The sequence below is a fragment of the Zingiber officinale genome, chromosome 3A, assembly GCF_018446385.1.
Source record: "Zingiber officinale cultivar Zhangliang chromosome 3A, Zo_v1.1, whole genome shotgun sequence".
NCBI lineage: Eukaryota > Viridiplantae > Streptophyta > Magnoliopsida > Zingiberales > Zingiberaceae > Zingiber > Zingiber officinale.
In genome coordinates, this window is record NC_055990.1 from 157,399,529 (window position 1) to 157,460,476 (window position 60,948).

At 37.0% G+C, this 60,948-nt stretch overlaps 4 protein-coding genes across 6 annotated transcripts; 2 read left to right on the forward strand and 2 right to left on the reverse strand.

The window, feature by feature from the left end:
• The first annotated feature begins 2,392 nt into the window (after positions 1-2,392).
• Positions 2,393-4,920, forward strand: LOC122052994 (F-box/kelch-repeat protein SKIP11-like). 2 transcript variants are annotated; one of them, XM_042614792.1, is made up of 2 exons: positions 2,393-2,734; positions 3,337-4,920. In XM_042614792.1, exon 2 carries the CDS (start codon positions 3,410-3,412, stop codon positions 4,715-4,717), a length of 1,308 nt encoding a protein of 435 aa, XP_042470726.1. In that variant the 5' UTR covers positions 2,393-2,734; positions 3,337-3,409; the 3' UTR covers positions 4,718-4,920. The 2 variants fall into 2 exon arrangements, with proteins under 2 accessions (XP_042470726.1, XP_042470727.1); XM_042614793.1 differs by having other exon boundaries at positions 3,391-4,920.
• Positions 4,921-7,282: 2,362 nt separating this feature from the next.
• Positions 7,283-17,939, reverse strand: LOC122052995 (PH, RCC1 and FYVE domains-containing protein 1-like). 2 transcript variants are annotated; one of them, XM_042614795.1, is made up of 9 exons: positions 17,056-17,939; positions 13,786-13,872; positions 13,499-13,588; positions 12,530-12,610; positions 11,795-11,983; positions 9,654-11,714; positions 9,206-9,352; positions 8,111-8,397; positions 7,283-7,764 (listed from the first exon to the last, which is right to left on the reverse strand). In XM_042614795.1, the coding sequence occupies exons 1-9, from the start codon at positions 17,101-17,103 to the stop codon at positions 7,617-7,619; spliced, it is 3,138 nt and encodes a 1,045-aa protein (XP_042470729.1). In that variant the 5' UTR covers positions 17,104-17,939; the 3' UTR covers positions 7,283-7,616. The 2 variants fall into 2 exon arrangements, with proteins under 2 accessions (XP_042470729.1, XP_042470728.1); XM_042614794.1 differs by having other exon boundaries at positions 13,786-13,881.
• Positions 17,940-20,022: 2,083 nt separating this feature from the next.
• On the reverse strand, positions 20,023-21,513 carry LOC122054179 (transcription factor TCP15-like). Its single transcript, XM_042615992.1, has one exon. The coding sequence runs from the start codon at positions 21,245-21,247 to the stop codon at positions 20,162-20,164; it is 1,086 nt and encodes a 361-aa protein (XP_042471926.1). The 5' UTR covers positions 21,248-21,513; the 3' UTR covers positions 20,023-20,161.
• Positions 21,514-44,893: 23,380 nt separating this feature from the next.
• On the forward strand, positions 44,894-46,194 carry LOC122052996 (myb-related protein 306-like). Its single transcript, XM_042614796.1, has 2 exons — positions 44,894-45,076; positions 45,186-46,194. Exons 1-2 carry the CDS (start codon positions 44,944-44,946, stop codon positions 45,977-45,979), a joined length of 927 nt encoding a protein of 308 aa, XP_042470730.1. The 5' UTR covers positions 44,894-44,943; the 3' UTR covers positions 45,980-46,194.
• The last annotated feature ends 14,754 nt before the right edge of the window (positions 46,195-60,948 follow it).

A 60,948-nucleotide genomic window follows, 5' to 3' on the forward strand; every position in this document is an offset into this window, starting at 1 on the left:
TTTCCAATTTTACCGAATGATGTTTAAAAGTAAGATTAAAGGGGTTTAATTTATGTACAAATAAATAGATAATGGACTTCAATTTCACTCATGGGTCATTAAATAATATTCATGATGGGATGTGTATGAACATAGCTATATAATCTATATTAGTTGATTTTTTTAAAAATCTCTTTCAATCTAGTTAGATCCCTTCCATCTAAGTAGGCATGTCCTTGTGGCTAATTGACTCAGTCCATTAACATATAAGGGAAGTATTTATCTCGATTTTATCGAGATTTGAACTCCAGATCTCATGATGATAATATCTCATGTGTTAGCCACTAGATTGCCCCGAGAAAATCATCTTTTGAGTGATGATGAGATTATCATATATAATCTAAAATTGTCATAATCATGAAGCATTTTTTTGTCTTGTGGGCCGACACCGTTTAGGCCCAAATGTGTTGGAAACAATGAAGCCCATTGTTCCATGCAAATAACACTTGAGCAATTGTTGCAAAAAAATATGATCATATTAAAAGAAAATAAAAATAAAAAAGAACAACTGATTTGAAGGCACAACCTAGCTAATGATTTGAATAGCAGGAAATCCACCCAACTCTAATTATAACTAACCCACAACCTAATCAAACTGGGTGACCCATAATACACTAATTAACCACTAGTTTTAATTTGGTAATTATTTATTAACTATGATATATATATATATATATATGTAAATTGGAAGTGCATCACTGTGTCATCTTCATGTGCTTTTTCAGCAGCAAAAGTAAAGAGCACAAGAAAGGGCTAGCTGGTGGAGAGCTAGACATTTGTAATGAATTTAATCATCTTTTACTATAATATGATATCTAAGAAAAAAAGAAAATTATAAAAAAAAAATTTAAAGAGATCGTGCACATACATACACTTTTAAAGATTAATATATAGATAGGAAATAACTATTGTTCTTGTCAATCAAATCTTTCATTAGCGTACTTAAGATTAATTTCACGTCGAAGTGACCATCGAATTCATGCATTTTGTTTTTCTGATATGGAGAAGCTTCATGTGTTTCACTAGCTTTGAACGTACGAGTCGTCTCTAATAAATGTAGGACAAATTCACTTCACTTCACATTTCACATCATACTTTTTTTTGAAAGGTAACATTTGTGATCATGAGTTTCTCAATCACTCTAATTATTAATGATATAAATTTAATTAATTAGTTATTCTTCTTCTGTTTTTCCTTCCTAAATTAACATCTCTGTTGCCGTTTATAGTGGATGTCATTGTCGAATAATATAATACACCGTTGTTTTTAAATGTTTAATGAATTGGATTTGGAATTTGGTTTATTTATTTATTTATTTATTTTGCCATGTCATTGTCCTGGCCGGTTATTAAAAATATTAAATAAATAAATTAGATTTGGAAAAGTATTAGGAGAGGGAATTGATAATAAAAATAACTAGTAACTTACTATTGACTTTGGGATCGATAATCTCAAAGAAAGTGTTCTATATACGTAAAATTAAAAAAGAAATAAAAAAAAATGAAATAGCTGAATCGAATTATTTCAGACTTTTACAAAATGATATTCTAGTTGACAATTGGAATTCCACAATTAAATAAATAAACAAAATTGCTCTATGATAAATTGAAATAATTAATTTTATAGGAAGGTGATGGCGGTAATTATTAGAAAAATGTGGGACCGTAGATCTCTGGCATATGGTTGGTGGTGGCGGCTGGGGACCACCGCAGCTGGCGCGGGGCCAATTCCAGCCATTGATTAATTTCTAATGATGCGATCGAGACTTGACTCCGATTCAGGGGGGATGGACAACGGAGTTATAAATTTTAAGTGTAATTAATAAAGAAAAAATAAAAACTTCCAAAAAGAGTATAATAATTTTGATTAACCAAACAAATTGCGATAAAAAATAGTTTTGTTATTATTTATTTATTTATTATTATTATTAATATCTTTTAAGATGAAAGTAATGGAATAAAGTCCAAATTATTTATATAAATGTTATCTTTTTTATATATATTTTATTATTATGATTATTTGTAGATGTAAATATGTTGTTGGGCAATATTATAAAGGTTTAAGTGAAAATTCGCTTCTTTTTTTTTTTTACTTTTTGATAAATTGATATTAGAATTTCAATAAATAATCATAAAATTTTATTAATCTTCTCTTATCTTGTTAGGATAGGATTTTGAAAATAATTATTATTATTATAAAACTTTCTTAAATATGTAAATATTGAAACAATTTAAAATAATAAAGCAATTTATTTTTTATTCTAAGAAAACTAAATTTACTTAATAGATTCGCTCTGAAAATAATTAATTAAGTTGGGGGAAAAAAAAAAGAAAGAGAAAAGAGCAGGAGGACGAATGGAAACTGAAAGAAACTGAAAATAAAAATAAAAAGTAAAGAAAAAGGCGAGAGAAAGAAGAATAAAAGGGAGGCGCGAGGCGGCCAAAAAAAGCAAAGAAATCATCTGCTCGCGTAGCTCGAAGTGGATGGATGCGACCGTGATTTGGGCACACTCGCGGACAAGATCGCGGTGACGAATCTAATCGAAGAAGTGGAAGATAACTCACTCTGAGGAGGAGGAGGAAGAAGAGGAATATGAGCTGCGGTGCGAGGGAAAAGTGGAGAGTACTGATCATTCCTAGTTCAAGCGCATATTTTGATGTCCCCTTCCGCTTGATCCTCGATTAATCCTCCTCATGTAAGTTGGAAAAATTTTCTTGGATATTTATTGGTTGTTGCTTTCCGTTGCGGTGGTTGGGGATGATAGGTACCCTAAAAAAGTGTTTTTCAGCTGATGTTTTTTCGAGGATTCCGTTGGATTCGATTTTTTTGCCTCTCTGGGTAGGTGTAAATTGTATAGAAGAGAGCAAGGAGTAGAATTGGAAACTTCTGGTGGGAATTGGGAGATCTATGTCTGTATTTTTTTTAGGGTAGGGTTTTATTGCTTGAAGGTCCTTTTGTTTTGTATTTCGTGATTGGTTTGCTTGCCCTTCCCTGTTGCAACTTTCTCATTCATTGATATTCAAGGGGTTCAATCTTCCTCTATGGAGAGATTGATGATCAAGTATATTGATTATTGTTGGTGTTCCTTGATAACATGGAAAATATTAGTATTTCTTTGAGAATTTTCTTTTTTTTGGGGGGTTAGTTTTTGATTGGTTAATTTAGCTATAGAAATAGCTCTCTGGATGGATATTTTGTTGCCAAAATTTCTTTGTGTTGATGTGTGAAGATGGGTTTTGTTTGTCTTGCTCATGGTTCTAATATTGTTTTTTTTTTTTCCTTTTTCTCTCTGTCTAGCAAATTGTGAATTCCTAAATTTGAGAAGCTCATAGATTGTTGTTCTGCCGGAAGGTCTGAATTTTTCCTAGACATGCTGGAAAGTGAGTCATGTTTGATCTCGAGAGCATTGCCGAGCTCCTGCGAGGAAGAATCAAAATGGGCTTATATGACGTTCAACCTCTTGGAGATTACGACCAACAAACGCCCCCAACTTGTCGAACCATCAGGGCTAAGCCAAGATGCTGCAGTAAAGAAACCTAAATATGAAGATCAATCAGAGCCTTCCTTGCAAGAAGAAACAACATGCTCTTTGGATAAATCTGATTGTTCAAATGATGATGACAACCAACATTGTTATTCTAGCTCTCTTATAAGCCAAATTGGCCACGACACGTCTATAAAATGTCTGCTCCACTGCTCTCGGTCACACTATGGCGTCCTTGCATCCCTCAATCGGGCTTTTAATTCCCTGATTCGCTCGGGTGAACTCTACAAGTTACGACGGAAGGATGGGATTATTGAGCACTGGGTGTATTTCTCTTGTAACGTGCTTGAGTGGGAAGCATTTGATCCTTATTGCAGGCGCTGGATTACCCTTCCAAAAATGCCTCAGAATGATTTCTTTATGCACACTGATAAAGAGTCTTTGGCTGTGGGAACTGAACTTCTTGTTTTTGGAAAATACTTCACCTCTTACATTTCTCATATAGTACTAAGATACAGCCTTTTAACAAACTCTTGGTCCCAAAGTATCGAAATGAATTGCCCGAGGTGCTTGTTTGGATCTGCTAGTTTCGGGGAGAAAGCTATTATAGCTGGTGGCACAGACGCTCAAGGTACCATATTGAGTTCTGCAGAACTTTACAATTCTGAGACTCAATCTTGGGAAACTCTTCCTAGTATGAACAAACCCAGAAAGATGTGTTCAGGTGCCTTCATGGACAATAAGTTCTACGTCATTGGTGGAATGTCTAGCCCTACCGAATTCTTGACGTGCGGTGAAGAATATGATTTGATCAAACATACATGGAGTGTCATCCCAAATATGTCTGCAGGGCTCCATGGGCCGAGTGGTGCACCTCCACTTCTTGCGGTAGTTAATAATGAACTATATGCAGCTGATTATGCAGAAAAGGAGGTCAAGAAATATGATAAGAAGAATAACTCTTGGATCACTTTGGGAAGATTGCCGGAAAGGCCAGATTCAGTGAACGGTTGGGGCATAGCTTTTCGGGCTTGTGGTGATAGAATTATAGTTATTGGTGGACAACGGGTTCTTGGAGGAGGGATGATTGAACTTAATTCATGGACACCGAGTGATGGCCCTCCAAATTGGAACATGATTGGCACCAAGCACTGTGGGAACTTCGTGTATAATTGCACTGTGATGGGCTGCTGAGATTTCTGAAAAAATTGTTCTATGTTTATTCACCAAATTGGCATAAACTGTTGATTCTACCAGCATAAGCATAATCTCTGTTTTTCTTTTAACGTCTACACTCACCATTTGGTAGACTCTTTCTAAGAAACTATTAAAACTTATCTTCATTACTCTCCAATTACAAAATCTTCCAGATCCAATTTAGACCAACTCTTTAATTACCCTTTTTTTACTCGAGAGTATTCTTGGAGATAATGCAGTCAAACCATTCAAAATAATCTAGTGAACCAATCTGTTCTTAGGATTTTTCATATGTTTATTATCTGTTTATTGTGTTGTTTTATCGTTGCATTGTTATTGAGTTACTTTGATGAAATAAAGTTGGTCATTGAATTCTCTTGCAGTGTTTTTGTACTGCTGTTCAGCTTGAGTTGGTTAAAACAGTTTTTTGTCTCCTAATTTTGCTAGTGTTCTGATATGATAATTGGACATCAAAATACTTAATAGTTGATATGTAGCAATATTTGGTATTTTTAACTTTGAAATATTATGCCTTTTATTTTTGATTCATTCCATAATAAGTTCTCAAATGCTTAGACTAACTGAAGCATGATGACACCACTGTATACTGGTTCCACCCACAAAGAAGATTTTTTTTGTTTTATCACCAAAAAAGCATAACCATTCTTGATTCTTGTATTATTTCAGCTAACCTTTTGCTTCTCTGATCACCATCGTCTGTCTTAGATATGCGCATTCTAGTTCCACTATCTGATGAAAAACAAAATTTTCTTCTTCAAAGTTCAATTTAAGTTTCTCCTTGAAACATGATAAACATAGATTTTGCTATATATATATATATATATATATATATATATAAAATCATATGGATATATATAACTTGCTTCAGAACACTGATAAACGTATTGTATTTCGTATGATCATTTTATTTGCTTCCTGTATGAAATTTGTTCCTAATTATAAAGATGTTTCAGAAACTGTTTTTGAAGTGGAAAAGTTATAGCTTTCCAGCGTTGGGCAGACATGGAAAACACTCTTGGTGCAAGATGCTCCATGTGGTCATTAATTTCATGAATTGTGTGGTTGAAAGAAGTCTTGATGGTTTTTCCCTGAAGTGCTTCGTTGTGCAACTGTCCTAAACTAAACTACTATGAAAGAATTCTTGGTTTCAAATTGAGAATTAAGTTTTGCTTTACTCAGTTTTGAAACAAAATTAGAAAAGTATTTCTTGTTTCTCTGTGTAGAAAATCCATAATTTTCTACGTCAATCCAACCTATTGCAAATGATCAAACAATCTTGAGTTCCGATGTCATCAAATTTAGGATTACGGCATCGTTAAATGTAAATCCATCATGAATTTAATTTAAATTAAAAATACAAAAAAATACATAGGAAAATGCTGACTTTCGAGAAAGAGATGTAATAATGGTCTGTAAAATGGCACATGCCATTCTTCTATCGATTTATCCTTTTTTCGTTGGATGCAAATCCGATGGAGACGTTCATAAAGATTATAGGAATTGTATTTATTTCATGCCTCGTATAGACTCAATTGGTTACTTTTATTTGACCTAATCACAAGGGTCCAAGTGTTGGTCATTCTCCATTATAATCTAGGTCCACGACAACATTGACAAGTGGACGACGCACAAACAAACGACGTTAGTCCAAGGCACAAGCTAAGCAATCGCTGCATGTCTCGGAAAAGGATCGACATCGTACAAATTAACCCTTTCCTTTTGTTTTAACATAACTATTAAAGATTCAAGTGGTGGGCATATTTCATTGCAAACTTTGGTCCCCCACTACACAACACGTAAGAATGTCTGTGTAAACTACAAACTAAGTGGTGCGATATAAGGATCATTCTGGTGAAATTTTACACCCCAAGCCAAAATTTACATCAATTCCATCCCTTAATCCTTTCCCTTCACTTGGCAATGCAAATGTGAGCCATAAGTTAAGGACAATCTGTTGAAACTTTACGTCTCCATGTCACCCGTAAAAGGAGAGGATGTCGACCCCAACAACCTACCAACAACTCCACTCCTTGCCTTCTGTGATGGGCATGGTGGTAGTTCAGAACCACTTGTGGCGCCTCGAGACCAATCCCCAGGAAAAAAAAACAACAGGACGATCATCTGATACAACTTCTTTTGATCTAGATCCCAACAATAAATTTAATCTCACGCAATTTGGGATTGTTGCATACTTTTCAAGAAAACTAAATGCTGACAAGAAACGCCAAGACGAGTTGACACGATAGTATAATGAGAATTTGTACGGTATAATGATGTGGTTGAAAATTTCCAACATAAACAGCAATCTGGGGCAAACTTAAAATTGTCCTATCCGACAAAAAGTAACATACAAATTTATCCTATTAGTGAGCATGGAATTTACCATCGAAAGAAATAATTATAGACAAATAGGCAAATAAGTTTCCAGTGTTATGTATGCTGACCACCGGATTAGGCTTTGGACATGCAGCCTCCATAATATTTGACAACGACGAAAAGAACAATATAAATATCATCGGCAAAAATAAGCAAGAAAAAAGATTTTAAAAAATGATGTGGTCTTCAGGTAAATTACGAGTGGATGGAAGATACAAAGCATGTCAGACTGAGACAGGAAAAAGTCAGGATCTTATTGTTAATGGAGTAAACCAAAGAGGAGAGGCAAAATAGACAAACCAACCGCACAAGAATTCTTCAAGGCTGTGGAGACAATTTGCATGTGGCTATTTCCATAATTGTCCTAATTGACTGTCGTATTGGGATGCAACCATCAACTAGTTATGCGCAACACCCACCAGCGGCTGATAGGGATATTTACATTTACCGGGAGGAAAGGGTGAGGTAGAATTCATGGCTATCGGTGGTTCTATGTCAATCAACCTGTTCTTTCTCTAGATGATGCCGAGGCAGAGGCAGAGGCAGATGCAGAATATTCACCACTGAGAATAGTGTATGTCTGCTGAAGCCTAGATCGATTTTCTGCCCACCATTCCCCTGCCTGTTGTTCGCTGAATCTTTTCCGACTGCATATGAAACAGAGATTTTTTTACAATACAAAGGAAGATGTTTCAGAAATGCAATTTGAAGGTACACAAAGGAACACATGCAGCTGAAACCAAGTCAACTTGGAAACCAAACCAGACCAGCCAGCTAAAATTTGTTTGGTTCAACTAATGCAAGTCTGCTTGATCCAAGAGATACAGGTAATGAAATGAAAGTGTTTACCTATGAATATAAAGTGTACGGAGATAGGTAGACGTGCCTTAATAAAATTACAACTCAAAGAAGTATCAGGAAATATGGTATCAGGACATGTATGCATGAGGACCGAAGTCATGAAATGTGACATGGTTGAGATATTTTGCATACCTAAAACGCACACGCTTGAGACATTTATGGCTTCCATTCAAAGAAGATATGGTGAAGTAAACACCTGGTTCAGCCTGTTCAACCCATTCTGCAGCCTCTGACACTTTGTTGTTTCCATTGAACAACACTGGATTACTAGTGCAGCCATTTGACTGGGGCAAATGGGTAGCTAGCAAGTTGGTTGACTTATTGTCACGGAAATAAAGTTTTGATGAATATGTTGGACAGGCATATTCATCACTGGATACCAGGAACCCCTCCGGTACCTTCTCAGCAATGGCTGTCAGCTGCCAAGCATAAAAAAGAAATTATAGTCAAAGGTCCATTGAATAATGCAGCAGGAACAGACCTTTGCTGCAATTAGCAATTATAGTTCAGGACGCAAGGAAGCAAATTAGCATTTGTAAAGAACCTGCAAGCTAGTAGATGAGTTGTATGGCAACTTAAAATGCTCAACTCATTGAAACTAGATAATAATAGTGATTAATGGAGAGGTCGACTGTAAAGATGCTACATCTTAATATATTGCTTCCTATGTATAAAAATTCATCATCAGGGTTCGATACATATATGAGCGGAGCAAATAGAAAACATCCCAGCTAAACACAACTGATCAATCAGCTACTAGTTAATAGAAGCACATGTTTTAAGTTCCACTGATTAATCACCTAGTTAATTTTCTCCCAGTTGCAAGAACCATGTGCCTATAATGAAATCCATCTTTATTACCTAGGTGGATGAATAGGAGAGAAAATGACAAGAGAGTTTTACTGATTTGATATATCATAATGCTAATTCTGCAGGTAGTCATTTCTAAATCTAAGAAAATAGTTTTTTTTGAGAAGTATGAGTGTGTGGTTCATCATTAGTGTTCAGTGAATTAGATGCTTCAATGATTTGTTTTCTTACATAGAAATATGATGGAGACAGTATCCAATATGGATGAGATAACCAAGAAGCCATGAAGCATACCAGGAATTTTAGTCTGAAATTTTGGAGGAAAACTTATTATATTAAGAACACTTAAGGTTGTTCATTCACCATTGTGAACCCTGAGGTTCAAATAAGAAGATTATCATGAAGAGCAAGCTGTACCTGTGAGGTAAGAGACCTGATGACCTCCTTTGCAGCTTTGCACTTTGCAGTTTCTTCACATGCTATTGCCTTTGCATCTATCAACTCTCTTGTTGCTTTCTGCAGTTCTACTTCTAGAATTTGTGACTTAGACATTAGCTCATCTACCTACAGAAGAAAAGTTCCAATTTGTGATACATAACATATCAATGATTCATACAATGCACAATGATGCATATTCCAAATGGAAAAGCTTCATAAACATAGAAATAAGCAAGGGTGTAAAATGTGTGCAGTTGATCCTTGCATATTCAAAAAGAAAAAATGCAAATACTAGGAGAAATCAATAATTGTCCACAAGGCAAGTGACACTGACATTCATATTTCAATGTTTCATAAAATAATGTGCAGGTTCTTTTGGTGATCAAACCTGAAGCATGCATAATGTGAGCTAACAATATGAAAGTACCTGAGCCTGTAACTTGGCTACTTCTTGTTCTAGATCCTCAGTAATTGGCAAACATGTAAGATTAGTTGCAGTCCTTGTAGGTACCAAGTGAGGTGAGCTTAGCTTGCATGATGTAGGAGATGATGAACGAGAAGAAACTCTTGAACCAGGAACAGAAGCAGAAAATATCTTCCTCGAAGATGGTTGAAGAAACTTTGAAGAGGTAGATGGGTATAAATTTCCCAATTGATGCAGGATTGAACGACGACCATTAATTGATTCTTTGGAACCTCTGCTTTCACCTTTAAAAGATTCAAGTGAGGAGAGCCTAGAAAAATTCCCTTGCACTTTAGAACCATATGTTTCTCTGTCAGCCGAGTCACCACTCATCTGGTTTCCAATTTGATATCTTGGTCCTCTTGGTTTCATACCGTCCGCTATCACTTTCTTAAGCTTTGTATGGCATTCATCACATACACGATACGGCTTGTTAAAATTTGGTGCCAAAGAAGCTTTGGCAGATTTTCTACTGCTACATGCTTTGCAAAAAACTAACCCACAGTTATAACAATTATGACGCTTTCTTCTGAAACCAAAAGGGAGATGACAGCCAGCACAAATAGACTGATCTGCACTGCATAACCACTTATGAAGACATATGGCAGCAGTAAAATTTACACCACACACAACACTCTTCACTGGTTTGTCCTTCAAAGCTTCAACAAGAGTTGGCGTGCTGCGATCATCATTGTCTCCATGGCCTAAACGACCATTTGCTCCCTTTCCCCAGGTGTAAACCTCAGTTTTTGAAGTTAATACAGCAACATGATAAGAGCCACATGATATCTCGTCAACGAAACTACTCAAAATTTTACCCCCAACACGGCGAGGAAGTTTACCATCTGATTCTGGATTACCAAGTTGTCCATAGGCATTACTTCCCATCACATAAACATGTCCAGATGTTGTTAAAGAAATAGTTATGTCATGTCCACAAGCCACTTTACAGACACTATCAGAAAGGGAAGTGATGCATGTTGGAATGAATCGAGGTTCTCTATCACCATGTCCAAGTCGACCTTTATCACCATCTCCCCAAGTGAATAATCTCCCTACCGAAGAACAACCTGAATCAGATGCATCCAAACTTTCTACAATGGCAGCAGTGTGCCAAACACCACATGCTGCATGAACAGTTCGCATTCCTTTTAAAGCTTCAACTTCTCTTGGTATATTTGTGCTTCTACAATCTCCATGACCTAGAACACCAAACATTCCATCACCGAATGTAAATAGCTGGCCAGTAGATGTCAAAATAGCTGTATGCCATGGTCCACAGGATACTGATGACACATGCAGATCTTCCAATGGACCACCTACTCTTTTAGGAATCCAGTGACTTGCATCACTCCCATGCCCCAGGAGCCCTGAACTGTGAGTACCATCACCCCATGAATATAAATCCCCAGACAAAGTCACAGCACACGTATGATATTCTCCACATGCTACGAGTTCAACATTCAATCCACCTAAACCATCAATAAGTTTTGGCTGGGAAACATCAGAATGTTTTCCATGCCCAAGCCTTCCTCCAGATTCCTCTCCCCAACTGAAGACTTCTCCTTGTCTGGTTACTAAAACTGCATGGCCCCTACCACAAGCTATATTGTGAACATCAAGAAGTACAGCTGATTCCAAGGCTTTAGGCAACATTGCATCCATATTTGTGGTAGATAAATTTCCAGTCCTTTGCAGACCACCCCCAAGTAACCCATCGCCTATACCTTCACCCCAAATAAAAACATCGCCTAATGCATCAAAGCTGTCGTGACCTGATCCATGGCTTGAAGAGCTAACGGTGCTGGATAAACTCACTCTAACAGTATCAGTCACAGAACCCTGGCCATATGAAACATCTGTAGCTCCTGATGAATATGAATAAGTAGGTTTACAAAGAGAGTGTGAATGAAACGAATCCTTAGTTGGTGCAGTACATAATATCACGTCGGACAACACCTTTCCTAAACCATTGATTGGTTGGCTCACATATGGAATATCAACTTGTTGGTCATCAATGGAATCCTGAAAAAATAACAAGAGATATTCTGTAAGCAACAAAAATATGAAATTTCAAAAGTTTACCATGCATAAACTTGTCAAACCTTATGGAAAATACTGCTGCAGCTGATGGGTGATGTAAATTGAGAAAATTTCTGAAAATAAGCATGAGGACTATCAGACGAACTCCTATCACCTTTTGATTCCAACCTCAATTTTCGGTAATTTCCATTCGAGATCAAAGTCCTCAAGCCAACAAACCAGACTTCTGCTTCATCCTTGTCTTTGCAGATCTGTGAAGGGGAAATAAATGTTGAAGGTTTATTAGGAAACACACTTCGAAAAGTGCATAATCTTAATCGCATGCTGCGCAATATATTGTTAGGGTGTGTTTATTTTGGACAATATTTTTCAATTTTATTTTTCCTTTTCAAAGAAAAGGAAAATATTATTGAAAATACATATAATAGTAGTTTTGCAAGAATAAGTACAACAACAACCAAACTTTATCCCCCACTAGGTGAAGTCGGCTTACAAGAATAAGCAGAACCGAAAAATATAATATGAATAATTTTTATAGATCTTCTGTCAGATAATTAAAAAATACAGTTTTGTTTTAACCATATTTTTAATTGTAAAATTGCTATCAAACATGTGATCAGAAATAATTCCTCTTGTCAACAAAAAGGGAAACGGAAAATTGTGGGGTTTTTTCTTCCAAAACAAACACAGCTTTAAATGGTCACTGCCAGAGGAGAAACTACAGACCATTATAGAAGATATAAGAACAAAATAGTCCAACCAGGAGGTAAAATTGAGAAATAAGAAAGAATACATACCAAATCAAGTGATCTGTCATTGTATATAAGTGAAAATGACTGATATTCTTTATCTGGTCGTGGATACCGCTGAAATATTGCCTGAAAATATTAAAGGGGAGCTCACAATTGTTCTTATGATACCACAGTAATTCAATAACATTGTTATTTAATGAAACACACACACACAAAAACTTATAAAGTCATTCATTACTCAGCAACGTAACAAAATGCCATATGTCCCAACTATTTGGGCACTAAAAGGGATTTTATTGCTGCTATCAGGTTCATACAAGTAATATCCAATTTGTTTGAGTGGCCTATGATAAGTTGCTTTAGTCTATTAATACTTTACTCATACATTTAACTCTAATTATTCAACTTGTCAGAACATATTTATCTATTCTTAACTTATGTTCTGGTATTTTATCATCTATCAAGAGTACAACTAACTCTTCATGAATAACATGCAGACACTATCAACTTTACTATAACTTTTCATGTTGTGCCTTTGTTGCTAAACCCTCACTGATGAATAATGACTGGCAACTGCAATAATAATAAAAAAAAATAGATACTAGCATACTAGAATTTGCCACTAGAAAGTAATGCACAATCAGCAAACTTTCATGTCCATTTGTGTTGTCTGCAATTGGCATGGGAAGAAGAAAAATAATAATGGAGTGGATGTATTATAAAAAGGACAGCCCGGTGCACGAAGCTCCCGCCATGCGAGATCTCGGGGAAGGATCCTACGCAGTCTTACCCTGCTTTTTGTAAGAGGCTGTTTTCAGGATTCAAACCCATGACCTTTTGGTCACATGACAACAACTTTACCGTTGCGCCAAGGCTCCCCTTCGAGTGGATGTATTATCTAACATATAATAAGTAGCAATGACAAAATGTCCAATGCAAGCTCTTGATGTGTGATATAGGAAACAGGTGATAGTCATACAAATTGAATAAACCCATATGAAGATATAGACTTACGGTACGTTGCCCTGGTATGATTTTTGAAACTTGACTAAGTTTAAGTTGCTTCTCGTCTCTTCCAGAATACCAAATAAGTGTAGCTTCATCCTGAAAAATGAACAAGACAAAATAATCATAAAAATCTATTACACCAGAGTATAGACAATCTGATGTATAGACAGAAATAGCTTCATGATTACTCGTTAAAATTGTACAGTAACTGACCACATAAAAGGACCAAGTAGTAAGGAAAATTGAAAGCAAAAAATGATACACCATCCATGAAACATAATGAAACAACTTACATTAGAAAGCTGAAAAGGACAGAATTTTGGCTTCCCTCTTCGACCATACTTCAATAGATATGCTCCTTTCTTCAACGCTGTGATTGCCTGGGCATTCTAAAGATTTAGCATCAATAATATAGTACGGGGACTCTGAAAGGGGTTCTATCAGATGCAACTGTGCTTGTGCCTTGCACATAAAGGAAATGAAAAAATAAAAAAAGAAACAGGGGTTGCGAAAAACATAAGTTGAGCACAAGATCAATGTTTAGAAGTTAGCACCAAGAAATTTAATTTGTGAAAAGATCATATTAATTTGTGCTTTATTATATGATGTCATCAGATGTTTCTGCATGAGTTGCCTAAATTCGTAATTGAACTGACATGTATTTTTGTAAGCTTCAATATTTTCTGCTTAAGGTCCCTAGCTGTAACAATTAGAATTGTATGGTAAAGTACCTACTTGTGATTTTCCATGATTTCATATTGTCACTGTTGTTCATATTTGATATTCCCTATCCTTTGTTTCTCTATTTCTATCCTTACAATTAAAAATAGTATTAAATCACTATAAGATTCAGACAGACATCACCAGGAACAAAATATCCAAATGGTAGAAACGTCTTCAACTAATACTATAGCAAAATAAAATACTCTGAATTTCACTGCTCAATATTACTGAAAGTAATATATTGATGATCTATTTGTTAGTTATTTTTGTTTATCAATAGATCTGTTAGAAGCCTATCCCACCTATTGGGATAAGGTTTGGTTGCTGTTGTAAGAGATCTCTTAGGTGAGGAGCTAAATTTAGGAAATATGCAACTTTTTTAGTATTGATGGTAACTCTATGTGTGTTTAGGTTTTTTCTTTTTGCTCTTTGACCTACCATATACCCAGACATTTAGCTGGTACGTAGTATATCTAGCAAGTCTATGCAAATAGAACATATTCACATGTTTTGATTGTTTAGAAGCTAGGTCACTAGCATAAACCTATTAAAAGTCATGACTATTCAATTAACAAAACATTTTTCTTCAAATATTAGTCAGATACGATATTAGCCAGGGGAGATAAAGCATAATTACGCTATCTACATCCAAGAGAAAAGAAGGAAGGAGAGCATAGAGGTGTAAGAGGAAAGAATACGATGGAACTAGTAACTGATTGTGAATCAACGATTTCAACAAAAGAACCAGTACATACACAGTATTTTTTTAATTACAGATTCACATCAAGTCTCGGAAATAGCCTCTTGCAAAGCAGGGTAACGTTGCGTATAATAGACCCTTCTTCGAGATCCCGCATTGGTGGGAGCTTCTTGCATTGACTGCCTTTTATTACAGATTCACATCATCTTTCTTCTCCTTCCCACCCAGGTCAACAACCTGCAGACTTTTGTTTGCCTCACCCTTCAATGTTTTTCTTCAAACCTTTATTCTTTTGCTTACAGTTCTATCACTTAAAGTCAACTTAGCATGAAAATGCTTATAATAACAGAGAGGTTGCACCAAACAAAATAAGGAAGGAAGACTCACAAATACTAGGAAATATCTTAAACTAGGGTTTTATCAAGGAAATATACTAAACTCACTTCTTCAATATCAACAAAAATTGTAAAAGAAATCCATGTGTTGATAATTCTTTGCTAGTTCTGTTTATTTCTACAGAGATCTGTTAAGAGAGGAGTTAAATTTAGGAAATATGAACTTTCTTAAGACTGGCGGTCTCTCTATATATGTTGTATGTACATATGAATGCATTTACATATGTTGTCATGGAAATCTTTCTTCTCCTTGACATTGAAGGTAAGAAAACTAATATAAATTTTCATTTAATTATTACTTGTGAGTGTGACACAACTAGAACAACAATACTAACTTTGGAGTTACTAATATTGAAGATCCCAGAGAGAACTATCAGATTGATCAATGTCCAAGAGAACCTTTAAACAAAGAAAGATATAGTGTCAGAATGCAATAGCCATCTATACTGGAGATGAAATGGAAATTGTCAGAGTTGTACAAATGCATATACAATTTTCTTCAAATGAAACAGAAGTTCTGTTATATATGCTGACTGAGTGTTATGCTAATTGGTAGGTACAATATTGAGGGTCAATTGGTAGGTGTGTTATTGATAATTTTTTCCCATACAAGGAGAGAAAGTAATGGGAGATTCCGACTAAGACACAATGGTAGAGAAGAAACGATGTGTCACCGAAAATAAGCATTATAAGCATTGTATTAACTACACTAGTAAAATACCCTGCAACTTATACTGGACAAGTCACGAGACCATCAAAAATATTTAAAGAACAACCTTAATGACTAACTAAAAGAGCAACTGAAATATGAAAAGCATATCCTAATGTGACTAAGCAGATCTTGTAAGAAATCCAAAAATCTCCCTTCTGTTGCTTACACAGAAATGGCTTCATGGAGCTTTATCTTGCTTAGTTAGTTAAACTCTTAAGAGGTAAATCCAGTCTGCTAATTAACAAGGCTCGCCAAGATGAGTTTCTCATTGGGTTATTATACAGTTAGCTACTGAAGGACAATGGCTCGCAAATCCATTCAAACCTCAGGAGCTTATACAATCATGATCGATCCTAGGCCTAAAAGATCTCAAGTTCCTAAATCATAAACTAATGCTGAATACATCTCTAAAAGCATCCACATTAGACTCCTTAAACAAAGATTTTACCTTAAATTTTACATTTTACATTTTACATAAAAAAACCTTTACATCAACTACCTACCCATTCCCTAAATTTAGATTTTATAAACAGTACTTCTTTAAATTTGAAGAATGAAATCCATTTCCTAAACATTAAAATATTATCTCCTCTAATTCTCACTTTCCACTTCCACATTTGTCATTTCATAGATAATAATAAACAAATATAGAGGAGAGAGAAAGAAATTTTAAAAAATAAAAAAATGGCAAATTATAGGGAAGCTGATGTATTGTGTAGTGAAAAGTGGTTATCCAAATTTAATAAAGTAGTTCTTCTATCCTAAATTTTAAATTTTGGATAGGAATCTGACATGAATGCTCTTAGGTTCTCAAGGACGACCCACATTATTTAAAACTAACATTATGCAGAAATCAAGAATTGAAAAGACTGCTGGTTTAATTCTCCTCGTTTATATTTACTTCGGGTAATCTGGCACAGTTTGATTGGAATACCTCAGTCTTTTTTTAGAAGCCAATAGGAAAAATAAATAATCACAGTTCAGAGAGAAAGAGAAAGAGAAAAATAAATAAATGAAATTGCTAGAATGTTACCTGCTCAACATCCCTCTCAACCCGACCATTTCTTAGAGGATCTGCCATTCACCTAACGCTACCAGCGTTAAACAGCATATGCACAATGAAGGAGCCTTGGCTGCATAGTGGCAAGAAGATAAATGGCTTCTGCATAGAATCTTCCACAGCCCCATAAACGGAATCACAAGATCGTTCGTTTATGGAGAAAAACTCCACATTATAATTCACTATACCCCGCCGTGAGCTATACACTCCACTTCCGACCAAATCAGTTGCAGGATGAACTATTGTGTAAGCTGCAACTAAGGTCTCCCAATTCCAATGTATCGCAACGCCGGACTCTTCCGCCCCAAAATGCGAAGAAAAACAAAGTGCCGCGCGATCCTGAGAGGAATTTCTAGTTCCCACAACCCGAGCGATGTTAGTGACAGAGACCACAGCGGAAACAACTCAGAGATCTTGACTGAAACCCTAAAAAGCGGGTATTCCCCAAAATGAACTCCAAAACTCCCCGAAACAGAGCGAGATGAACAAGACCTCGATTCCAAGACGATAGGAGGATCATCTGAGTGATGCTCTAATCTACGACGACAGTGCCTGAATCTGGGGCCACCCAGCTGGGACGAACAAGAGCAATTGATAGGCGAAAGATACGGGGGACTTCCGCAGGGTGGAACCGCAAGGTGTTCGAGGATCTACGCCCGCACGAAAGGGAAGCAAGCTGCGACCGAGAGCTCCCCCTGCCGACGGAGAAGAAGGACAAAAAGAGGAAAGAAAGAAGGGAAGCGGAGAGAGAGACGCGACGACGAATTCAAATGCTGGGGCTTCCCCTGCGATTTGCTAACGTGCGCCTCTGCAAATCTCTTCCCCTCCTTCGGTAATTAAGAACACGTCGGCAGCTAAACCCCGTTAAAGCTGAGATCAATGCACATTAAATAAGAGTCGATGTACTCGCACCGACGTCATTTACCCATGTCTGTCTGCTTTCGGAATCGCAATAGGGTCCACCGGAGACGACGTCGTTGTAGTCACTGGGTCGTACGAGGATAAAGGAATGGGGATGCGCCACGGGGCCGTGGAAGATTCTCCTACTAAATTCGTGGCGAGCCACCCCTGCCATTTTATTAATATTATTAATAAGGAATAAAAACACTGCGCCAGTGTCCAAAATAAGACGATTAAATTAAAGAAAGTAAACTAGATATTAATAACAAAATCTTAAAACTTTGTCCCATTTATATGAAATCCATCTTTTAAAATTACATACGACAGAGAATAATTTCTCTACACAGCAATTCTCTTTCAATAGAGTTTGTTTTTGTTAAAAAAAACAGATTTTAATTTTAAATGGCACGAACTATTTCTTAAATTCCATTAAAGTTTTAAATAAAATAAACAAACGGTATACTCTTTTAAAGTTGGAAATACATTCCCAATTTTGTTTTAATTGTGCAAAATCGAGAGACAATTAATGTTATGATCTATTGGATTGGTTATTGTTGAGTACGATTTCACTTTACATGTGTTTTTTATAGTTTGTTGTTAGATTATATAAAAGGAGTTAAATTATAAGATCAATTTATGACAGTCGTCGAAAAATTAAAAAGTAAGAGGAATTTTTTCTAAAGACATACACTCGTTGAGAATTAAGCTATGTCTATTATAATAAATCTATCATCCTATATGATATAATGATATATATCAAGATGAGCAAGTAGTGATGATAAAAAAATATAAAGTGTCACATGATAAAAGCCTACGATGGCTCTTATATTAAGGGATGGTGACTAAGACATGCGATAGTCATCAAGAACATTATCTTCAAGTTTTCAACCAAAAGTCAATTCATCTCGACTTTCAATTGTCATCTCATATATGATTCCCAACTAGTTCCCACAACATGTTCTGTTGGTCAAAGATGATAGATTTATTACAATGAGATAAAGGATTAATTCCCGATGAGTATATGTCCTCCGGAAGGGAAAAAAAAACCCTCCCATCCCTAGTTAACTTGACGATCGGCTATAAGCTGATTCCGTGATTTACCTCCCTTCATATAACTTAGGAACAGACTCTGAGAGACATCTTTAGTGAGCGTAATCATCTTTTACTATAATATATGATTCCCAACAGGCTCCCATGGGTTGGCACGCACGTAGTACTTACACATGCTGTAATAGATTACAAGGTTGATTTTCAATGTGTACAAAATGTATTGTGGATCATCTATCTCCGTGCACAAGATCATTGTACCGGATGAAACCTTTTATAATTTACCTTTCTTCTAGATCGGGGGACAATCCACCCCGGGATAAAGGTTATCATCGATTGTTCTGATACATGATCCCCAACTGTACCCCATGGAATGCATAGATATCCCTCCATTGCTAACATGCTTAATTAGTTTGAAAAAGATGGCAATATTGTGGATAGATCGAGCGCCACTGCTCGTTGCCATTAGTGTTGCGACTTGCTGCTTGCTGGATCATGGCCCGGATGTGTCTCAATCTCAGAGTCACAGGCTGCTATATTCAATCCATCTGACAACTAATACTAATGAAGGGGAACAATTACCAACAAAATAAAAATCCTTGCACCATTTCATGTATGGAATTATGTGATCTGGTATATTTTGCGATGCACTGACACACATGCACTGGGACAATTGTAAAGGACAATATACAGATAAGGTGAGTTTGAGTCCGAGAGCTGCGTATTAATTGTGGTCGTTTGTGTGTGATCATACATGGAACTGATTAAAATAGCTATGCACAAGTGTAACAGTCGCATTGCAATGATTGAGGGAGTCAGTCTCTGAGTTGGATGTTGCAGTTGACATGCTGTTGAGCTCATGATCTCATGCACGGTATCTGATCTCTCCATGTACCGAATTAACAAACAGAGAACGAGAAGTGTAGCCAGCATATAAAAATGAAGCCATAAAAAATTTTCTTCTTTTTACAGGAAAGAAATCAAAGAAGCCGAATTAAATATTAATGAGATCATATATATAAATTCAAGAATCAGAGAGATAATTAATCATGGAAAGGGAAGGGGAAATGATGAAAACAATTAATATAATGGATGCATATGAGGATCGGATAGGATGACACCTATGCATTAATCAGGAATCGCTCCCGGTGTCATGGCGGTCGCTTTCCTGGTAGTGGCCGGACGTGGACGACGGGGCCATCGCCTCGGAGGCTGTAGAGGGCGAGCGGTAGACGTTGAGGCCGCCTCCAGCTGAGGTGGATCCGATGCCTAGTTGTTGGTTTGGGAAAAGGGCCATGGAAGTGGCGGCGGGAGGGAAATTGAGGAAGTGGAGGGCGGTGGATCCTCTGAACATGGAGCTGCCGCCACCCGTTTGAGGGAACGCCCACATGGACGACGGCTGCTGTTGCGGCGGCCACTGCTGGTTGATATCATCTTGTTGGATAGTGTTGCGGTTTGAGACCATCCAAACTGTTCCAGATGGGTTTGGGATTTGTTGGCTGTAACCTGCAATTTGCTGTTGCTGTTGGTATTGGATCTGATCGGGCTCCCAGCGACGTTTCCTCAAGCTTCCAATATCGGCCTCCGGCGAGGTGTCGGCGAGGCCAATGCTACATGAATTGAAGTTCAGTAGCACGGAGGAGGAAGAGGAGGGTCTTTCGGAGGGGAAGGAGGAACTGCCGCCGCCATGTTCCGGCCAGTCGTTATGGATACGGAGGGAGGGGTCCGGGAGGGCGGCGGCCGCGGTCAGTGAGCTGAAGTAGTTGGCGGCGCGGAGGTGGGACGGGGCGGAGATGGATGAGCCGGAACTGCGGAGGGAGATGTTGAGAGAGGTGAAGTTGGCGGGGATGGTGCCGGTTCCGGTGGCGGCGATCACGGCGGGCTCGGCCTGCTGGAGCAGCCACTCGATGGTCTCGCCGTCGGTCCTGTGTCCGAGCTCACGGGTGAGCTGGAAGACGCGGGCAGCGCAGAGGGCGGGCATGCGGATCCGGCGCCCCCGGCCCTCCACCTTGGTGTGCCGGTCCTTGTTGGAGCTCCGCCTGGGCGGCGGCTTCCGCTCCGCCGTCAGCTGCTGCTCGGCCGCCGCCGCGGCGGCCGAGGAGGAGATGGCTAGAGAAGGGTACGCGGATGTGGAGCAGGAGTCTTCCTCCCTCTTCTCCAGCAGCTGGAGAGGGAAATTGAGGCGTCGCGACGATCCACCGCCGGCGTCTCCTTCCATTGCTCTCGATCGACGACAGCAACAAATCAATCAATATTGCAGTACGAATTCAAGAAACTGAAACAAAACATAAATGAGCATGAAGATCGTGAAGAGGTAGGCCGTCTCCATCTGAAAGCTTGGAGGAATATCTATCAGAAGGAAGCTATATACAGAGATAGGGATTGTAGGACATGGGAAAGAGAGAGAAAGAGAGAGGGGGGATCTGAGTACAGCATCAACCTCTGCTAAATCTTACAAATTCTTGAATGGAAGGACAGGCACTTTCAGATGGATCAGTTCTTTTTACTCTAGTAAACATAAATTTTAACTCAGCCTGATTACTTTACTGATCAAACTCTATCATTTTAATAAATGATCGTGCTAAAATTAAGTACAACTAACTCAAAAAGAAGATAAATCCGTTATCTTAGCGGTTCCTCTGGTGTTAGTCTCACGGATATGAAAAGAAGTATATGTAAGTACATATACCATAAACACATGATAGGTAAATTTTAGATCGTCAATTTTTAAAAATCGACCTCTGACCATTACGTCAGAGATATCATGCACCATCATACGCTACACCATGAGGTCATATATATTTCTTTATAAATATTATATACATGCATGCATTTTTTATATGAAGCCAACAGAGATCCTTAAGGACTTCTCTAAAATCATTCAAAATATCCTTAAAATAATCTTAGAATATTCTTGAATGATTTTGGTCATCTGTGATGCCACCGCCGGCCATCGACCAGCGCATTGTAGCTGGCCACCACTGTCGATAGCCTATCAGAACACCATTGTCGATCCACCGACCACCTATAGAAACGTCATCGTCAACCCATTAACCACTTACGAGAGCACCATTACTGACCACTGCCGTTGTTAAGCCATCTGAAGGTCAGCCCATCGTCAACCCATCTCAGCCCGCTGTGGAGGGGGGAGACACAATTCCATCAGCTGATGTCATACATGACATGTATTTTCAGGCCGTTGGAAGGTGACTTGGTGGGATGGAGAAGAGGTGCCTCTACTCCCAAGTGAAACTTGTATAGCATCATGTTATATTTACTCTAGGTCAGGATTGTCCTAATTGTTCATCTACTTAGGTATAAGAGTTGAAGGTAGAGAATGCAGAATTGAAAGCTCTAGTGTCTAGTGACAATATTAGAGGAGTCCATGTGAGATTTTATTATGTCTCGCATGATGATGATGTTGTTGTTAGATTATATATATATATATATATTATTAGAATTATTTATTTGTAGTTTCTAGGATAATTTAGTATTTTATTTTTTTCAGTTTATGATTTATTTTATAGCTTCTAAGATTTTGTACTTTTTATTTCTAAAATACTTTTTTAGATTTATCAAAATGACTACTTTTTTCTGATTGTCAATTTCTATATGATATCAAAGCTTTCATCTTTTATATTTTTTGATAGTTTGATTAAAGAACTGTTAATTCGATTCACATTTTTCACGGATCAACTTGGTTTCGTAGTCATACAATTTTGATTTGGTTTCTTTTGTTATCGCATCAACTTGATTTTGTTTTTTTGTTTGGTTATTCGTAAGCACAATTTGTTTTGCCATCATGAGTGATTGTATGAATGATTTGCTTCAATCGATTAATGTCCGATTAGATGGAAAAAAATTATTCATATTGGGGATATGTTATGAAAACTCTTGCTGGGAAAATCTATATGGAGATATGTTTTAGGTGTGCGAGTTCAATCTACGGATAACGACGCTAATGATTATGCAAAGTCGTTGGATGTTTGGGAGGTGGTTACTGAGAAGATTATTACGTGGATCAATAATTCTGTTTCACACTATATTGGTACTTAATTTGCCAAGTACGAGACAGCCAAAGAGGTTTGAGATCATCTGACAAGATTATACATGCAGTCTAATTTTGCCAAATAATATTATTTGGAAGCAGGTATTCACATACTTCGACAACAAGATATGGTCATTCAAGATTTTTATTCTACCATGTCAGAACTATAAGACCAGTTGGCACTCATAGAATCCTCAGAATTACAAGCATTACCAACTTATGCCACTTGTAGAGAAGAACAACATCTGGTCCAATTCTTGATGACTCTTCGTGATGATTTGAAGGATTGCGCAGAACAATTTTACATCGTAGTTCTCTCTCTTCCGTTGATTTAGTAGTACATGAATTACTAGCTGAAGAGATTCGCCTTTGTTGGTCCCTTACGGCTGGCAAGAGGGGGGGGGGGGGTGAATTGCCTTGCATAAAAAAAAAATTACTTTTCTCAACTCGATTGGGCATAAACAATTACATACTTAAAGAAATATTACATAATAAAAGAGAAGTACAAGACAATCAATTTACTTAGTTAGCGATCAAAAGATTACTACTCCAAGACAAATGAGCTCACTATGAAGATCTCCTTCTCGAATGAAACGTCGGAGGCGGAGAAGCCTCATACACAGAAATTAAGCTCATAAACGAAAAATAAAAAGAGAATTGAAGTACAGTGTGTTATTCAAAAAGGAGAAGATCATGACTCTATTTATACCTCACTAGTAAAAAATGACTGTTTAATAACGTGGCACGGTCCGGGTGCCCCCAGCGTGGCAACTCTTATCATCTTGCAATCGGCTACATGACGGAGTTGGGATAAAACTTTATCTTGATCCGGGCGCTCGGACCCATGCTGATGTTGATCCACAACACAGCGGAGTCCATACATCCCGACTGGACCAAGCTAGACCAGGCACCCGGAGTAGCTCCGGGCGCCCAACGACCAGAGTCAACTCCATATTGACTTTCTGTTTGGGTCTTCCACTCTGGCTCAACTCGCTTGAGTGATTTCGGTCATCCGGAATATGGCTCACTTGAACACAATTTTTGACATTCTCGAGCAATATTCTGCTCTAACTTCTCGTCCATCGGAAATGAAACGCGCTTCCTTCTAGTCCACTAGCATACTTTTTCGCAACGTCTTGTCCCTCAGACGCACAAAGCCCGTCAACGCTCTCTCATGTCGTTCTTCTAGTTAGCTGCATTTTTTGCTTGTCTTCTTGTACTCCTATGTTCCTGCACACTTAGATACAAGGTATCAAAAGGCAACATGACCTAACTTGACTTGGTTGATTATATCAAAACTATCATAGGGTACTTACAATCTCCTCCTTTTTGATGTGAGTAACCTAAGTTAAGTTAGGATAAAAAAAAAATAACAGTGAAATAGCAAGTACTTAATATGTAATAATAACATTTAATAAAAAATTTAACCTCTCCCAAGACTTAATCTCTAACTATCCCTCTTTGAATACATTAAAAATAGGGAAAAATTGAAAAATAATTTAGAAATAAATTTGAATTAATCTCTAAGGATAAAAAATGACCAACGTTAAAATGAACTTTAAAATTTGAAAATCTGAACTTTTTACAATTTATAAAGTAGTTTTAGAAACAATAATTTTAAATTTATTATTAATTCTTTAAAAATTCTCAAAATTTTATAACAGTTAAGTTAACATATCTAAAGTTGGGATAAAATTTCACAAAAAAATGAAATTTATTTAAGTAATAATAAATTATTTTTCTACAAAAGGTTATATTTTCTAAAAATTATTTAAAAATAGTTTCTAAGCTCGAAAAATCATAAAAAAATTTCTGAGAATGTAATACAGTAAGTATTTTTACAAAAAAAAATAAATTTTTAAAAATTGAATCTTCAATCATTTTTAATATTAAAAATTTATATTTTGATAAATAATTCATAAAAAATTCAATAACGGTTAAACAAATTTGAAATATTTTTTTGGATAGAAAACATGATAAATTTTCATAAAAAAATAAATTTCACAAAAATAACATTGCAAAACATTTTTAAATTAAAAAATATATAATTTTTGTTAAAAAATTCATAAAAAATAATTCGACTATCAAAAAATTTTGAAATTTTTTATACTGATAAGTAATGAAATCCTCTTTTTTGGAAAAATTAATATCAAATTAATTCTAAAGAGAAATTATATAGATAAAATGTTAGATAATTTTAAGCAAAAATTATAAATTCAAATTTAAAATAAAGCAGTATAATGACTTTTAATTTAAGCATGATTTTGGAACCGAATATAGGTTCATACCTATTGGATTAATTATATTTTTTTCAAAATACATTTTGGTGATAATTTTTTAATTTGACCCTTATTATATCTTAAATATCGATTAAGTTCTTGATAATTTCTAATTTATTAAACATGTAAACATGTATAATTTTTAAAATTTTCTATTTTTACTTTCAATTTTTATCTTATCAAAATCTTCTAATCGACAAGATGTTGCTAAAGTTATTTTTAATTCCTCATTTTCCTTTTAAAATTTTTCATTTAAAATTTCTAAGTTATAAGAATTTTTTGACAGCATTTTTATAAATTTAAATAACTTATTAGGAGGTAGAGATCGTACCTGACTTACCTTGTCGATCTCATTATTTGATGTCCCCTTGTAGTACTGCTTTCTTTTGACATTGCTCCCCCTCCATCGATGCTCTCGATGCTCATCTCGGATGATCTTGTTTCTTCATCTTCTTTGTGACTTGTCATTAGCGCAAGTTCGATGTAGGCTTTAATTTCTAACTCTGACGTTTCGTCCCATGTCGCTTTTAGGTTCTTGTATTTCTTCAAGGTCAGTCTTTTGTCATTGTTCTTGTCCTTGTCCTTATTTTTGTTCTTCAATTTTGTCTTTGACATGCCCTTTTTCATTGCAATGATAACATCTCACTCTCCTTTTTCTTCTTTTGGCCTGCATTTGATTGAATTTTTTAGTTTTAACGAATTTTTTAAACTTCCTTGCCATAAATGTCATTTCATCATCGTCGAAAGAAGTTTCAGACTCTAGTTCATCCATTTTTGCCTTTAAGGCTATATTATGTTTGGAGTCCTTCTTTAGATTTGCACATCTAGTTTCATGTATTTTAAATGTAGAAAATAATTTCTCTAAATTATTTACCTCCAGGTCCTTAGAGATGTAATATGCATCTACTAGAGTTGACCATTCGGGTGTTCTAGGGAAAGCATTAAGCATATACCTTAGCGAATCTAAATTTGTTACCTTTTCTTCAAGGTTCATAAGTTCGGTGACTAACTCCTTTAGCTTGACGTGCAGTTGAGGAACTGTTTCACATTCCTTTAGTTGCAGATTTATCAACTGATTCTGAAGTAGATCTCTCCTTGCAAGCTTTGGCTTCGGATGATCCTTCGTGAGCTCTAGGAATTTTTCCCAGAGGTCTTTTCCAAACTCATAGACTCTGATTCAATTTACCTCTTGTGATGGCAATACACTTAGTAGATGGAATTCTATTTTTCCATTTGCTACAAATTTGGCTTGTTTCCTCTTCATCCAGTGTTATTTTTTCTTCAACTCATCGTTGTTGTTGGTAGGTACTAAAAAATTATTTTTTAAGATAAGAAATATATCAAAATTAGTTTTGAAATAAACCTCCATTTTCTTCTTCTAGTATACGAAGTCTCCTTCGAACTTTGGTGAGTGGATTTGCTTTAGTTGGTGGTTAGTCATTCTGAGGCGACCTTGCTCTGATACTGCTTGTTGGTCCCTTGCGGTGACCAAAGTCAACTCCATGCTGACTTTCTGTCTAGGTCTTCTGCTCCAGCTCCGCTTACTTGGGTGATTTTGACCATCCAAAATAGGGGTCACTGAAACCTATTTTTTGGCCTTCTCGAACAACTTTTGCTTCGGCTTCTCCTCCCTTAGAAATGTCGGACGCTTCTTTCTCATCCGCCAGCATACTCTTCGCAACGCCTTATCCCTCGGACGCACTGAGCCCGTTGACTCTCTCCCGTGTCGTCATTCTCGTTAGTTACATCTTTCGCTAGTCTTCCTATGCTCCTAAGTTCTTGCACACTTAGACACAAAGCATCAAAAGACAACAAGACTTAACTTGACTTGGTTAATCACATCAAAACGATCACGAGGTACTTATAGCCTTAAGTCTCAGTTTGATAAGAGGATTATTGTGCCATCTACGCCATCTATTTTTGCAACACTATAGCGGCCTACGCCTTATAATCAAAGTAGGTCGACTTTGAAGATTTTTAGTGATGAGTGTGCTTATTGCAAAGAAAAGGGACTTTGAAAATCCCAGTGCCCATTATTATTAAACAAAGGTAAACTATTGTAGCAGTAAAGATGACCATCACTGTAGCAGTATCAATAGCAATGACCTCAACAACCACCATTGCTATATCAGAATGCTTTATGAAAATCTAGTAATCAACCACAATAGTTGTCATATGGACTACCTCAGTCTAGTAATGTTGTGGTTGCCCACTCTTTAGATCCGCATATGCTTGAGTAGTTTCAACAGTTCCTTACTTCACCGCCCTCTGTCATCTCTTCTTCTTCTCATATAAGTTTGTCATCCTCTGGTACATCAGGTGTATCTTCCTCCTTGTGGATCTTAGATTCTGCAGCCTCTTATCATATGTCACCTGACTTGTCATCTTTTATCTCCTTGTCTTCCAATTCATCTTTATCAATTATGACTGCTAATGGTACTCCAATGTCATTAATAGGTGTTGGTTCTATTATTACAACTTACTTGTCTCTTTATGATATTTATTATATTTCTAATCTTACACTTAATCTTATTTCTGTTAATTAATGGTCTGAGTCTGGATATTCAATCTTTTTTTTCTCCATCCAATTATTATGTGCAAGACCCATGATCTCAAAAGGTGATTTGGATAGGTTATAGGTAAGGAGGAATCTATGTCTTGGATAAGCTTCAAGTACCAAATGTTGCAGCTTCTAGTGTCGATCTATTATATTTTTGATTGACTCATTCTTTTTCTGACTTTTATTTGTGGCATATTCATCTAGGTCATATTTCAGCGTCTCGTTTACAATTTTTAGTTTTATCTAGAGTATTAGAAACTTTAAAAGTCATGATATTTCTTATTGTAGTGGTTGTAAATTGATATAATTTTCTGCGTTACTTTTTAATAAAAAACTATCTTTTTCTTCTAATCATTTTGATCTTATTCATTCTGATGTGTAGGGACCTTCTCCTGTTACTACAAAAGGGGGATTTGTTAGGATATGCTTAATGCGGGTGCGTGCTAGAATATATTTCTTAAATATGCGTAGAGAAAAATAAAATAATAATTATTTCTAATTATTACATTACACACACCACACACATACAAGGGTACAACATGCCAAACATAATTGCATAATTAAAATTTTAAGAAAAGTAAATTTACGCTAGGTATACCTTACAAATGACCTGTAACGAGAAGGGCATCAACCGTAACGATGTTGTCGAACCTCGCCTCTATTCTTATCCATGTCGAGCTCTTTAAGACAACTCCTTGAGAACAAGCCTCTCCTTTGGAAGTTATTAGCCACGAGCAAAAAAGAGAGATCAAGAGGAAGAAGAAGCAAATAAGGAAGATGTCTCTTCCTTACTTAGTGGGCACGACAACAAGGAGAAGGATTTCTCACTGTTGTGGGTGGCGGTAAAGAGAGGGGAGAGAGAGAGGAGGATTGGGTTTCCAAAAGCCAATCAACTAAATAATAAAACTTGTATCTAATTCTCTCCTAATTACATATATATATATATAATCTTCTTTAATGAGTTGGATTAGAAAGCCCAAATCCAACCCATTATTCCTTAACCAAAAATTAACCTATTAACCTTTTGGTTTGGTTCACAACTAAATCAAGTTAGTTCATGACTAATTCATGATTAAACTAAATATGATCCAACTCTACTGTTCCTGTTTGAAAGCTAGGAGATGGTACATTGGTGTTGGTAGGTAGCACACGGGAGGATGATGCGCTGATCTAGATCTCCCAGAACCCCTTGATGATCGTCGATATCAATAGATAAGGAATTGAAGGATGTCTCGTCGAAGATCTAGAAAAACTCCTAGATAATCCTGCGCACACTCAAAGGAACCAACAAAGCGTTAGTGACCTAAGACTAGGGTAGGAATCCCTTGCTAGACCCTCCAATGCTCAAGTTAGTTTTCCCTCTCGCTCCTGGAAGAAGAACAATAATAGAAATAGGGTTTCAATGTAACAAATGATGCTTGCGTACTTTGCCAACGGAGATGATTCTTCTTTTTATACCACCTCACTTAACCTACATAGTCCTGAGGTGGTCCCCGGTTTATTAGAGTTTGTTAGGAGATAAGAAAAGTACAACCTGGGCTTCGTGCAATAATTCTTCGAGGAATCTTTTTTCTACTCTAGATGTACCTCTTTTGTCTTTTATGGGTTGAGTTTCTCATGGAGCACTCTTCATAATATGTCCCTGTAACTTCTTTATGAAGAGACTTTAAAGGAATATTTTTCGACAAACTTATCAAGTTGGCTTAATAATGTCGACTATTTATCTACCACTTATATTGAGGATACTTTCTGTACAGTGTATCCTGACCAGTAATATATTGAGAACATCTTTTATGAAGAATCTCAACCAATCATATACTGAGAATACCCTTTAGAGCATATCCCAACTGGTCATGTATTAATATGAAGTTTTCTGGTTGACTATGTATACAGAACACCTCTTAAGAGGTGTTCTGGCCGACCATGTATAGAGAATACCTTTCAGGAGATACCCCGACCGGTCATATATAGAGAACACCCCTTATGGAACATCCCGATCGATCGTAATCCCTACCGATAGTGTCTACAAAATACTTTTCTTAAAGTATCTCAGCCAATCTTTACTTACCTGAGGATATATATAAAGAATAATAATATTCAATTACCTTGCCAACGATATTTTAGACTCTTGATCAAGTTAGTTTTCTTCCGACCCAGTCAACCTTTGTTAGCCAAGTTTATGTGTTAGGCCTAATGTCTATATCCGGTCGATCCTCGTCTGTCCCACCGTGAAATACTGAATTAGATTGGATGCCCTTAAGTTCGGCCAAACTCATATCTGTTCAGGCGCCCACATGGAACCTCTCATTCGACCAGTCTTCGCTCAGACGATCACATACTACTGACCAATTAGGACTAAATGCCCTAAAACTTGGCCGAACTCATATTCGTCCAGGCATATACATGGAACCTCTTGTTCGATCAGTCTTCGCTCAGATGATCACATACTATTGACCAAATAGGGTTGAATGTCCTAAAACCCAGCTGGACTCATATTCATCTGGGCATATAGATGGAACTTCTCATTCGATCAGTTTTCACTCGGACGATCACATACTACTGACCAACTAGGGCTAAATGCCCTAAAACCTGGTCGGACTCATATTCGTCTAGGCATACACATGGAATCCTCTCATTTGATCTGTCTTTGCTCGGACGATCACATACTATTAACCGAATAGGGCTAAATGCCCTAAACCCCGATCGGACCCATATTCGTCCGGGCATACACATGGAACCTCTCGTTCTATCAGGCTTCACTTGGTTGATCACATACTACTAACCAATTAGGACTAAATGCCCGAAAGCCCGGCCGGACACATATTCGTTCGGGCATACACATGACTCATACTTCTTTATATCACCCCCATCTGTCCTTTTACTCTAACTCTAACCACCCCACCATTCTTCCTACATACTCATTACAACCTGTATCATCTACCGTAAGAGATGTAGCTCATCCGTACTTCCATTATGAAAAATATTTCTATATTTGTCTTATGTATGGTCTAACCAAACATTTATCTCTTCATCTAAGAGTCACATTCTTTAATTTATTTTACGTCTTTTAGAAACTCGTTAGTGCATGTGACCCAATAGGTTCTCGATTTATCTTGAGTATCCATAATTAACTACTTAATTATAAAATGATCATGAGTAACACCTAGTAGTATATTATAATCCCCAATTAGTTGGAAAATCATAGTTGATTAGAACTAATTTTAAACCCTTCAGCATCTACAGTGAGTCGTACCATATTCTTTTCACTCGTTTTATACTCACTTGGTTCAGGATATGGTCTATGTGTTTGTCTCTAATAGACTGACTATGTCACACCTAGACCAAGTAATACTTCTCGTTTTATGAATTTAAATTACTCGTACATGTATCTAAGAGTCTCGCACTTTTAACATATGATGCTTTGACTAAAGACTTTGAGTAATAATCATAACGAGTGGTCATAAGGTATACGTCTCCTCGCAAGGAACGGTGAATCCTCTGTAGTCTATCCAAATATCTTTGGGCATTTCAACTTATACCCAATCATCCTGGGTCCACATCTCAATGAGGTGTTTGCTTAAGATATTAAAGTACAAGTCTCCATGACCAAGATGACTTGTATACCTAAAGTCGAAGGAAACTTGCACTCGAACTACAGTAAGAGCTTCACAGACATATCTATATATATAGATAATCATATGAAGTCTTAGAGTGAGTCACTCTAATGAACTAGTTATCATAACTAGTATCCACGTTTGACTCTTGACATCCCAATGTCTCTAGCGAGTAAAAAAATAGTTGCTTGGCGAACCAAGGAGTATAACTCGTATTAGTCTTACAGAATTGATGATGTCTGAATGCGTCAATTCGACGACTAGGGAAATTCTAATATGTTTATAATTGCACATGTAGAAATAATCACTAATTGTGATCCAATTATAATTTCTCTCATGCTATGAATTGTATTACGAACATTAAGTAAATGAGTTTAAGATAATCAAACATATAATATGCACTCAAATAGTGAATATATATTTAGTAAAAATCGTAATGCGATTGTCTTAGGGCATCCCTCAAAATCTAACAGAATCAAGATATTATATTTCTTTTATTGATGATTGTACTCGTTATACTTGGTTTTATCTTATAAAACACAAATCTGATTATCTTAAAATCTTTAATGACTTTAAAGCTCTTATCAAAACTCAACATTCGGCTGTTATCAAGTATTTTCATTGTGATTTGAGGGGCGAGTACACTTCTAATATTTTTTCTCATTTACTTTCATCAGTAGGTACTATACATCAAACCTCATGTCGAGAAACACCTGAATAGAATGAGGTTATGGAGAGAAAGCATAGATATCTTGTTGAGACAGTCCGTTCGTTCTTATTTTGTTCAGATGTTCCTAGTGTTTTTTAGAGAGAAGTAGTTCTTACTGCTACTCATGTAATTAATAGGATTTCAACTTCTCACAATTCAAGTTTGTCTTTTTTCAAAAATTGTATTGTCGTGCTCCTGGTTATTCCTCTTTAGGTATTTTTGGTTGTACCTGTTTTATTCTCCGATCACACATCAAGCGTGATAAGTTGTCCTCTAGGTCTGCTTTGTGTATCTTTCTTGGTTATGGTGTTGTTCAAAAGGGATATCGTTGTTTTGATCCAGTTAGTTAAAAATTGTATGTTTCTCATCGTGTTGTATTTCTTAAGCATATTCATTTTTTCTCTATACCTCTTCCATCATATGACATGACTAATGTAGATCTTATTTGCATTGATCCCTTTAGTACCGACACCGACGAAGCCTACCACACAACTACTCTTCCACATGATGGTTTCACTGAATTTGGTATCCTCAAGACATCTCCTCCTCCCCCTCCTATGACTGTTCCATCCCCTCGTAAGATTGCGAACAATCCTACTCGTCGGTCTACACGTCCTCGTAAGTCTACTAAACTACCTGATTTTACTTGTTATTTTAGTTCCTTTGCTTCTTTTGTTGTCTTTGTTCGTCATCTTTTTGAGCCCTTGTCCTATAGAGAAGCTGTTGATATCTCTCTTTGGCAGAATACTATAGACGAGGAATTAACTGCTTTGCATCATACTCATACTTAGGATTTGATACCTTTGCCACCAGGGAAATGTGCCATTAGTTCTCATTGGGTCCATAAGATCAAAACTAAATATGATGGTTTTGTCAAATGGTACAAAACTTGTCTTATTTCTAAAGGCCACTCTCAGGAGTATGACATGAATTATGAGAAAACTTTTACCCTTGTTGTTAAAATGACCACCGTTCGTATGTTAATTGTCATTGCCTCTATTCTTCAATGGAAAATATCTCAGATAGATGTCAAAAATATTTCCTCGAATGGTGATCTTCAAAACGAAGTGTATATGGTGCCTCCTCTTGGAGTTGCTCACTAATTTGGTGAAGTTTGTGTTGGTGCAGCGGGGCCGGCAAGAGGAGGTGAATTGCCTATGTGAAAATCAAATAAGTCTTTCCTAATCTTTCAACTCGGATTAGTAGTAGTAGCACTGTAATAACCCGACCCCTCGACCCCTTGGGCGGCCACAATGGTGACCCATTAGGCGACCCCTTGGCGGTCCCTTGGGCGACCCAACTAGCGGCCCATTTTGGCGACACCTTATGTCGTCGACCGACGACCCTCGGTCGTGCCGTTACTCACTAGGTTTTCTCACCCCTGGCTAGTGGATTTTTCTCTTCCCCAGGATTCGAACTATATATAGATCTCCAGGATAAATACTAGAGTTTATGAATCTTGGTAGTCAAATGAGAGCCGCTCACTTGGCTACCAGGATTCATAAACTCTAGTACTTATCCTGGAGATCTAGAGTTCGAATCCTGGGGAAGGCAAAAATCCACTGGCTAGGGGTGGGAAGACCTACTGAGTAACGGCACGGCCGAGGGTCGTCGGACGCCTTTTTATTATAACGACCTGACCCCTCGACCCTTTGGGCGGCCCAACTAGCGGCCCATTTGGCAGTCCCTTGGACGGTCCAACTGGCAAACCCTTATGTCGTCGACCGACGACCCTCGGCCGTGCCGTTACTCACTAGGTCTTCCCACCCTTGGCCAGTGGATTTTTGCCTTCCCCAGGATTCAAACTCTAAAAATCCAGGCTAAGTTCTAGAGTTTATGAATCCTGGTAGCCGCCTAAGGGACCGCCAAGGGGCCACCAAATGGGCCGCCAGTTGGGCCGCCCAAGGGGCCGAGGGGCTGGGTCGTTACAAGCACAATTATAATAAAAATAATGAACAGCTTTAAAAGAAAAGAGGAAAAATAGTTACTTGGTTACAACCTAAGTGGTTGTTAATCCAAGGAAAATAAAAGCACTAAAAAAAGTCTCCTTCGGTGAAAGCAGAGAAGTCTCTTACACTCATTGAACGCTAAAAAAGTTACTATGAAATGAATACTGGAGTTGTTGATTATTTCCTAGGTTCAAGGGTCTTTTTATAGTCTCTAGAAAAAGTTATCTGCAGCTTGAAGACTCCTCCAATGAGGCTCAAGACGTCTTCCATCGGATAGAGTTTTATTGTAGGGTTTTTCGGGCCGCGAAAACCGCTTTTTCTCATCGCGGAAACCCCGAATCACCCTAGCCAACGGATCTCGTGCGAAGAAAAGATTTCAAAACAAAATTACGAGTACGAGTTCCTACTTAGATCTACTCCTAGATCTACATGAAATGAGTTATACCTTTGAAGCGAAGCCCTTCGCGTTCCCGCTCGTCCAAACGGTGCCGGATCTCAAGAGTATCAAGATAGATACTCCTCTAGAAGTATCCACACGGACTCGTAGGTGGAGAAATACACACAAAGAGGTGTGCTAGCACCTATGTGTGGTTCGGCCAAGTTGAGGAGGAGAGGGAGAGGAAGAGAGCTCCAAGAGGAAGAAGAAGGAATAATGCACTTGAATGAGGAAAATCAATTTGATTCCCATTCAAAAGTGGCCGACCACTTTCAAGTTGTGTAACTCCCAAAAATTGCATTAAGTGCAATTAATGTGAAGCTATTAAAGAAAATGGCTTTGTAACTTCCATGAGGTGGCACCCATGATGATGTGGAGTAACATCATTGGTCCACATCAATGCCAACTCACCAATGAGGTGGCATAAAGTCAAGTCAAACTTGACTTTTATCTTCCTCTCAAGTCAAGTCAAACTTGACCAAATCTCTTCCATGGTTGATCGAATCCAACCATTTGTTTCAAGTCAACTTAATATAATGAATCTAATTCATTTAATTAAATTGATTCAATGAGTCATAATCTAAATTAGACTCATTGAACACATGAATCAACTTGAGTCGAACTCAAGTTAGCCCAATTAGGATTACTCTTAATCCAATTTGATTCATCAAATGAATCTAATCCTCTTGGTTCATCATATAAACCTAATCTCCATCTAATTGTCCTTAGTGTGTGACCCTATAGGTTCTTGTAACGTTGGCAATGCCCTAAACCCATTTAGGAGCATAAGTAATGAGCGGTATCTAGCAACACATCATTACTACCCAAGTTACAAGAATGTTGAGATCCAACATCACCTTGTGACTACTAATTGTGACTCCTCACAATATATGACAAGTGTCCTTCTATCCTAGACATCTAGATTGGTCAATGTGAGGCATAGACCGTGTCATCCTCTGACCAATCTAAATCTTGAATTCCAAGTAGACTCACTAAATCAAATAAGCTCAATATCCTATATTGACTCATTTGGGCATGACCATGCACTTCGTGGTCTCACTCTATCAAGAATACCGATGTCTCTCCCGTCATATAGGAGGGATAGATCCCATCTACATCACTCACATCCCTCTGCATAATTTGTTATATACCCAGTAATCGCCTTTATAGTCCACCCAGTTACGGGTGACGTTTGACGAAACCAAAGTACATAACTCCTTATGTAAGGATTTATGGTGACTTCAGGTCTAAGGACTAGTAGTCAAACTAATAGCCACATGAGAAAGTATATGATACTCATATAACGATCCATGATACTTTCTCATGGCGGGTCATTCAGTATACATTCTCTAATGTATACCTATGTGTCAACTTGATATCTCTATATCCATGACTTGTGAGATCAAGTCATCGAGTTGACCTACATGCTAGTCTTATTGCATTAACATTGTCCCTGAATGTTAATACTCGACTAGAAATGATTAAGAGTAGTGTTCCCTATATCATCTCACTATCGATTCAACCAATCGATTGATATAGGTAAGAACCTTCTACTCAAGGACGTTATTATACTTAGTTTATTTGGCACCAATACAAGTAAGTATAATAACCAAACAAATGCCTTTATTAATATAAAAATATGATACAATAAGTCCATAATACAATCATCAAATGATTAGCTCTAGGGCTCTAGCTAACATTATTCACAGAGGATAAAACTTGATCCTCGGCTAAAGGCTAGCGAACGCACCTTCAAAGGTTAGAAGACGCCTTCATACTATTTATCGAAGACGCCTTCCAGCCATGGAAGCCTTGGAAGGTGCCTTCCACAAGGCAACTCAGCTCAAAGTTGATCTCTTCGCGTAGTTCTTCGCGTAGGTGATTGTTTGGCTAACCGGAGTTGAGCTCATCCGAACCCAACTCTGACCTTCTCCTCGAGTAAGCTTCCTTCCCAGCTTCTCATCCCTCGAACACCGTGCACGTCTTTCTTGTCTGTCGGTGTACTCTTCAGTAACATCTCGTCCTTCGGATGCACCGAACCCATCGACTTTCTTCCCGTGCCATCCTTCTTGCTAGTTGCATCTTCTACTCAACTTCTTGTGAGCCTAAGCTCCTGCACACTTAGACATAAGGATCAAACACAACAGGACCTAACTGAACTTGGTTGACCACATCAAAACTACTCTGGGTACTAACAATCTCTTTCTTTTTGATATGCATTAACCCAATTTCAAGTTAGGGTTAAAAATGCAATGGAATAATATATAATGAAATGAATTAAACAAGTTAATTGCAAAATAAATACAAGGATAAAAATTATGGGAATTATCCTAACTCCCCTTTAATCCCCTAACTTTTACTTATTTTCCCCTTTTGATAATATAAAAAAAAATAGGGAAAAATTTAGAAAAAGTAAAGTAAACTATTAGAAAAAATTTAAAATTTTTTTGAGAGGTACATTACAACGATTACCAATAAGCTAGTATCTTTCAAAAATAATTTTAAAAAAAATTCTATTTTTACTAATTAATCTCCTATTTTGACAAAAATAATATTAAAAATTACTTATCGATATTGAAAAATCTTGAAAAATTTTGTCAACCTCAACCAAATAGTGTTAGATTAGAATAAAAATTCACACAAAGAAATGCTTTTATATTTGAAAAGAAATAAATTATTTTCAGCATAGAAACTAAATTTTAAAAATAAATCTTTAAAAATATTTTTTCAACTCTAAAAAATTCTACTATTTTTCTAGAATGTGTAAAACATATTGTTAAAAGGAAAAAACAAATAAAATTTTTAAAATTTCTATTTTCTTGAATTTTTAATATTAATAATTATCTTTTCAGAAAATAATTTATAATAATTCAGACATTATTATTTTTTAAAAAATATATATGTAATGATAGAGAATATAATGTTTATCACAGAAAAATAAATTTATCAAAAAGATGTCATAAAAATAGTTTTAATTTTCATAGTACCATTTTTGTTAATAAATTCACAGAAAATAGCTTAAAGGAAATTTTTTTAAAAAAATATTTCTTCTGATAGATAATATTATATTTTATCATAGAAAAATAAGATTTTTAAAATTTAAATATATGAAATAATTTTAAATTTTAAATTATAATTTTTGTCAATAATTTAAAACAAATAACTCAATATAAAAAATTTTAAAAAGTCTTTGTTTGTAGATTAAATCGATAGCATAGGAAAAAATTCATCTCGTAAAAAGAAAAAATATTTTTCTAATTAAGATAATTTCTATCCTAATAAAAAAATTAATCTAAAAAAGATTTTTGAACCTAATATAGGTTCCTGCCTACTGGATTTACTAAAAATTTAGAAGGTACATAATTTTTAGAAAAATTTTTAATTTATCCTTGGTGTTTTCTAATGTACCAATTGATTCTACCATAATTTTTAAATTTTAGTTTTTAAAAAACTTTTAAACATGCATGCTCATTTTTCAACTTTTCAATTTCTATTTTCAATTTTTCGTTTTCTATCTATAAATTATCAAACATATCTAAGGGACATAAATCTGCTAAGTTTAATTTTAACCTAGCATTTTCTCTTTTTAATTGTACTATATTCTTAGATAACATTTTAATAAATTCAAAAGATTACTTGAGAGATAGCGCACGAACCTCACTTATCTCTTGTTCTGATGCTCCCCCTTCATCTCAGCTTTCTTCTGAAGATCCTCCTCCTTCGTCGATGCTCATCTCTGACGAACTTTCGGTGTCCCTCTGGTGGTTTGCTATTAGAGCTAGTCCAGCGTAAGCTTCGATCTCGGATTCGGAGGACGACGATTGATCCCATGTGGCCTTTAGATTCTTGTGCTTTGATCTTGTTGGTCTTTTGCTCTTATCCTTCTCCTTCTTCTTCAGTTCGAAGTAGTCATCCTTGATGTGCCTTTCTCTTTGGCAATTGTAGCATCAGATCTTTCTTTTGCTTCAAAAGTACTTTTTCGCCTACGACTTATTAAATTTATTAGATTTAATAAACATGTTAAATTTTTTTTACCAATAATGTTGTTTCATCTCCGTCGATTGATTCTTCAAAGTCTAGATCTGGTTTACCTTTTTGGTTGGCCTTTAGAGCTATGTTGTGGACTATTTTCTCTGTTTTATTTCGTAAGCCTACACATCTTGATTCGTGAAATTCAAAAGTGGAAAATAGATTTTCTAATGAACTAACTTCGAGGTCTTTAGATATATGAAACAAGTCGACTATAAATGTCCATTCGGGTGTCCTAGGAAATGCATTTTAAACGTACCTTAATGAATCTCGATTCATTACCTTTTCTCCGAGATGCGTGAGTCCGGTGATGAATTCTTTGATCCTCGAGTGTAGATGTGCTGATGTTTCACCTTCTTCCATCCGGAGGTTTGTTAGTTGGTTTTGGAGTAGGTCCTGTCTCACGAGCTTTGCTTCAGAGGTTCCTTTGTGTAGCTCCAGGAACTTCCCCAAAGTTCCTTTGCTTATTCATAATCTTTAATCTTTTTGACTTCCTGGGGTGGAAGTACGCTGAGCAGGTGGAACTCAGCTCATCCATTTGTTACAAAGTATGTTTGCTCCTTCTTGGTCAATTTGTATTCTTCTTTTTCATTTCCTTGTGGCTATTTGGGAGCTACAAAACTATATTTAATAATTAAAAGCAATTCAAAGTCCGTTTTAAAGAATACCTCCATGTGTTTCTTCCATGTCACAAATTCTCTCTCGAACTTCAGTGGATAGAAGCTCGGTCTGACCATCGTCTTGGTGTTTCAGTCAGCAGTTAGTCCTTTTGAAGCATTTTGGTTATGGTACCACTTGTTGGCACAGCGGGGCCGACAAGAATGGGGTGAATTGTCTATGTGAAAATCAAACAAGGTTTTCCTAATCTTTCAACTCGGATTAGCAGTAGTGCACAATTATAATAAAAATAAATGAACAATTTTAAAAGAAAGAAGCAAAAGAGTTACTTGGTTACAATGTAGGTGGTTGTTAATCCAAGGTAAATAAAAGTACTAAAAAAAGTCTCCTTCTGTGAAGGCGGAGAAGCCCCTGTTGCACTCGTTGAACGCTCAGAAAGTTGTTAGGAAATGAATACTGGAGTTGTTGATTATTTCCTAAGTCCAAGGGGTTTTTTATAACCCTTGGAAAAAGTTATCCGCAGCTTGAAAGCGTCTCCTATAAGGTCCAAGGCGTCTTCCATCAGATAGAGTTTTATCTGCCGAAGATAAAACTTTATCCTCAGCTAATGGCTAGCGAAGGCGCCTTCAAAGGTTGGAAAGCGCCTTCGTACTGTTCATCGAAGGTGCCTTCTAACCATGGAAAGTGCCTTCCACAGGGCAACTCAGCTCAAATCCTATCTCTTCGCGTAGTTCTTTGCTTAGGTGATTCTCTGGCTAACCGGAGTTGAGCTCACCCAAACCCAACTCCGACCTTCTTCTCGAGCAGACTTCCTTCCTAGCCTCTCGTCCCTCGAACGCCGCGCACACCCTTCTTGTCCGTCGGTGTACACTTCGGTAGCATCTCGTCCTTCGAATGCACCGAGCCCGTCGACTCTCTTCTCATGTTATCCTTCTCGCTAGCTGCGTCTTCCGCTCGACTTCTTGTATTCCTAAGATCCTGCACACTTAGACACAAGGATCAAATACAATAGAACCTAACCGAATTTGGTTGACCACATCAAAATAACCCCCGGGTACTAACAATTTGTAGGCTTCGCAAAGCTCTCAATGGGCAACATTTTAATATTAAATAATTGATTAAGGAGTAAGCTGTGTTTGGTTACCTTCGAATCATCGATTCCTTCATGCAGCTTGACTAGTCGGTCCCAAAGTTCCTTGGAGTTCTCGAATGGACCGACTCGATTGAACTCCTTTTTTGTTAGACCTCATTGAAGGGTGTTTATTGTGCTATAGTTGATTTGGGTATTCCTCTTCATTTATGGATTTCATTTTTCTAGATCTAGTGGTTCTTCGTTTTCACTTTGTTATGTACCCTTTCTTGATGGTAAACAATATGTTGATGTCTAGTTTAAGGAAGCATTCCATCCTCCATATCCAATAGCTAAAATCTTCTTCGGTGAAGGGAAGTGGATGGACGGTGGTATATCCTTTGGATGAGAGTTCAACATACTTGCAAAACAATATAGACTAAAAAGATTCCAAGACTTGATCTTGGGACAAGTAGAACAATGAAAAGAAAATAATAAAATAAAAAATGTTATGTTGGAGCAATCGGTGTAACCCTAGGTTTTGATGTTTGTGCAAAGGTTTAAATTAGATTTATTATTTTCTATTTGATATGCGCTTGTAAGTATGCAGGATGCAGGTACAACAAGGAAAGTCCAAGTTAGATCTTGGCAAAGGTGAAAGTCCAAGTGGAGTCTTGGCGGTGTAAGTCTAAGTATGTAATATTGGCAACGTAAGTCCAAGTGTAACTTCGTAAAGTTGAAGTCCCAGAGCAAGGAGCTCTTGGAAAAGATTAAGCCCCGGAGGTGAGGAGCCTCTTGGCAATGGAAGACCCGACAATAAGGACACGGCTGAAGGAAACTCTTGAAGACAAAGCGTGAAGGATGGGAAAACATCTGAGGGACGCAAAGCTAATGGAGGAGACTAGAAAACATGGTCAAGGTTGTACGGGCGAGGGTCCGAGTGCTAGAAAAATGTACTCAGAAAGGGAAGTCCTAGGTTTAAGGTTTTATCAGTCAACTGGAAACTGGGCCAATTGATTGAAAGCTGGACTAGTTGACTGAGACAGAGCACGGAGTTGAACATCCTGCAAACTTGATCAATCCATATTAGATAACAATAAAACTTAATTTAAACCTTTGACAATATCAAAATATAGGTTCAAATTTAATATTTATTGCACCAACAAAATCTTCAGACACAAATTGTTGAATAATGTCTTATAGTAAAAAAAAAAAAAAAGGTAAATCTCTTAATTACTTTGGATACCCAACTTGACTGGATTGATCCGTCAATCTCATTGCCTTTTTATTCTACTTGACCCAGCTAACTCACCTAACCTAATTAAATTTTCTGACGGCTAGTCTAACCTACTGCATTGAATGAAGCAAACATATTACACTAATAAACATAGTAGGGAAAGGATACTCCTTAACGGTCAAATTCTATCAAGCTATTTAATTTTAATGGGTTTGTATAGGACTCAAGTTTTGGTTTTATTTTTCATATGCATTAAGACACTATAATCAACTAGGGTACAAAGTAAAATATTGGAGCTAGCCTTAATTTGATAGATAAGCTTTTAGGGGGTTTTGAGCTTGTAAGGTTCTACAAAAAAGTATTTACATTGCTTAAAGGTCTCAACAGCTTGAATAAGGTTGAAAGCATAACCTAAGCTAGCTCTTACTTATCTCTTTTTACTTAACTTGCATTTCATGTTAGATTTTGAGTGAAGTGATTTATTTGTCAACATCCTAAAATTGAAAGCATAAAAGGTTTGCCCCAATACCTTATACTGTGAATGATGCAAATACATATATGTGTACCTATGTATGTGTGTGTACGTCTTAGCCATTTGATGCACCAAAATGGAGGAGACAAATGCATGTTACAGCGACATAATTGTTGGCCACTCCAAAGGGATGGGTACATGAACCAGCTAGCTAGCTAGATGGCTTGCCCAGCAGCATTCATGTATGGCTACCTGCCAACCATCCAATGTTGCTGCTACATGAACAACAATTAAAGGTTATGTCAGTCACACTCTTTTGGCTGTAAAGCTCTTGGCTTCAGGTCTGTGGGTCCGACCGGCATTCGTTTGCGAACCACTAGTCGACTTGTCCGGTCGAGTTTGATCAAGAGAGGATCGACGCACAGTGGGAAGGGACCTGCTGCGTCTGAACTGGTACTCAGGTGCAAAAGTGGAGAAATTAAGCATTTGGTGCAAGTAACAATTAGTGGCCTTAGTACTCAGTATGTCCCCCTGTTTCTTCACCCCTTTTTTTTTTCCTTTTTATAAAGCGAATTCATGCCACAGCTAGTCATTAAAGGTTTGAGATGCTATCATCACCACGGTATATAATTTAAATAGCAGTACTACAAGAAACAAGAATCATAAATTCACTAAATTCACTGCAATTAGTCTGAAACTTTCAGATTTGAGAAATGCTAGCCAGAAATTATGAGTCAGGAGCATGATTTGGTGAAGGGCTTTTCACTTCAAATTTGGTGAAGACTCCCTTTTGTACTACTGCCAGTTTTAATTAGCATTTTGATTACTAAATGTCTTTTTTTTATGTAACTTTATTATTAGTTTACATGTGCCATCATCTGATTTAGTTATTCAACTAGTTAATATCATTTAGCTTAAGCAAAATGCCATTTACTTTTCCTTTTTGTTTTGTTTCCAAGCTAGCCTGTTGTTGCTGTCCAGCATCTATGAATAAGAAATATTCAGCATAGATGATCAAATGTACCCTTGACATGATCAGAAAACTAGTAAAGAAACTAACGATCCAAGATAAAGCAAGTATTCATGGATCATGATGACCCTAATAAATTAAACTACGTTTTGCTTAGTTGAATATCTGAAGAGATATGTAGGTGAGGCATCACTTCAATGGCAATATATACAGCAAGAGTTGTTGGGAGTGATCAGAATGCCACCTTTACAGATAAAAATGCCTTAGCAAATATTATATGTTTCATATTGAGTGCTTTAATTTCTCTTATCATCTAAATATGAGTTTTGACAGTTGTAGTAGAGCAGTCCCAACAAAAGTTTAGGGTCCCTTGGACTTGGCAAAAAGCACCCCTTAAGTCTACTTCGGTCGCGTGCATGATTGCACTCAACGATCATCCAACTGTTTGACAAGATAAACCTTTGATTCCTACACAGCAAACCCTATTCAATGTAACACAATGTACCTCAATATAAAGGTACTCACAGATTGATATAACACTTACCGACTACAAGTCTATGATAAAATGATTATGGGACCCTAAAACACATTTCCTAGTCTAGTACTCTTCATCAATATCTCTAGAAAATAGTACCATCACAGTCGTTACTGATCATCGATTGCTATGTACTTTTGGTTCATTGAACAAGTATTCGCCACTAATAGTTGAAGTTTCACTTCCAACAGTGGAATTGTTTAAAATCAAAGGACAGGCAAAATAATGCAGGAGGGAGCTAGGACTTGACAGAGCAATATAATCATGTCTTTCTCTCCTTCCATTGGTCAGTACTAGTTGTGTAAAAACCTAGGAACTTGATTTTTAAGTTCTGCCCAAAGGCTAAAGTGGTCTGTCTGATCTTCTTTTATAAGTGCCACTCATGCATGGATGCCATGCATGCCCAGCACTGGAGTGAGGGACTCCACTTCAAACCTCACATGTCCTCCTGCTGCAACTGGCTGCTTGATTCCTCTGTCGACTGCTCTACTTCTGGCACACCCTGCACATTTGCGTGATCTGTACATTCATTGAGAGCATTTATCAACCCTTCTCTAAAGTCTAAACAACACCCTCACTACTGTCCAGGGGACAAGGATGTAGTGATTAGGTCTTTCAAACAGTCCCAACTATGGCATACTATAAAAAAAAAATTCTAGTAGAATGACAATTCTAAGAATATCAGTCACTTGGATGTGTTTCCTTAAGTACTTCCTAACTTACTTTGATGGCACACTACAGGATTTTTTTTCAATGTTGAAGCTCAGCTGTGGCACACTATAGAGATTTTTCTCTAGTGGGATAACATCTCTAAGAACACTGATCGCTTAGATGAATCTTCGTGAATACTTTTTAATTTATTCTAATAGCTGATAAAAAAATTTTATAGAGCTGAGAAGCTTATTTTAGCATTCATGGGTTGGAAAAGTTTTTATTCACTTCCTTAGAAGTGGCTAAAATTACCACAAAACCAGCCCAATAATTTGAGGCATGCATGCTCATCGGCCCAACAAAATGAATTTTCCACCAACAGCCAAAACAGAATCAAATAACATCCTCAGTCCTCGCTCCACAGTTGTTGATTATTAATTCTGAAGAAATTTCAGAGAGGACAAAAGGAAGAAGAAGAAATTAATTAATTAGGTTATTTCTTTCCCGGATATTTCTCTCTACGTTTTCGAGTAAATGCTCCTTGGCTGTCTTTCTTTGACCTCTGCCACGAGCTGAAAAGAAAAGACTGCCCCACTCCTTAATTTCTCATGGTCAATCAGTGGATTTGTCAGCTAGCTTCCTATTCCTCTCATATATATATTTATATAATCCAACACATCTCAGGAACCGATCGAGAAGCATAGTGGCTCAGTTTTGAGTACGGTGTTATCTGTTATCATGGGAAGGCCACCTTGCTGCGACCAAGCAGACGTGAAGAAGGGTCCTTGGACTCCTGAAGAGGATCTTATGCTCGGCTCCTACATCCAACAACATGGCCCTGGAAACTGGAAGGCTGTTCCTGCTACAACTGGTTACGTAAATTAGATATTAATTAACCATCTATATATTATATATATTCGTCTAGTTCTTCTGATGGCTGCAATTGTGTGTTGTGTGGATTGTGATTTGTGATTGTATAGGGCTGATGAGGTGCAGCAAGAGTTGCAGGCTCAGATGGACTAATTACCTCCGGCCGGGGATCAAGCGCGGCAACTTCACGGAGCAAGAGGAGAGACTCATCGTCCATCTCCAAGCACTCTTTGGCAACAGATGGGCGACGATAGCTTCCTATCTTCCAGAGCGGACGGATAACGACGTGAAGAACTACTGGAACACCCACTTAAAGAAGAAGCTGAAGAAAATTCAAACTCTCGATCGAGAAGGTACCGCAGGCGCTGTCACCGCTGCATGTTCGTCCTTGGCATCTCAGCCAGCTCTTTCCAAAGGCCGATGGGAGACGCGAGTTCGATCCGACATTCACATGGCCAAGCGCGCCCTTGATGAGGCCTTGGCCTTGCAGGATAAGACTGTAGGATCGGCATCGGCATCGGCATCGGCATCGGTATCGGCGGCGACCGCCACTTATGCCTCCAGCGCGGAGAACATCTCGCGGTTACTCCAAGGATGGATGGAGAACAAAACTAGCAGTTTACCTAAAACAACTAGATCATCGAATTACTACTCCACCTTCACTGGTACTGCCTCCTCCTCGGCCGCCGCCGCCGCCGCAGCGACAGGCAAGAACAGTTTGCCTTCGGCCATGGACTCTTCCTCGTTCAATCTTGACTCCCGGAACCTCGAGGGATCCTCGGAGACTGATCATCTTTCCCATGGAGATGTCAAGTTTCCAATTCTCAATTCTCTGTTCGAGTCTTGGCTCTTTGATGAAGAAGAAGAAAGCGTTGAAGAAATTGAGTCCTTGGCTTATGTTTGATCAAAGGATCAGCGTGCGGCTTCAAGGAATTTAATTAATTAAGTGTGAATTGTATATGATCTGAAGAAATTCATATATATATATATATATATATTGATTTAACTTACAAGTTTTAGAGGGAATTTCTCATGAAATGTAACTAATCATGCAATATCAATTAGTGAGCTTCTATACCATAATTATGAGATTATATACAATAAATTTCTTATCATATACATACACACATTTATATAATTATTTCTCTCTTACTAGTAATGTTTCATCTTTTATATGTATAAAAGTTGGACACTTTTTCTACTTGGCGGCAAAAGATCGGTCCCACAGTTGACTTTTCTTTTGAGTGAGCTTATATATACAATAAATTTCTTATCATATAATTACATACATTATGCATATATTTATATAATTATTTCGCTCTTACTATTAATGTTTCATGTTTTATTTGTATGCACACTTTTTCTCCTTGATTATTCATGTGGACGAACGATTTCTCTCGCCTATATATTCTCAATTTCTTTGTTATCTTTAAAGTCCGTAGGTCTTTTGTTATCATGTGCTAATCATTATATATATATATATATATATTTTTTTTTTTTTGGTGGATTTGAATGCTGAGGTAAACATGTTTATTAGGTCGTCAAAAACAAAAAAAAAAACAAAATTATGTTTTTTTTGATATTGCAAGATTAATGATGATGATGATGTTGTTTGCATCTTTAATTTGACAACACAACTACATGAGTAAACTCTCAGTGTGGTCATCATCAAGTTCACTGTCTATCACCAACCATGAAACTGTTTGACCCTTGTAGAATTTGTTGGAAAGTTTGATTTCACGCTATAGCTAGGTTTTAAAATATTTTTCTACTGCTGAAAAATTCAATTTGTAAAAAAAAATATAGTTATTGCATAGTATAACAAATAGTGATTCTGGTGTTTAATACAGTATGAGAAGTTATTGTAGATGTGAAGCTTCTGTACTCCATGCCATGCCATGCCATGCCATGCCATGACAGGCAATATAAACTAATTAAATGCTTAGGGTTTGCTTGCAACATAGCCTACTTGTCTCCATTAGCTCATTAAGTAGGGAGCTATAAACTCTGAAGGTGATGTAGATCTACCACGCTTGAAATCATTATAAAAAGAGAAATATATCATCCTCAATATATATATATATATATATATATATATATATATATATAAATATAAATAATTAAAATCATTGACACATCCATCACAGGACATAAAAGGCAACAAAATCTTCAAAAAAAAATGTGGTGGCATAATCCGTCGCGTAGCTCCTAAATACTAATCACATATGTGGCACATTTCGTAATCTTAGTAGTACTATAAGAAATAAAGATTCATGTTCAAGGAAACTATAATTAATAAATTTATTATCATAAGGTTGCCACATATAACGGTAAATAGTAGATGATAAGATTGATATGCTAGAGGATTCGAACATTATTTTAATTTAAGTATTTTTGATAATTTTTTTTTTTAATTTTTAAATTTTGAGTTTGTTTAGAAATTTTAGTATTACGAGTATTTTTTCTTTTTGTTAGGATATTTTTTTTATCTTTACAAGATAAAAATCGAAGTCTATATATTAGAATTTCTTTTCTTTCTTTGAAACTTAGGGTATGAAGTCTATTATAAACATCTGTTAGCTGTTTGAAAAATTATCCTAGTTATTAAATATTTTTTTTGAGAAAATTTGTAGGACAGATGATTTTTCTTCTTGTTTCTCCTCAATTTTTTCATTCTCATCAGTCCACGTGACAATCACTATCCTCTCCGATATTAGTTGATATTAAAGCTAGTATGTTAAAATTAAGGAAGTAATGTATCATTGGCAAAAAAAAAGGTTGTCATGGTCGTGATCGTGATTATGCAAGGCAAATTCCGACTGAGAAAGTCTCTCTCCATGATCATAGCATCTAGGACTAGATTGAGTATTTACAGAGGCAGGTCGTAAATTTAATCCAATGTCTAGCGGCGTGAGATCTTAAAGATCATAAAATCTTATATCGTGGATCTGAATCTACCTTCAAGAACTCTTATAACCAACGGACTACATATTAGGAATATGATGGTAGGGAGGAGCCTTATGGAGGCCTGGATTTTCGATTTAATTTGCCCATATTTTTTGGCAAAGGGCTTCATTAATTGGATCAATAAAGTGGAGAAGAATTTTTAATAATGAAGAAGTTCCTAATGAGGTGAATGTAAAATTGGTTGCCTTCAAATTTAGATGTCTAGCATCAACATGGTAGGAGCACTTGAGACACTCACGAGATCGATAAGGTAAAGCCAAGATCAGATATTGGGAGAAGATGAAGAAGAAGAAGAAAGATTACTTTCTTCCATCTGGTTACACTCAAACTTCGTTCTAGGAACAATTATGATTTGCCATGAAAGACCATAGCTTCGATGCCCAAGATGACCTAGATGGATTCGAAGATGATTTGAAGGAAGAATTTGATCCAGAAGAATACCATGATAAAGAAGAGAGGAACAAAGAGGAGATAGAGCCAGAGGAAACTACGAAGGAGCCTCTGAAGACGATGGACAAGGAGCTTGCTCTTCCAGTCGAGGAGGAGTCTTACCTACCCCACTGGTGCCTATAGAAAAGGCTATTGCGGCTGAGGATGATGGTGTGAAGACCATGCATCAAAGCCATTAAAGAGACAGTCATCCTCATCGTCCTTGTTCATCGGGTGAACCCATTGTCCGAGGATTATAGTGCGCCAGTCTATCGCTACCTCCCAGTGTTCCAAAAGATCTCCAAGTTTCTGGTGATCGACTACAACAAGGACAAGGAAATGCACTACTTCAACAAGGTCATAATCGGCATCCGCTCGCACAAGGAGCTTAGCATCGACCCTGTGCACACCACCAACGACTACTCCATGGTCAACTTTGTCAAATTCCTAAGAGAAGCCTTCTCCCTAGAAAGGGATGCCACTTCGAATAATGAAGACCTCGCCGGGTAGAAACCTAGAATTCTCATTATAGCTAGGAAGCAATCTCGAGCATTCACAAATCTACACGAAATAACTCAAATGGTGAACTTAGTTGGAATTTGATATCATCATTAATGATGGTGATGTGGGATCCGACGTGGGCCAATTCGTATGGTTAGTCAACTTGATGGATGTGATATTGGGCATGCACGATTTCGGCTCACCAACTTAGTGTTTCTACAACCCAATGCGATGGTCATCCAAGTGGTGTCGTGGGGCAGCCTCGAGTGGATGGCAATGTTGGATGCATGTGGTATAGTATTGTGACATAGAAGAGAAGTTTGATCAAGCAGTATATGAGGGATCACCCGATGTTCAAAGATCCCATGTCCTTCCACCAGCAAGGGCACCCTGTGATGAGGTCCACCTTCATGGACAACCAAAACATGAAGCTCGATATAAAGAAGTTCAAGAATGCGGATGTAGTGTGGCATTGAATAATAAAGCTCTATGCTTGATGTACTTGAGAGGCATGACCGATTCAATCAAGGTCCTAGAGGGTGTTTTGGAAAGGGTTCCAACTGCAACTTGGAATGAAGCATTGGTCGTGAATCTTTGCAGCATGTATGAACTAACATATGTCAACCACGAAAATGTCAAGAAGACTGTCAGCGATTGGATTACTTAGGTTAACAAGGTGTCAGAGTTCATCATCATCAAGGATAATGCTGCAGCTATGAGAGAATACGAGAAGTGCTTGAGGGATGCGAAGATGGACCATAACAGTGTCCACCATTTTATGCTCGTCAACGGATCAATGATGATTCCCAAAGTCCAACAACTGTTAGTAGATTTTACAGATTTGATATTCTCTTTAGTCTTGACTCTTGACTCAATGGGGCTAGAGCTACTTGTTGGTTGCTACTCGGAAAACCTATAGGTTCCACTGTACAAAAATTTTGTACAAAGATCTGAACCTTTTCCTAGCTACCATGTGTTCTTTTAAATTAAATTTTGGATCGCCTGCGGAACTTAACACGTTTGATCCAAAACTTAATCTATTTGTTCTTTTAGGTTTTGACTTGGATCTCCTGCGGAACTTAACACGTTCGACCCAAGTCTCCTTAAGTTATTAATTCCATTAAATATTAATTTCCATAAAAGGTTCCCAGTACTGACGTGGCGAGGCACATGGCCTTCTTGGATATGGGAGCAACCACCACCGACTAGACAAAACCTTTAATAGAAAGCTAATATTTAATCTCCTAAAATAACTTTAGGTTAACCAAAGAGAACAATCAAATCACAAGGAAAAGAAAGAAACAAAAGAACACAACTTGGAAAAACATATTGAAATACTAGAACGTAAGCCTCTTGTATTTGGTATTATTTCCATAAATAACTAGCATGATGCGGAAATAGAAATTACTAGTTATACCTTGTAGAAAAACCTCTTGATCTTCTACCGTATTCCTCTTCTAACCTCGGACGTTGTGTGGGCAACGATCTTCCAAGATGAGAAACCACCAACCACCTTCTTCTCCTCCAAGCAAGGTTCGGCCACAAAAGAAAAGCTTTACCAAGGAGAAAAACCAAAATACTAACCAAGCTCCAAGAGATGCTAGCTTTCTCTCCTTCTTCTTCTTCTTCTCCGAGTAGTATCTGGCCACCACAAGAACTCCAAGGGAGAGGGAGAGGTTCGGCCACCACAAGAGGAAGAGAAGGAGATGATGGCCGGCCACACCAAGGAACAAAAGAGGGAGAGGAATAATAGATGTTGTCTCTTGTGAAGGCACCCTCACCCCTTCTTTTATATTCCTTGGTCTAGGTAAATTAGGAAATTTAATTACAATAAATTTTCCTTAATTTCCTTGACATGATTTAATTGAGAAAAATAAAATAATATTTCCCCAATTAAACAATGATGGCCGGCCAAATCAATAGGAAGCAAATTGGACAAGTTTCAATCAACAATTAAAACTTTCCTTATTTGTTTCCGGAAATTTTAAAAAATAAAATTTCTCTTTAAAATCTCTTCATGGTTAATAAAAGGAAATATCTATAATTTTAATTTTATTAATATGTGAATAATTTTAAAGAGAAAATAAAACATCTCTCCAATCTACAAATAAGGAAAGAGATCTAATCTCTTTCTTTAATCTTTTGTAAATTTTTTACAAGAGAGATATTTTAATTTTAATTATCTTTTAAATTAAATCTTCCACATAATAATAAACATTAAAATTAAATTTTTTTTTAATTAATTATGGCCGGCCCTACTAGCTTGGGTTCTGCTAGGGCCGCCACCTTAAACCCAGGCCGGCCCTAGCTTGGTTCCCAAGCTAGCTTGGCCGGCCCCTTGTGGGTATGAAGGTGGGTATATGTGGGTATAGTACTCTATAAATAAGAGGCTACGATAGGGACCGAGAGGAGGAATTGGTTTTGGTCTCCGATAAAATTAAGCATCCCATGTTCGCCCGAACACACAACTTAATTTTATCAATGATAATTCATTCCACTAGAGAACTATCATTGAACTACCGCATCAATCCCAAATTACATTTTTGGGCTCCTTATTATGAGTGTGTTAGTCTCCCTGTGTTTAAGATATCGAATGTCCACTAATTAAGTGAGTTACCGACAACTCATTTAATTAATTTCTTAGTCCAAGAGTAGTACCACTCAACCTTATTATCATGTCGGACTATGTCCACCTGCAGGGTTTAACATGACAATCCTTATGAGCTCCTCTTGAGGACATTATCAACCTAGATCACTAGGACACAGCTTCCTTCTATAATCAACAACACACTATAAGTGATATCATTTCCCAACATATCGGGCTTATTGAGTTATCGTAGTAAATCTCAGCCATTGATAAATTAATGTAATAAATATAAAATATATGTGGTAGTTATTAGATTAGGAGTAAGAGCACACACTTCCATAATAACCGAGGTCTTTGTTCCTTTATAAAGTCAGTATAAAAAGAACGACCTCAAATGGTCCTACTCAATACACTCTAAGTGTACTAGTGTAATTATATAGTTAAGATAAACTAACACCTAATTACACTACGACCTTCCAATGGTTTGTTCCTTTCCATCTTAGTCGTGAGCCACTGCTTATAATTTATAAGGAACCGATAACATGATCTTCTGTGTGTGACACCACACACCATGTTATCTACAATATAAATTAATTGAGCAACTACATTTATCATAAATGTAGACATTTGACCAATGTGATTCTTATTTCTAGATAAATGTTTATACCAAAAGCTAGGCTTTTAGTATACACTCTAACAATCTCCCACTTATACTAAAAGACTAAGCTGCTATATCTGCTGCCATACATCTGATTCCTAACCCTTCAACATGTCCATCAAAAGCTCTTGCCTTAAGGACCTCGGTGGAAGGATCTATAGGTCATCACCTGATGCAATCTAGGTAGCAACAACTTCTCCTCGATTTCTCGTATTGGGTGGTACTTGCGCTCTATTGTGTTTACTTGCCTTTATAGACTTATGGTTTCTTATAGTTTTCTACTGCACCAATATTATTACAATAAATTGTAATAATCTTTGGACAAACTAGAAATCATATCTAAGTCTATCTTGAGGTTATTGAGTCATTCAGCTTTTATGGCTACCTCAGAGGCTTGCCATATACTAAGCTTCTATGGTGGAATCCAGAAAAACACCTATGCTTATCACTCTTCCATAGTTATGACTTTACCTCCTAAAGTAAACACAAAACCCCGAGGTCGACTTATTATTGTCCCTATCCGATTGGAAGTCAAAATCCATGCAACCCACAAGGACTAAATTAACTGCCTTGTAAGCTAGCATATAATCTCTAGTGCCTCTAAGGTACTACAATATATGCTTTACTGCAGTCCACTGTCTTTGTCCAGGGTTACTTTGATATCTTCTAACTATGCCTTTGGTAAAATAGATTTCTGATCTCGTGCATAGCATACATTAGGCTTTCAACAGCCGTAGCATAAAGAACTGCCTATATTTCCTTTATCTCCTTTGATGTCTACAGAGATATATCTTTAGATAAAGTTACTCCATCCTGAAAAGGTAAGAAACCTTTCTTGGAGTTTTGTATGCTTAAAACGAACAAGGATTTTTCCGATGTATGAAGCTTGGGATAAGTAAAATATTCTTTTCTTGCGATCCCTTATTACTTTGATCTCAAGAATATATACATTCTCCCAAGTCCTTTATATCGAATTGTTTGGACAACCATACCCTTACTTCTGACAACATTTTGATATTGTTTCCAACTACCAAAAATGTTATCTAAGTATAGTACAAAAAATACCACCACGTTTCCATCACATCTTTTGTATACACAAGACTTATCCGGTTACTAAATCCATAGATCTGGATTACTTTGATAAACCGGATATTCCAAGACCTTGAAGCTTTGCCTCAGTCCATAGACTGATTGAGCTTACACACAAGATGCTCTTAGCCCTTTGCAATGAACCCTTCTGGTTGCTTTATATGGATGTTTTCTTCAAGACTTCCATTAAGGAATGCTGTCTTGACATCCACTTGCCAAATAGATAAAAGAATCCGGATAGACTTAAGCATGACTACCGGTGAAAAAGTTTCCTTTTCATCAAGCCTTGCTTTGAAAGTTACTACCTTCCTGTCTATCCCTCTTTTCCTATTATAGACCTTTTTACACCCAACGGCTTTTACACCATTTGGTGATTCTACAAGCTTCCAGATTTTATTAGAATACATATATTCTAATTCTTTTATTCATTACTCTTTGCCAAGATGCTGCATCTTTATCTTGGAGTGCTTCATCATATGACCGGAGATCAGGTTCATGCCCTCCAGGGATCGAGTCCAAAAACTCTCCCAAAACATGAACCTATTTAGGTTGCATAACAACCCTCCCACTACAACAAGACACTTTCTGTAATTGTGTATCAATTTGTGATACGTGTTGCAGTTTTCTTGTGGTATCTCATCTTGTACAGTTGGTACTAGGTTAGACATGTCCTTTATTATTTCCTTAAGAACAAATTTACTTATGAGCACGTGGTTCATTATATAGTCTTTTTCTAACAAATCAGTCATTGATGCTAACAATGACCTTCTGATTTTTAAGACTATAAACCTACTTTTGTTTATCTAGGATAACTTACAAACAAGTGAACTCCTATCCAACTTATCATTGTCTCTCTTTAACATATGTGATGGATTACCCGAATCCGAATATGCTTCAAAATATGTTTTCACCTATTCAGCAATTCTATATGAGTAGAGAGTTCTAACTTGGAAGGTACTATGTTCACTTTCGTTATCAGAGTTTATCCTTAAAACAAATTTGGTAATTTTCTGAATAACTCATCATCTATCTAATTATTTCATAAGAGTCTTTTACCTTCTTTCTACTACACCATCCTCGTTGGGGTGTACCAGGTGCAGTTAGTTGGGGTTGAAATCCAACTACTGATAAGTGACTCCTAAAATCTCTCAAGAGGTACTTGCCACTATGATCTTACCATAGTGACATTTACTTTAACATTTCTCCGCATCAGCCTTGTACTCTTTGAACTAATCAAAGTACTTAGTCTTGCGGTACATTAAGTAAATTTATTTGTATCTTGAATAGTTGTCTATAAAATAGATGAAATATTCAATACTACCTCTTGTCTGGATAGTCATAAGATCACATAAATCAGAATGAACCGATTTCAACATATCTTTGACTCCATACCCCTTGGACTTAAAAGCTTCTTGGTTATTTTCCTTCCAAGTAAGACTCGCAGGTTGGAAAGATTTTCACTACTAATGAACCCAAAAGTTCATCAGCTACCAATGAATCCTACTTAAGTTAATATAACCTAGCCTTAGATGTCAAAGATATAATTGGTTCATTTTCGAAGGTTGCTTTCTCTTAAGTTAGAAGATGTGTTATTAATTTCCATTTGTTGCATCATGGGAGTTATTGGATTATAAATTGTCAACCAACATACCAGAATAGATAACTTGCCTATTTTTCTTGATAACAACTTTGTTATCAAAATAGACACAATATCTATTCTATAATAGTTTAGAAACTGAAATCAGGTTCTTTCTAAACTTAGTATGTAAAGACAATTCCTAATAATCCAAATTTTATTCCTATTAGAGAATAAACCTCTCCCACTGCAACAGCCGCTATTTTTGCAGTAATGCCCATGTAGACGGTGTTTTTATTTTCATTTAGTTGTCGGGTTTCCTGGAACCCTGCAATGAATTGCAGACATGATCAATGGCTCCCATATCTACACACCAGGTTCTGGTAGATAACTCCACTAAACATGTATCAACTAATGAATAAAATACACCTATATTGTTCTTAGTTCTAAGAGGACAGTCTACCTTAATGTCCAAATCCTATTTCTAATCAATTATTATTGGGACCACTAAGTCTATCCTAAAGTATATCAGCTAGGGATTGACCATCATCCTAAGAATCACAAAAATATTTGGTTAAGACCAACTCCTTAAAAATCCCCATGAATTTTGTATGCCACGTTAGTGTGGACGTATACAAATTCAAAGAGGAAATTTTATCATTTAATTTTATTATCTCGTCAACCTTACTTTATGACGAATAAAATTAATAGTTGGTCTATCTTTAATCAAATATTTGGTCAAGACTCTAAATTTAAAATAATATTGATTCCTCTAACAATACTATTTAAATTTACCAACACCTCAAAACACCGTGAATTTTGCATGCCACGTTAGTGTGGACGGATACAAAATCAACATTTGTAAGAGGAGGGTTTTACCCATTAACTATCTTGTCAACGTAACTTTATGACAAATAAAATTATCTCAACACCGTTAATTTTGTATGCCACGTTAGTGTGGACGATACAAAATCAATCATTTGTAAGAGGGTTTTAACCCTTTAATTTTATTATCTTGTCAACCTAGTTTTATGACAAATTAATAGTTGGTTTCATTTGGTCACACAAATAATAGCAGTGACTCCGATGGGAGGATACTATTAGATGTGTCTAAGTGTATACCATTACTTGACACTAAGTCCATTAATAAGATTATGCCCTTCCGTTGGGGAAGATCACACGCTCTTAATTAACTTCCTATAGTCATCCAAAATGGAAGTCTGTTCTATCGATCCGCAAACAAGCTCATCCGCTATGGAGGAAGGCACTCAGAGCCAACGCGCAAGCTTGTTTGCATCACTTACAAACCAGTAATGGAGACCATGAGATTTACTTAAAATCCCTCTCCCACTTAGTTATTTATTAATGAGGAATTTTAACTATGCTAGCCTACTAAACTTGTAAACTAACATTGACAAGACAATATAAAAGCAATAAATAGAAAATCTAATTTTCAACTATTATGGCTTTTATCTCTAGTTGTCCTCCGTGTGTTGTCATCCCAAGTCGCTGCCATATTTGGCCACCGCCACCGGGTCTAGTCGCATCCATCTTGCTCCTTGTTCCGCTGCGCCTCTGGTCCTTAGAAGGTTCCACGCTTTGCAAGATTCGATCCATGACATAAATAGAATTTTACAATTTTGATCCTATATTCCATAAAAGGAATGTACATGTATCTAGATCAAAATAAAATCCTAATAAAACTAAATACAGCTCCTGCTGTATTTTATAATACAATCATGCACACATATAAATGCCCTTGACATGTCCAAGGGTCCAATCACACACATAAAACTATAAGCCATAATAGTTGGATCCTTGATCCACAAAGTTAGCACATCCTACTATTATCCCGCCTAAATTATGTATGACATGTGCATAATTAAACTAATACCAAATACACAGAGGCAAAACCCTAGCTCGATACCAATTGTTGGTTGCTACTCGGAAAACCTATAGGTTCCACTGTCAAAAAGTTGTACAAAGATCTGAACCTTTTCCTAGCTACCATGTGTTCTTTTAAATTAAATTTTGGATCGCTTATGGAACTTAACACGTTTGATCCAAAACTTAATCTATTTGTTCTTTTAGGTTTTGACTTGGATCTCCTGGAACTTAACACGCTCGACCCAAGTCTCCTTAAGTTATTAATTCCATTAAATATTAATTTCCATAAAGGTTCCCAGTCCGACGTGGCGAGGCACATGGCCTTCTTGGATATGGGAGCAACCACCACCGACTAGACAAAACCTTTAATAGAAAGCTAATATTTAATCTCCTAAAATAACTTTAGGTTAACCAAAGAGAACAATCAAATCACAAGGAAAAGAAAGAAACAAAAGAACACAACTTGGAAAAACATATTGAAATACTAGAACGTAAGCCTCTTGTATTTGGTATTATTTCCATAAATAACTAGCATGATGCGGAAATAGAAATTACTAGTTATACCTTGTAGAAAAACCTCTTGATCTTCTACCGTATTCCTCTTCTAACCTCGGACGTTGTGTGGGCAACGATCTTCCAAGATGAGAAACCACCAACCACCTTCTTCTCCTCCAAGCAAGGTTCGCCACAAAGAAAAGCTTTACCAAGGAGAAAACCAAAATACTAACCAAGCTCCAAGAGATGCTAGCTTTCTCCTTCTTCTTCTTCTTCTCCGAGTAGTATCCGCCACCACAAGAACTCCAAGGGAGAGAGAGAGGTTCGGCCACCACAAGAGGAAGAGAAGGAGATGATGGCCGGCCACACCAGGAACAAAAGAGGGAGAGGAATAATAGATGTTGTCTCTTGTGAAGGCACCCTCACCCCTTCTTTTATATTCCTTGGTCTAGGTAAATTAGGAAATTTAATTACAATAAATTTTCCTTAATTTCCTTGACATGATTTAATTGAGAAAAATAAAATAATATTTCCCCAATTAAACAATGATGGCCGGCCAAATCAATAGGAAGCAAATTGGACAAGTTTCAATCAACAATTAAAACTTTCCTTATTTGTTTCCGGAAATTTTAAAAAATAAAATTTCTCTTTAAAATCTCTTCATGGTTAATAAAAGGAAATATCTATAATTTTAATTTTATTAATATGTGAATAATTTTAAAGAGAAAATAAAACATCTCTCCAATCTACAAATAAGGAAAGAGATCTAATCTCTTTCTTTAATCTTTTGTAAATTTTTTACAAGAGAGATATTTTAATTTTAATTATCTTTTAAATTAAATCTTCCACATAATAATAAACATTAAAATTAAATTTTCTTTTTAATTAATTATGGCCGGCCCTACTAGCTTGGGTTCAAGCTAGGGCCGGCCACCTTAAACCCAAGCTTAGGCCGGCCCTAGCTTGGTTCCCAAGCTAGCTTGGCCGGCCCCCTTTAGGTGGGTATAGAAGGTGGGTATATGTGGGTATAGTACTCTATAAATAAGAGGCTACGATAGGGACCGAGAGGAGGAATTGGTTTTGGTCTCCCGATAAAATTAAGCATCCCATGTTCGCCCCGAACACACAACTTAATTTTATCAATAATAATTCATTCCACTAGAGAACTATCATTGAACTACCGCACCAATCCCAAATTACATTTTGGGCTCCTTATTATGAGTGTGTTAGTCTCCTGTTTAAGATATCGAATGTCCACTAATTAAGTGAGTTACTGACAACTCATTTAATTAATTTCTTAGTCCAAGAGTAGTACCACTCAACCTTATTATCATGTCGGACTATGTCCACCTGCAGGGTTTAACATGACAATCCTTATGAGCTCCTCTTGAGGACATTATCAACCTAGTATCACTAGGACACAGTTTCCTTCTATAATCAACAACACACACTATAAGTGATATCATTTCCCAACTTATCGGGCTTATTGATTCATCGAACTAAATCTCACCCATTGATAAATTAAAGAAATAAATATCAAATATATGTGCTTGTTATTATATTAGGATTAAGAGCACACACTTCCATAATAACTGAGGTCTTTGTTCCTTTATAAAGTCAGTATAAAAAGAACGACCTCAAATGGTCCTACTCAATACACTCTAAGTGTACTAGTGTAATTATATAGTTAAGATAAACTAACACCTAATTACACTACGACCTTCCAATGGTTTGTTCCTTTCCATCTTAGTCGTGAGCTACTGTTTATAATTTATAAGGAACCGATAACATGATCTTCTGTGTGTGACACCACACACCATGTTATCTACAATATAAATTAATTGAGCAACTACATTTATCATAAATGTAGACATTTGACCAATATGATTCTTATTTCTAGATAAATGTTTATACCAAAAGCTAGGCTTTTAGTATACACTCTAACACTACTTTATCCTGAGCACAGGATCCTGTCCTGATCTGGTCTTAAAAAAGATTCATGAGTGTCCTGAACCCAAGTATCCCGACCTGGCAGTTTGTACTTGACCTATCATATTTTCCCGATCTAAAGTCTTACAAAATACTAATTTTAAGTCCGATAAGGCTGGAGGTAGTTAGCGCTCCAGGGACGGTCTAGCTTTCTACCCTGAGCGTCCTATAAATAGTAGGCACCTGAGACTAATCGTTTAACAATTTTATAAGGATCATCCCACTCGGGTGCTAATTTGGTTACCTCCCCCACAGGCTTTGTCATCTTCCATACTAAGTCTCCTTCTCCGAAGAATCGGGGCACTACCCTTCTGTCATAGTTTTGACGCATCCTTTACCGATATGCTGTTAGGCGAGCAGTCGTACGCTCGCGAATTTCGCTGATCAAATCCAGTTCTGAGAGTCGCCGCTCAGCATTCCCTTCATCATATAGCATTATTCTGACTGAGGGCATCCCAACCTCGATAGGCACCACAGTCTCACTACCGTAGACCATGTGAAATGGTGTAAGCCCTGTGCTCTCTCGAGGGGTCATGCGGTAGGCCCAGAGGATGCTGGGCAGCTCCTCCACCCAATCGTCTCCAACATAGTCCAACTTGACCTTCAATCCCCTGACTATCTCCCTGTTGGTAATCTCAGTTTGCCCATTACTTTGAGGGTAAGTGACAGATGTGAAGGCTTGAGTTATACTGAACCCTTGACACCAGGCCTGGATTTTGCATCCTTGGAATTGTCTTCCGTTATCTAAAACCAGCTTGTGTGGTGTCCCAAATCGATAAAGGATGTTGTTCCATAAAAATTGAATGATAGTTCCTTCAGTAATCTTAGCCAGAGCTTCTGCTTCCACTCATTTAGAAAAGTATCTACTGCTACGAGCAAGAATCTTTTCTGCCCTGGTGCCATAGGGAACGATCCTACAATATCCATGCCCCATTGGTCAAAGGGGCATGAGACTATTGAGGTTTTCAGTGTGTCGGTCGACCGATGGGTCAGATTCTGATGTTTTTGGCAGGATAAGCAAACATTCACCAATCTCTGAACATCTTTCTACAAAGTGGGTCAAAAATACCCGGTACTTTTTGGGCCAGCGTCATTCCTCCCGCATGGTTGCCGCAACATCCCTAATGTACTTCCTGCAAAGCATACTCCGCTTCTTCCATTCCTAAGCATTTGAGTAGCAGTATGGAGAATGCTTGCTTGTACAGCTAGTCCCTGATCAAAGTATACATATGAGCTCTTTTCCGGATCAACCTAGCCTCTTCCGGATTAGCGGACAAGACATCCTGCTGAAGATAAATGATTATAGGGGCCCTCCAGTCAATTGGCTCCTCCATATTGTTCTTGTTGGTGCAATATCCCTCAGGTCAAGGCTGACCTGGTTGACCAAGCTTGAGTCTTGGTTTGAGTTTCGATGTTTGACAAGGCAATTGTTCATTTGGGGAGATTGTTTGGTGCAATTCCCCTCTGATCAGGGTCTGATCAGGTTGGTTGAAGAAGAGTCAAGTAGGTCAAGGTTGACCAGATACTTGATTGGGAAGTCCTAACTGGGATGTTAGGCAGGAGGAAAATCCTGGTGAGTGAAGCCAGGTGAAAGACCTAGTGAGTGAAGCTAGGCAGTTTGAAAGACCTAGTGAGTGAAGCTAGGCAGTATGAAAGTCCTGGTGAGTGAAGTCAGACAGAAGAGAAGTCCTAGTG

Coding starts and splice junctions, on each gene's coding strand:
- LOC122052995 (XM_042614794.1), bottom strand. CDS start 17,103: ATGGCAGATCCTCTAAGAAATGGTCGGGTTGAGAGGGATGTTGAGCAG. Junction 9,353..9,653: donor TAGCCAAGTTACAGGCTCAG/GTACTTTCATAT, acceptor TTTCTTCTGTAG/GTAGATGAGCTAATGTCTAA. Junction 8,398..9,205: donor TCAGGTCTCTTACCTCACAG/GTACAGCTTGCT, acceptor TATGCTTGGCAG/CTGACAGCCATTGCTGAGAA.
- LOC122054179 (XM_042615992.1), bottom strand. CDS start 21,247: ATGGAAGGAGACGCCGGCGGTGGATCGTCGCGACGCCTCAATTTCCCT.
- LOC122052996 (XM_042614796.1), top strand. CDS start 44,944: ATGGGAAGGCCACCTTGCTGCGACCAAGCAGACGTGAAGAAGGGTCCT. Junction 45,077..45,185: donor GGCTGTTCCTGCTACAACTG/GTTACGTAAATT, acceptor GTGATTGTATAG/GGCTGATGAGGTGCAGCAAG.